This window comes from Dryas octopetala, chromosome 6 (genome assembly GCF_963921425.1).
Source record: "Dryas octopetala chromosome 6, drDryOcto1.1, whole genome shotgun sequence".
Taxonomy (NCBI): domain Eukaryota; kingdom Viridiplantae; phylum Streptophyta; class Magnoliopsida; order Rosales; family Rosaceae; genus Dryas; species Dryas octopetala.
Genome location: NC_141371.1, coordinates 18,112,113 through 18,184,201, shown reverse-complemented (window position 1 = coordinate 18,184,201; position 72,089 = coordinate 18,112,113). Strand labels below are relative to the sequence as shown.

Here is a 72,089-nt window from a genome sequence, read left to right as displayed (position 1 = left end):
CATCTTTCTTCCACCACTCACCTAAATATACAACAAGAACATTGGTGTTATATTTATTGGACATCCCAATCCAAAATAAAAAATTAGTTTAGAGTAATCATAAAAATTTAAATACAATGTATTTAAATTTAATCACTACATTACATACAATGTATTTGAATTTCACAGCGTATGCAATGTAATATTACAAATTTGAAATGTCGACTACCTACAATGAATCAATTCAAAATTGAAATCCATACATTTCTTTTATTTAATTTGTTTCCAAACAAATACAAATTATTATGTATTATGCTAACTTATACCTTGCAAAATTTACTTGATTTAGAAAAAAAAATAATTTTACTATAAAACTTACTAAAATCATTGTATTTAAAATCTCAATTAAATTCCAAATGGAAGCCTAAAAGAAGTCATTCACAATCTAAGGTTTTACGTGGTTCATTTATTTCTTATCTTTTTATATTGGAGAAGATCGAAACCTGTACATATCTTAATCCTAATTTATTACTCCACACACCCTCACCACTAGAGCTAATCCCAAAAGATTATATATAAAGCGCATTTTTAAGATACTTTGTACAATAAAATTGTTAACATGAATAACTTAAGTAATAATGAAGGTACCTATTATTCTGACAAAAAGAAGTACGTACCTAGTATAATTGGGACCTCTGCATAAGGTTTAGGAAAGGGATAAGGAGATCCAGGCTTTGGATAAATAAAAATTGCTCCATGAATTGTTGCTCTTGCCCACCCACTATGTGCATGCCACCATATTGTTCCTTCTTCTCTAGTCAACTCAATGTTGTAAGCATACTTGTCTCCAGGCTGAATAGGGCATTGTGTGATATATTCAGGTCCGTCTGACCATGGATTCCTTTCTTGTCTAACTCCATGCCTGCAAATAACTAAAATATAAATTTCCAACATACAGATATATATTACTCTTGTTCAATAATATTATATCCTTAATTAAACGAGCATAAACTTAATTAATCATGTAATAGATTGAGAACATCATGGACTATACTATAAAGGCAACGCAACGAAGGAAGCCACGCACCAATGAAAAGTGATATTGTAATTTGCCTTGTTATAGACCTTAATAACCATTTTATCTCCTCTATGAGCTTCCAAAGTTGGCCCTGGGAATTGCCCATTCACAGTCAAGATGTCTTTCGTACTACATAGTCGAGTATAAGAAGATGACTTCACCTACAACAACAAAGTCAATACATTAAATTACACACATAATATGTATATATATATATATAGAGAGAGAGAGAGAGAGAGAGAGAGAGAGAGAGAGAGAGAGAGAGAGAGAGAGAGAGAGAGAGAGAGAGAGAGAGAGAGAGAGACCACAAACTTATGGTGATGGATTTTCCCACTCGCAGCATCTATAATAAGAAAAACAAAAAACACAAAGAGCCCTATACCATTAACCATAGGAGCAAAACTCTCAAAGACCACAATTATTGGTTTCAAATCCCAAATTCTCACAAGACTGCTCGTATATCTACTCTCTTTCTTTCATTGTTTTTTACTTTCATTTTCCTTTTATATGTACCAAGAACTCATTGTATACACCTCACAATATTTCCTTTTCATAGCAAGTAATTAATTTCCATATGGATTCTTATCTGCAAAATTTACATCTTTCTTAAATTAGAGGATTTGGTTGCTGGGAATAGATAGTAGATCTTTGAATCATATTTTGATTACCTCCACCAACCACCATGAACATTCTTCATATAATATATATACAACCTTACTACAACTAGTTAGTGATTACCTTACTACAACTAGTTAGTTTTAGAGCATTCTTGTATATATATATATATATATTGTTTTCTTACCTCTTTTAGTGACATATATTTGTATAAATTCTATATTTCGCACCCAATGAAATATGCATAGAATTATCCTCCAAATCTTTTGAATTAGAAAAAGTCCATAATAACCCTTCCTTTTAATGGGCTAAGAGAAAGCCTACAGGAAGTAAAATGGCATTACTCAAGGAGTTACCCCTAATTCATCATGTAAGAGGTGGACATATTCTGCATAAAATAGTACAAGTGGCTTGGCCTACCACTTATTTGACCCAGAGCAGTTTCATCCTAACAGCTTGGTATTTTGAATTTCCACCCCCGAGCGAGACATGAAAATCCGTAATTGTTTGATCATCCAAACTATGCAGACGAATACAGTTTGTCAGATAAAGGGTAAATTATGTTGACAGTAATGTACTGGCCAAACAGTTTTCAATTTGGCTGATTTTTTGAAAGGGCGATCTTTGAATGATGCCCTAAAATATGAACAGTTCCGATGGGCCTTAGGGTGTCCACAGATGGGTTGGACGACATAGGTAGGGGGTCTTCCTTGTGAGACAAGGGAAAGAGGGTGTGCAGCATAGACTAGGGTTTACACACATGGGCTAGACGGCATGGGCCTTAGGGTTCACTTATCTTGCGCATGGGCTGTTGCTAGGACTTGGTGCATTGGGCTTTAGGGTTTGCTGCATGGTTTTGGCACATGAGCTGCCATTATGCCTTCTCTTGCATTTCGACTTCACCTAGGCCCAAAGCCCAATTGACTTCATGACATGACATAGTCAACCCTTGACCATTGACTTTGACCTTCTAATTTTGCCCCTCTCTCCCTCTTGGATTTGATTTCATTTCTTCATCCCATTTGATTCCATGGATGTCCAATACCTTCTAGAAACTTCTGGAACCTTGACTTGATTAAGTTGATTTTAACCAACGTTTCCTAGTCTCACTAGGATTCCTTGTAAATGTAGGATTCCATGTCCAGTTCACCTCTCATAATGACCATATTGCCCCTGGTGACTCTTAGCATCATTAGATCTCCTTTCCCAAGTAGGGTTAGGTTTCCTAGTTCAACTAGAAATTCCTGCTCCAATTAGGTTTTCTTATTTCTAGCTTGACAATGATGATTCTAGGCTTGATGTTTCCTTTTGTGACTAGGAATCCTCATTTGACTAGGTTTTCTACTTTTTTCCTAGTTTGACCAGGAAATGTCCCAAAACGGCTCCATTTGCTCTTTTTTTCTATTTATGTTTTATTTGACCCTAAAACACAAAAACAAGACAACAGACACAAAAGTATCGAGTTCTAACACTCTAGCTTAGGGAATTAGTATCATAAAATGATGCAAAATGTACACTCATCACACCACGTCGAGGCATTCAAGTTTCCTATCCCTAGCCTGTTGGTATAATGGATCAATGTTCTCTTTTATTGTTTAAATTATCGGCGATTGTAAACCCTTTAGTATGCTCTAACTAGACTATGTGTAACTTGGTATGGGTTTGAGACCCCTTATTGGGTTGTAGTTGGGGTTGGTTGTTACAATATTAGAAGCATATATTATTTGATTTATGAATAGGTGAAATTGTTTAATTTACAGTGAAGGTGCTGTTGAATTTTCGGTAGAATTATCCATGTAGATGGGCTTTGAAATAAATATCACAAGGGTGATTGAGGTTAGCAGACCCGACATCTTATCGGTGTTGGACCCCATATGATCACTTTGGGTTCCAGGGTGGAATATGAGGACGGTAATGTCAATTTTATTTGGAAACACATAATACCGAGATGGTGGTATGTGGAATTTCTTCCCAAATTTCCTTTTTATTTTTACTAAACCCTTAGAACCAAATTAGTGAGTGAGGACCACAAAGTCTTAGAAAAACAAAATTGTTTTACCTTCCACTCTTATATCAACAAAGTGAGTCGACCTTGATACCCCACTTTAATCCGTACATAAGATTCAACCATTTTGGGAATGAAATAGCAAGCCTATAAGGATTCAGAATAATTTTTACTTGTCAAACAAGTCTGCTTGCATAACTACGACTCTTGTGAATCTCTATTGTAATTTCTTGTGTGGCATGTGATTCAACTCAAGGACTTGCTACTTGGGGAAGCCTTTGGTCTTGGTGCAATTACTCAACTAGGTAGGGGGAGTAGTGCTTACCCAAAAACTAAGTTTTCTAGAAAAGTATAAAATCAAGGTCTTGTTTGCACATGTGTTTGAATGGTGTGGGAATGCTTATGTGTTTGATATGCCAACTGCCTTGCTGAACTTGTTACTGTGAGATCTGATTCCTAAATGTTAAATGTTGTCTTATGGATGGCTATAGTGATATAAAAGGCATGTGTGCACGCTTGTATGCTTACGGAATGTGAATTTGCTATTTGATAACCTTGTAAGAGAAATTCTATCCATGGTGACATGTTGAAGATTTCAACTTACTTTACATGTTGCATGAACTTGAATCGGTGCCTAGGGAGACCACTGAGATCATTGGTCCTAGAGAGAAAAGCCTTTGAAGTGATCAAGGGGGAGGAAAGTGCTAGGTTCTAGCATTCCTCTCAGAGTTTACCTTTCTTACTTCTATATTTGCACTTCATATATGTTATTAATTAATTTATTTTCATTTGCAACTTGTTTAATGGTTTATAATGGCTTAATCAATGGCTTAGAGAGTGTGCACTTGTTGCCTAGTGAAATAAAGTGGATTTAGCTTAAACTTGATAACTAAACCTAATGTAAATGGCCTTGCTACTTGTAATGGAACTCGAATGCTGAGGTTTTACTCAACTTGTGTACTTGTATCGTGTTTGTAAACCTTAGTTAGGGTTTAGAATGCATAAATGGTTAGGTTTGAGGCTTAAACACCTAGATAAGATAAAGTTGTGATGCTTTGGTTAAAATAAGTAGACTTTTGGTTGGACTTACCTTATGACCTTTTGTGAACTTGCCCTTGCTATGACCTCGGATGCCCCTTACATAATGAAACATGTATTATAATTAGAGTAATACATACATATGATAAATGGACTAATAACCTCATTTGTGTAACTTGGATAATTAATTGTGCAATTTATGTATTTAGGTGTATTACTTAACATTCTTGTGATTAGATGGATAAAATAATGCAAGAACCATGTTGTGGTTTAATATTTGATGGATTATATATATGCTTGAATGCTGTTATAAGATGAGCATGTGCATTCCTCTGTGTTTTGGATATGCATAAGTTAATGCAATTAGAACTGTGCATTCATTCATGACATCAATATCATTGAGTATTTGTGAACTAATGAATATTAAGTGTTTGGGTCACTAGCTTAAGAACGAAGGGTTAAGGGTTTTAACCTTGGGTTTCGATCCCCTAAACTATTGGTAGGGCCTACTGAGCATTTGGCTCCCCATAATTACAGTTAGATGTATTGTGAAACACAACCATGCAATATTTTAGTATACTAGGTGCGACCGTGAAGTTATCATTGGCGTTGCATATGGGCGTTCTAGCTTTCTACTAGGAATTGACTTGGCCGACTAGTAATGGGTACTGAAGTGCCGGCTAAGGTTGGTCCACATGTATTTTATCACAAGTTGTGATTTTTGCTCTTGTAGGATGACAAAGGTATGCTTGCATGATATTTATGTTGCATGCATTATATAAATATTCATGGGTGGGAGACAGATAAAAGAGTTGTAGGCTTTGCCAAAGCATTATTCATCTTCGAAGAGTAGGTATGGCCGTGGATGATGGTCAAGTGCTACGGAGAAACCAGAACAAGCCGATTGATTTTGCCATGCATGAATAAAATGTTGAAACAATAAGATGACAAATCTATTGTATATACCTGTATGGCATGATTCTGTGCATATCTGTGTTATCATTTCTGGAGTATGATGTTGTGATTGTGGAACCCTACTGTGTGAGGGTATGATTGTGTTTGATCGGCTGCCAACGTAATTTAAGAAAAAACTAGAAACTTGTGTGATCATGCCTTTTAAGTTGGGTGAGCCGAGCAAAGGATCCGATGGTTTGGTGATGCTCACCCCTACACAAATTTCTATGCAGGAATATGGTTATGGTGATCATTGAGATTCTTTCCAATGATGAGACACCGCCCACCTCAATGACGATCGGGTAGTTCGTTAATGAGCGAGTGAGTGCCATGTCGAGTAGTTTTACCAGGTAGTTCGTTAATGAGCGAGTGAGTGCCATGTCGAGTAGTTTTACTTTATCCTTGTTATTTTGTTAGAGTTTGCACATGGGCTCATTAACTATTGTTGTATTGTTACACAAGAGGATTTGCACAACAAGACTAACTCGGGGGTGTGATGGGTCAACCCTAGTTGGTTTTGATTGTCTATTTGTCCAACTTTGACCTTAGTTGACCAATTTATCTTATATTTGTGAATCAATAATTTAAGGGAAAATTTTCTAAATAAGACACATGCTTTGGGATCAATTTTATTTCTGGACACATATTTAGGTTTGTATTAATGGAGGACACTAATTTAGAATTTGTATCAATGTAGGACGAATCGTAAGTTCTCTCACAATTTCCGTTAAAAAAATACCATGTGCTAGTCACATGACTTTTTTTAAGGGATAACTTAAAAAAGATTTATTTTTATGTTTTAAAATCTTATAATGTAGAGTAAAAATATAACAATAAAAAAAAAAAAAAAAAGAGGGAGATGGCAGATCACTCCTCCCACTCTGCCCCAACCCAACTTCGACAGCGGCAGCCCCACCCTCCCCCTCTCTCTCCATCTCTCCCTATATTCCTCTCTCTCTCTCTCTCTCTCTCTCTCTCTCTCTCTCTCTCTCTCCCCTTCTCCCTTTGTCTCTTTCTCCCTCTATGTCTCTTGCTCTCTCTGTCTCCATCTTTTCTCTCTCTTCAGTATTGTAACCCACCGCCGAAGCAGTGAGGTAGGCCGGCAACAATTAATAAACCTCTGTGAAACTAATTCATGGGGGCACTTGGGCTCAAAGGAAAATGGGCCAACATTGAAAAAGAAGGAAAGGAAGCTTCTGGGACATGAATGGCTTCTTTGAGAGAGAAAGAGATATAGAAGGGGAGGGTGGGGTTGCACCAGTAGATAGGCTGCCACCGTTGGGTTGTGCGATCTGGACCTGCACGACTGCCCTTTTTTTTTTTTGTGGTTATTTGTTATTAGTTTAATACTTTTTAGTTTTACTTCTTTTTAATTAATTGTTAGTTTGAATTTTTTTTATTTATAATCTTTTTTAGTTTTTAGTTTTACTGTTTTTTAGTTTTTAGTTTAACTATTTTTAATTAAGAATTAACATTTTATTTAATATGAAAAGACTAATTTATCCTCCATTTGGATGGAGTTAGTAACATAACTAACAGTTCGTCCTACATTGATACAAATTTTAAATTAGTGTCCTTCATCAATACAAATTTAAATATGTGTCCTAAAATAGAATTGACCCCAAAGTATTAATAACCCAATTCTGTCCGAGCCTAATGGTTTGAATTCTGGATTGAATTCTTCATCATCCCATCAATTCAGGAACTGCACAATCTCTCCAACCGTTTCTGATCCCATGTGATCTTTTGAATATTTCTCACATGTGTTTATTTCCTTCACTTGTTATCTTTTATTCAAACTGGTTGTATAGCTTATGTAGAACTCTTGTACTCTTTATATATAATCACTACGTCTGTAATACATTAATCAAGGTTTATAATACAATTCAAACATATTTCAAATCACTCTATGTTCTTTATGGTATCAGAGCATCAGTCTAACGACTAGAAGATTTTATTTTATTTTTCCCGATCCCTCTCAACCTTTCCTCTCCTTCATTCACATCCATGGCCTCTTCCTCCTCCACACCGACTGTTGTGAATGTGACCAATTCTGTCTCTGTCAAACTTGATAAGGGTAACTACCCAGTCTAGTGTACACAGATGGTGCCCTTCCTCAAGTGTCACAACTATATGCGTTATGTTGATGACACTTTTCCTTGTCCTGAAGCCTTTACTTGCAATGATAATGGGCAAATCACCAATGTGGTGAATCCTGCCTACGAAGCCTAGATTCAAGAAGACCAACTTGTGCTTAGTTGGATCATCTCTACTATTTCTGACAAGTTGCTCTCCTCCATGGTTTCTCATACCTTTGCTCAAACTGCTTGGGAATCCCTCTCACGACAGTTTGTCTCCTCCAATCAAAATCGCATTCTTCAGCTCTATAGTGAGCTTATTCATAATAGAAGTGGTGATTTGAGCATTTCTAAATTCTTGGACTGCATTACTTCTCTTGCTGGCACTCTTGGTTTTGTTGGACATCTTGTTCCAGACACTGATCTTATTAGCATCATTTTAAGCAATGTTGGGCCTGCTTATGAGGCTTTAGTTAGTTCTATTCAGGCTTGAGAGTCTCCCATTACTTATGATGATCTTGAAGCACTTCTTCTGACAACTGAGTATCGTTATAATGAGCAACAACAACCAGCTATTGATAACACCCTAGCTCACTGCTATGACAGCCATTAATACTCGCGGTCAAGGTCGTGGCTCTGGCTATGGCTTTTCAGCCCCTCTAACTCGTGGTTTTACTCGACGGGGTGGTGGCCGTTACTCTTTTGGCTCTACTGCCAAAAATACCTCCATTTTAGGCACTCTTCCGTCCAATTCTTCTGGCAATCCTAATAATCCTACTTGGTAGATGTGCAATCGCATGGGTCACAGTGCGATTGATTGCTACAATAGGATGAACCTGTCTTATGAGGGTCGTGTTCCCACTCAGAAGTTAAGCTGAACCTGTCTTATGGCGGCTTCTACTACTCGTCTTGCACCATCTGGTACCTAGATAATAGACACTGGTGCTAATGCACATATTACCCCAGACTTAGGCAATTTGACACAACCCAAAGAGTACAAGGGTAATGATGATATCGGTGGTATTGGTAATTATCTCCCTATTCGTCATATTTTTTCTTATCTTCCTCTCCATTTTGTATGCCTACTGTTTTTCATTGCCCAACTGCTTCTGCTAATCTATTATCTGTTACTCAATTCTCTTGTAACAATAATTGTTTCTTTGTCTTCTATCCTGATTTCTTTTTGATTAAGGACTCGGCGACGGGGAAGACGCTTTTCCGAGGGAAGAGTGAAGCTGGGTTATATCCGATACATGTAGGGGCAAGTCTGGCATCATCAAGCACTCGTTCTTTTTCTGGTTTTGTTGGAGTCCGAGTACCCTCCTCTGTTTGGCACTCTAGATTAGGGCATCCGGCTTCTTCTATTTTAGATAGACTTTTTGCAAATAAATTGCTCCCTGTTGAGGGTAGCTTGTCTAAAAATTTTTGCAATAATTGCCCTTTGGGAAAAATTCATAAATTATCTTTTTCTAGTTCAGACTTTATTTCTCTTGCACCTTTAGAATTGATTCATTCTGATGTATAGTCTGCCTCTAATACATCTATCCAAAGTTTTAAATATTATTTATTGATGATTTTTCAAGATATTCATGGATTTTCCCTTTGAAATATAAGCATGAGGTTTATTATATGTTTGTCCAAATTCGAACTTATGTGGAAAATCAATTTGAATGTAAAATCAAAGCTTTACAAACCGATGAGGGTGGTGAATACAATAAATTGGCCTTTAAAGAATATTTAACTAAAAATGGAATTATTCATCGTTTTGCCTGCCCCAAACATCCTGAACAAAATAGTCTTGTAGAACGCAAGCACCGCCACCTTTGTGATACTGGTTTAACTTTAATGGCCCAAGCTCGTGCTCCCACTCAATATTGGCTTGAAGCTTTTATCACAGCTGCTTATTTAGTTAATTGTATGCCTTCGAAATTGTTAAATTTTTCTTCTCCTTATGAAAAATTGTTCAAGTGAAAACCAAATTACTCTTTTATGCGAATATTTGGCTATGCTTGTTTTCCATACTTCCGTCCCTATAATAAAAACAAATTAGATATAAGATCCAAATGTTGTGTTTTTCTCGGCTACTCCTTAAATCATCATGGCTACCGTTGTTTGGATTTAACTACATGTCGAGTCTATCTTTTGCAGCATGTGTTGTTTGATGAGGCCAACTTTCCTTTCTCGGAGCAACCCACTGCACTTCTTCAAGTGTCCCCCATCGTAAGTGAACCTTTAACTGTTACTAGTTTGTCTATTTCAACTCCACTTACAGGTATGCCTCCCAGTTCCCTCTGACCCACTGTCACATCCTCTCTCACAAGTCCCTCGCCTCTTCACTCTACCATTCAAAGTACGTACACCACTCGCCATTCCCTCTTCTGCCCCAAGTCATCAATCCCCTGTCCCCAGTCAGTCTACTGGCGTCCCTTTAGGTGCTTCCACTAGTTTGCCGCCTACCCAATCACTAGCCTCTTCTATTCCATCTATGCCCGTAACCACTGAATCCAATAGCACTGCTACTGCTACTCTTTCCTCTAATGTGTCAATTGCAGGTCTACTGCATGGCTCAGTGAATGTTCATTCCATGACTACTCGTGGCAAGTCTCGTATTGCCAAGGCTAATTCTAAATATGCTCATGTTGCTTTCTTTTCTGATCATGTGGAACTATCTTCTTACAGTGAAGCTATTAAAAGTTAAGATTGGCGTATGGCTATATATGTGCACTAAATTTAACGCCTTCCAGCAGGCTGGAAACTGGGTTCTTGTTCATCCCCATCCAGGCATGAACATTCTTCCTAACAAATGGGTGTTCAAGTTAAAGTGGAACGCTGATGGTTCGATAGAACGTTATAATTATAAAGCTCGCCTTGTGGCAAATGGATTTCACCAGCAGAAGGGTCTTGATTTCTTTGAAACTTTCAGCCCGATAGTTAAACATTCCACCATTTGGTTTGTCTTAGCTTTGGCGGTTCATTGTAGTTGGAATGTACGGCAACTAGATGTTCAAAATGCATTTCTACATGGGTATCTTACTGAAGAGGTGTATATGAGACAACCCCTTGGTTTTCTTGATCGATAATCAGCATCCTGATTATGTTTGTGGTCTGCAATGTTTTTTATATGGCTTGAAGCAAGCCCCTTGTGTGTGGTTCCAATGCTTTGCAAACTAATTAGAAACTTTGGGCTTTATTGAGAGCAAATCTGATTATTCAATGTTTTTTTTCAATCAAGGAGGTGTTTTTCTCATCTTACACATCTATGTAGATGATATTTTGATTACAGGAAATAGTTCTCATCACATTACTCTTCTCATTTGCAACTTGGGCAAGTTGTTCTCCATGAAGGATCTGGGGCCTCTTCACTATTTTCTAGGCATTGAGGCATTATATGCCGATGGTGGTCTGTACTTGACTCAGTCCAAGTATGTGCGTGACTTGCTTATTCGCACCAACTTCCAGGATGCCAAGCCAATTGCTACTCCAACAGTTAGTGGTCGCAATCTCAGTTTTTATGATGGTTCTCCTGTGGTCGATCCTTCCTTTTATCGCAATGTGGTTGGTGCTTTGCAGTACCTGACAAGCACTCGCCCGAATTTGGCCTATGTAGTGAACCAGGTTTGCAAGTTTATGCATGCTACCACAGATGCTCATTGGGTAGCGATTAAGAGCATATTGCATTACCTAAAGCACACTTCTCATTTTAGTCTTTTTTATCAACCAAGCTCCCTGTTCCTCACTGCTTACTCGGATACAGATTATGCTGGTGACCCGGATCATAGGTATTCCACTGGTGGTTTTTGTATCTTTTTGGGTGCTAATCCTGTTTCCTGGAGCTCCAAAACTCATCGAACCGTTTCACTCTCAAGCACGGAGGCTGAGTATCGGCAACTTGCGTATACTGCTGCTGAGCTCTCATGGTTTCGCTCTCTGCATCGTGATCTTCATCTTTTCCTTAATCAACCAACTATCTGGGGTGATAATGTCTCTTCTATCTCTCTTGCCTCCAATCCCGTTTTTCATGCCAAGACCCGACACTTGGAAGTTGACTATCACTTTGTTTGTGATAAGGTTGTTCGTAAGAAACTCGAGGTGGCCTTTGTGCGGAGTGAGGATCAGCTGGCAAACATCTTCACTAAGGGCTTCCCTTCAACACGTTTTTGGTCTCTTTCTTCCAAGCTTCGTATTCGTGACTGCCCTCTCAGCTTGCGGGGTGTAATAAACCAATTTTATCCGAGCCTAATGGTTTGAATTCTGGATTGAATTCTTCATTATCCCATCAATCCAGGAACTACACAATCTCTCCAACCGTTTTTGATCCCATGTGATCTTTTGAATATTTATCACATGTGTTTTTTTCCTTCACTTGTTATCTTTTATTCAGACTGGTTGTATAGTTTATGTAGAACTCTTATACTCTCTATATATAATCATTACGTCTGTAATAGATTAATCAAGGTTTATAATACAATTCAAACATTTCAAATCACTCTCTGTTCTTTAAGTATGTGTCCTATTTAGAAAATTTTCCCATAATTTAATAATTAACTCCGGACTAATTATAATAAATGGAATTGAAACACACCTTTCGACGAGCTCATCTGTTTGGTAAACGCTCCGCTAGATGACTCTGCCTACCCGCCTCTTCTAAGGGTAGATTAGTAAACTATTAGGCTTGTGCTTTTCAATTGGTATGAGGTTGAGGCATCAAAGGTGGCAATTGAGCTCATATTGATTAGAAAATACGCCGGCTGCTACGACCTCAATTCCTCTAGGCCCGGAATTGGGGCGTGACAACATGTGGTTAATGAATTATTTATTTTACTACATACTGTACTTTTATCCTAGCTGCAATATGGACTTGGGTGGAGTTAACTATAGATATTTATTTTGAATTTATAAAAAAAAATTTGAAAATGAGCCGTGTCTGGATGGTTGGAGTGGAGTTTTTGTTGCAGGGTATTGTGGTAGCATTTGTTATGTTTCAAAATCCTAATACGTATTAACTCGGAACTCATTGATCATAGCTTTGTTCTGAATACCTCTGAAAGAATTTTTTATTGTTGTTTGTTCTATTACATAATGCATATGCATGCTCTTACTTATTTATCAAAATTCAAATCTGAATAACTAGTGATTTCCAGATAAAGTGTTTTTGTGGATCATTAGTCCTGTGCCACAAAAGTGTATAGGTTGAGGCAAATTGTTGTAATGGGGATCTAATTGCTTCTGAAACAGGGTTTCAATTTCTTTAGGTATTATGTCAAAAATATTTGTTGTTTGTTGGTTTGTCATATTTTTTAGATTTTATTATGTTGCATTTATTATTTTTAGGCTAGATTTAATTTTAAAAATTTTATGTGTTTTCTATTAATTAAGTTTTATTGATTTTTATAGGATTGAAGAGAAGAGAAGCCCAAAAGAATTAAATGAGAGAAAAGCCCGGCCCAAAATGGAAGGAAAAGAAGGAAAATGGAGAAGCCCATATCGCCTGGCCCAAGGCTTAGAAGCCGAACAATCACTCGCCAAGAAGCCCAGCCCATTTCTTCCTTTCCTTTCGCCTAGCACACAGCTTCTCTCTCTTCATTTTGATTAATCAACCCATCACCCATTTAGATGGTGACACATGGGCAACCTTCCTCCTTTTTCTCTTCCGCAAATCAATACTGCTCCATGTGAGCGGGTTCCTTAAGCCAAGTCTTGAGCCGCTTCTCCAGCCGCAAGCCACCTTCTTTTCTCTCACGATCTCCCATGTGAGCCGATTCCTGCAAGCCAAGCCAGCCGCCACTATTTTCCTTCCGCCCAGCAATTTGGTTCATTAATCTTCTTTCAACCAACCACACTGCAACACTTGTCCCATCTTCCAGTTGCTTCCAGACTTCTCCAGCGCCCTCTTGTGCTGATCCTCATCTCACATAGCTGTCACCAGCTATCCTCTCAGCCTTACATAAGCTGCACATGTCCCCCCTTCTGATATTTTCTACCCTAAGCTTTGCCTATATAAGGAAGCATTCAGCCCCTTTACCACATCTTTTTACTCTACAATTTAATTTTTTTGCCTTTTTCTAGTATTCTCCTAGGATTTCTCTCTCAAGCCATTTGGCTATGATGCTTGAGAGAGAATATATATTTTCTTGTACTTTTAATTAATGGAACTTTAATATTACGTCTCTCTTCTCCTCATCCTTTATTTACTTTATGCCTTTTATTTTATGTAGTTCTTTACTTTATTGTTAGTAGTGTTATTTATTTTATTATTCTTTAAATTACATACTTATTTATTTATTTATTTATTTTTATTTAAGATATAAGATCATGGGTGGTAAGGGGGAAGCACCACCATGAACATTATTAAGTGAGGTCTTTATGTTAATTTCCCCCTTGTTTAAGATCCTACAAACTCTAGATTTTGATAATTAAATGAGAAAGAGATCATCTTTCACCCATAATGTCATATATTATGGGTAATTAGATTCTCTTTCCACATTTTAGCTTTATGGTTAATTTTTTTAAACACAAACTTTTTTGAACTCTAGTTGTTCCTTAGTTTTGATTCACTTGAGTTGCTTAAAGTTTGTATTTTCTAAGCAAAATCAAGATCTACCATATAAATCTTTAACTTTTGTGCTTGATTCATATTTATCTTTGTAAGAGGGCATCAAGTGATTCTTGGGTGCCCTCCTTTTTGGGAAAATTACTAAAAATCTCATTTAATATGTTCATAAGTGGTGTGGAACCCTAACTTTGGTTCTTATACCATTGTTTAGCTTCTAAAACCAAAAAGTTGTTATTTTCTTTTCTAGATTTAATATTTAAATTATTGCACCTTTTTTTTACTTTATTATATTTTCATCTACTTTATTTGCTTTTTACTTTAGTTGCATTTTATTTTAAGTTGCTTCACAAACCAACAAAATTTCCAAACTAGGTTAGTTTTAAATTAACTTAAGTTTAAGCTTAATGTATCGTTTTGCATCACTCATTGAAGTTCGACCTCGTTAGTATACTACTAGACTCGTATATTTGCGAGTAAATAAAATTTTACAACATTTGGCACTCTAGATTAGGACATCCAGATTCTTCTATTTTAGATAGACTTTTTGCAAAATTGCTCCCTGTTGAGGGTAGCTTGTCTAAACATTTTTGTAATAATTGCCCTTTGGCAAAAATTCATAAATTACCTTTTTCTAGTTCAGACTTTCTTTCTCTTGCACCTTTAGAATTGATTCATTCTAATGTATGGTCTGCCTCTAATACATCGATCCAAGGTTTTAAATATTATTTACTCTCTGTTGATGATTTTTCAAGGTATTCGTGGATTTTCCCTTTGAAATATAAGCATGAGGTTTATCTATCTTTGTCCAATTTCGAACTTATGCGGAAAATCAATTTGAATGTAAAATCAAAGCTTTACAAACCAATGAGGGTGGTGAATACAATAAATTGGCCTTTAAAGAATATTTAACTAAAAATAGAATTATTCATCGTTTTGCCTGCCCCAAACATCCTGAACAAAACCATCTTGCAGAACGCAAGCACCGCCACCTTTGTGATACTGGTCTAACTTTAATGGCCCAAGCTCGTGCTCCTACTCAATATTGGCTTGAAGCTTTTACCACAACTACTTATTTGGTTAATCGTATGCCTTCGAAATTATTAAATTTTTCCTTTCCTTATGAAAAATTGTTCAAGCGAAAACCAAATTACTCTTTTATGCGAGTATTTGGTTGTGCTTGTTTTCCATACTTACGTCCCTGTAATAAAAACAAATTAGATATAAGATCCAAATGTTGTGTTTTTCTCAGTTACTCTTTTAATCATCATGGCTACCGTTGTTTGGATTTAACTATAGGTCGAGTCTATCTTTCGCCACACGTGTTGTTTGATGAGGCCAAGTTTCCTTTCTCGGAGCAACCCACTACACTTCTTCAAGTGTCCCCCACTATAAGTGAACCTTTAACTGTTACTTGTTTATCTATTTCAACTCCACTTATAGGTATGCCTCCCAGTTCCCTCCGACCCACTGCCACATCCACTCTCGCAGGTCCTTCGCCTCTTCACTCTCCCATTCAAACTACACCACTCGCCAGTCCCTCTCCTGCCCCAAGTCATCAATCCCCTGTCCCCAGTCAGTCTACTGGCGTCCCTTTAGGTGTTTCCCCTAGTTTACCGCCTACCCAATCACCAGCCTCTTTTATTCCATCTATGCCCATAACCACTGAATCCAATACCACTGCTACTGCTACTCTTTCCTCTAATGTGTCAATTGCATGTCCATTGCATGGCTCAGTGAATGTTCATTCCATGACTACTCGTGGCAAGTCTGGTATTGTCAAGGCTAATTCTAAATATGCTCATGTTGTTTTCTTTTCTGATCATGTGGAACCATCTTCTTATAGTGAATCTATTAAAAGTTTAGATTGGCGTATGACTATGTGCATTGAATTTAACGCCCTCCAACAGGCTGGAAACTGGGTTCTTGTTCCTCCCCGTCTAGGTATGAACATTCTTCCCAACAAATAGGTGTTCAAGTTAAAGCGGAAAGGTGATGGTTCGATCGAACGTTATAATTATAAAGCTCGCCTCGTGGCAAATGGCTTTCACTAGCAGGAGGATCTTGATTTCTCTGAAACTTTCAGCCCGATACTTAAACATTCCACCATTTGGTTTGTCTTAGCTTTGGCGATTCATTGTAGTTGAAATGTACGGCAGCTAGATGTTCAAAATGCATTTCTGCATGGGTATCTTACTGAAGAGGTGTATATAAGACAACCCCTTGTTTTTCTTGATAGTCAGCATCCTGATTATGTTTGTTGTCTGCAACATTTTTTATATGGCTTGAAGCAAGCCCCCCGAGTGTGGTTCTAATGCTTTGCAGACTACTTGGAAACTTTGGGCTTTATTGAGAGCAAATTTGATTATTCAATGTTTATTTTCAATCAGGGAGGTGTTTTTCTCATCTTACTCATCTATGTAGATGACATTTTGATTACATGAAATAGTTCTCATCACATTACTCTTCTCATTTGCAACTTGGGCAAGTTGTTCTCCATGAAGGATCTAGGGCCTCTTCACTATTTTCTAGGCATTGATGCATCATATGCCGATGGTGGTCTGTACTTGACTCAGTCCAAGTATGGGCGTGACTTGCTTGTTCGCACCAACTTCTAGGATGCCAAGCCAATTGCTACTCCAACAGTTAGTGGTCGCAATCTCAGTTTTTATGATGGTTCTCCTGTGGCCAATCCTTCTTTTTATCGCAATGTGGTTGGTGCTTTTCAGTACCTGACAATCATTCGTCCGGATTTGGCCTATGTAGTGAACCAGGTTTGCAAGTTTATGCATGCTCCCACAGATGCTCATTGGGTAGCGGTTAAGTGCATATTGCGTTACCTGAAGCACACTCCTCATTTTGGTCTTTTTTATCAACCAAGCTCCCTAGTCCTCACTGCTTACTCGGATGCAGATTATGCTGGTGACTCGGATCATAGGTATTTCACCAGTGGTTTTTGTATCTTTTTGGGTGCTAATCCCGTTTCCTGGAGCTCCAAAACTCATCGGACCGTTTTACGCTCAAGCACGGAGGCTAACTATCGGCAACTTGCGTATACTGCTACTGAGCTCTCATGGTTTCGCTCTCTTCATCATGATCTTCATCTTTTCCTTAATCGGCCAACTATCTGGTGTGATAATGTCTCTTCTACCTCTCTAGCCTCCAATCCCGTTTTTCATGCCAAGACCAGGCAGTTGGAAGTTGACTATCACTTTGTTCATGATAAGGTTGTTCGTAAGGAACTCAAGGTGGCCTTTGTGCGGAGTGAGGATCAGCTCGTAGACATCTTCACTAAGGGCTTCTCTTCAACACATTTTCGGTCTCTTTCTTCCAAGCTTCGTGTGTGTGACTGCCCTCTCAGCTTGCGGGGGTGTAATAAACCAATTCTATCTGAGCCTGCTGGTTTGAATTTTGGATTGAATTCTTCATCATCCCATTAGTCTAGGTAGTACACAATCTCTCCAACCGTTTTTTATCCCATGTGATCTTTCGAAAATTTCTCACATGTGTTTATTTCCTTCACTTGTTATCTTTTATTCAGACTGGTTGTATAGTTTATGTAGAACTCTTATACTCTCTATATATAATCACTACATCTGTAATACATTAATCAAGGTTTATAATACAATTCGAACATTTCAAATCACTCTTTGTTCTTTAAGTATGTGTCCTATTTAGAAAATTTTTCCATAATTTAATAATTAACTCGGGCCTAATTATAATAAGTGGAATTGAAACACACCTTTCGACGAGCTCATCTGTTTGGTAAACACTCCGCTAGATGACTCTGCCTACCCGCCTCTTCTGAAGGTAGATTAGTAAACTATTAGTTGAGGCGTCAAAGGTGGCAATTGAGCTCATATTGATTGGAAAATACGCCGGCTGCTACGAGCTCAATTCCTCTAGGCCCGGAATTGGGGCGTGACAACATGTGGTTAATGAATTATTTATTTTACTACATACTGTACTTTTATCCTAGCTGCAATCTAGACTTGGGTGGAGTTAACTATAGATATTTATTTTGAATTTATAAAAAAATATATATATTTGAAAATGAGCCATGTCTGGATGGTTAGAGTGGAGTTTTTGTTGCAGGGTATTGTGGTAGCATTTGTTATGTTTCCAAATCCTAATATGTATTAACTCGGAATTCATTGATCATAGCTTTGTTCTGAATACCTCTGAAAGAATTTTTATTGGTGTTGGTTCCATTGCATAATGCATATGCATACTCTTACTTATTTGTCAAAATTCAAATCTGAATAACTAGTGATTTCCAGATAAAGTGTTTTTGTGGATCATTAGTCCTGTGCCACAAAAGTGTATAGGTTGAGGCAAATTGTTGTAATGGGGATCCAATTGCTTCTGAAACAGGGTTTCAATTTATTTAGGTATTATTTCAAAAATATTTGTTACTTGTTGGTTTATCTGGAATAAAAATAAATTTCATTTCATTTTCAAAAATAAAATTGATTTGATTTTCAAAAACAAAATTACTTGTTTGTTTGTAAACTAGCAGGATTTATAGTCATCAATATGATGAATCTTTGCTGAATATAATAAGACTGAAAGTATCTCACTTGGTATTATAAACTCAAGTAAGATGTGTATTGTTAATTTTATGGTTGGTGTTGTCAAATTGCCAGTGCAGTGCTAGGCTACTGCTAGCTAGTCCCTTGGCCAATTTGGTGCTTAAGCAGAAACAATAAGTAAGCTGTTTCTGAACTTGAAATCCAACTATAATTTATTTTTCATCTTTATTTTTAATTGCATAATCACTCCAAAAACACAAAAAAGGCATGTCTTGAAATGAGAATAGCACAAAGGGAAGAAGTAGACATTAATTACTCAATGTAAGCCAGTATTTCTGTCTATGAAACAAACCAAACCAGTCATGCTAGGCACCGATGAGTGCCTATCCATCAGAAACCGTTGGATTCAGTTATATTCCCGGATTCAATCCAACGGCTATTGCTGAGGCCTAAACTCAGGCACTCAGGTGAGCTCATTGAATTGAAATAGACAGATTTCATAAAACCTGGAAAGATAATGACACCAAAAAAATTAACCAAACTTTTGATGAAGTTATTCCCATAAAACAACAGGAATACCAAATGACTATCTAAACATGAATAGGTAGGAGTGAGTCTCATCATCACAGCCCTCATCATCTTTATTCAAAGTGGCAGATTAAGTGATTCATTAGGCTTCCCATCCCCTGAGGACAGTAGCCCTTGCAACTCGGTTAACTCCGAGTGTGAAGGCTCCCATCCGAAGGTCACAATTATGGGTTTTGCACATCTGCTTCACATCTTTGAACCCTTTGGTCATGTAAGTCTTCAGCTCATTGTTCACCTTTTCTTCATCCCACAAAAAACCTTGGATGTTCTGCAAGTTGCAATGCACCACAAAACCACCCACCAAACCAAACTTACTAATTAAAATAATGTTGTTTAGAATTAATTGAAAGGAAATCTAATTCTGAAAACATATTATATGATACCTGAACCCACTCAAAGTAACTAACAGTGACTCCTCCAGAGTTTGCATATATATCAGGAAGAATAACAACACCTTTCTTTGACAAGATCTGCAAATTAAGAGAGGCCAATCACTATATATAAAAAGCTTAATGGTTTTAATTTTTCTGTCTCAGTAACTCTAATTAATTATCGGACAATTAAGCACTAACCTCATCAGCTTCCGGGTCAGTGGGATGATTAGCTGCTTCTATAATAAATTTGGCTTTGATTTCATTTGCATTTTCCCTTCATTCAAAAACAACATTCAACTTTTGTTAGCCATTTTCAGGTTTTTGATCATTATGCTTTCAAAACATTCATGTGATGTATTCAATTAAGTACCTGTTGATGACACCTCCAAGGGCTGCTGGGATGAGAATGTCACAGTCTTCAACCAATATTGACTTGGGATCTATTGGATCCCCACCATGGAACCCCTTGACACCCTTGTTTTCCTTGACATGATTGAGAAGGCTTGGAATGTCAAGTCCTTCGCTGTCCTTAATGGCTCCAGTAATGTCACTCACTGCAACAATTTTGCCACCTTTCTCATGGATTAGTTGGGCAGCCCAGGAGCCCACATTCCCAAAACCCTGAGATTATCATTCAATTTAGAGATGTACCTAAATTGTTGGAAATCTAGTCCATGAATTACAAGTTTCACAGGGCTAGCTATTACATTAAGGCCTCATTTAATGAATAGGATTGGATTGGATAGGTTAAATGGCTAGATTCATATGTATTTGAGGAAGAAACTTCTAACATGAATAAAGAAGAAGATGGGAAGAAGATGAATAAGGTTCCCTCCTAATGATGGGATCGATAAGCCTTCCTTTATGGCTAATCCATATGCTTCCCATCTTTTTCCTTGAAGTTAGAAAACACCGTCCATCTTCTTCCTTGAAGATACATGGATCTAGCCATTTAACCTATCAAATCCAATCCTATGCATCAAACGAGGCCTAAACCTAATTAAGCCTAGTGTTATATAGAATAGGTGTTGTGCAGTACCTGTATAACAAACCGTTGTCCAGAGATGGTCTTTCCATACTCATTAAGTAAAGCCTCTGTTGCAAAAAGTACTCCTCTTCCAGTTGCTGCATCTCTTCCCAGTGATCCACCAAGATCCTATATAGTTTTTATTTCTTAAATTTAGGGACTGCCACACAATAGAAAGTAGAAACAAACAACTTTTCTTGCACCAGTGTGATTTATGGTCATTTGATCCATTATACAAGATTGCCATTTAAGTTTAGTAAGAGACAATGACCAGAATGTGGTACTTGCTCACCATCATATTCATATTGTTGAGAGAAGATCTCACATTTACATTTAAATGTGAGGCCTTGCATAGATATATATAGTGGTTTATAAAAGTCTTAGGCTACTACTCTCATTACCAATTGGTTTTGGGATGGATGCCTAGATTCCTTTACATAGGCGTATATATGTATATATAGATACTTACAGTTGGTTTTCCAGTCACTACAGCAGGTGAGTAGCCATGAAATTTTGAGTACTCATCTAGTATCCATGCCATGGTCTGTTTAAACACCAAAAGGGAAAGTCGCTAAAAGTCGGTCCAAAATCAATGTGAAACTCAATTAAGTTGGTAAAATTGCTAAAAGATCATTTTGTGGTGTACGTCAACCTGTGGACCTGTCCCCATATCTGGTGCTGGAACATCAGTGTGGATTCCAATAAGATCATGTATCTTTTGGGTGAAAACTCTGGTGAGTCGTTCGAGTTCAGAAACACTTAGCTCGCCTGGATCACATCCTATCCCTCCTTTGGCACCACCATATGGGATATTAGCTACTGCTGTCTTCCATGTCATTAGCTGTGCTAAAGCATTCACCTCATCTGGGTCAACCTACATTTTTCACATATACAACCATGCACATTAACAATGTAGGCTAACAACTACAGCTAGTGAAGTATTCTTACAAGCAGAACAGAAAAAAAGTACCTCTGGGTGATATCTGATTCCTCCCTTCATGGGGCCTCTAGCATTGTCATGTTGAACCCTGAACCCAACATATGAAGCCAAGCTGCCATCATCTTTGGGTATAGTACACTCAACCTGCAGAATATATATAAGTTCAAAAGCAATGAAAGGAGCAAAATTAAACCACTGAGGTACATAGCAGTAGCAATTGATCCATTGATTAGACACAACATCCTAATTAGGCCGGCTTCAAAGAGTTTGCAAAATATATATAAACTTGAGGACCTACAAACAACTAAATCAAGTTTTCAAAACTATTGATGCCTGATGTCAAGGAGTGAGTACATGTACATATGGAATACCACTGCCTAAAACAGAAATCACCAAAGTGCAAGACCAATGGGAAGACTTCAAATAAGCATATACATAGCAGGGTGATCATAGTTTTGTTTTTTTTTTTGGTCAAAAGGGTGATCATAGTTTTATTTAACAATGGTATGGTGGGTTTAACTAACTCCTAGACTGGCCAACTGAAAGTTTAAAACCCAAAATAGAGATTGTTGATCTCAGAGTTTTCATCAGACAATTGCATGTTATCAGTGTTAAAGCCCCATGGGCCTAACTAATCCTTAAAAACTGGCTTGTAAGGGGAAGATTGCCCAATGCTTATACATTGTATATCTCAACTGTATTCTGGTGATATGGGATATCTAATAATAAGTGGAGCTGTAGTACGTCATGAGTCTCAAGGCATATAAATGCAGGGGTTGTAACTGAAATAATCCTCTTAATTGGTTCTTCTTGGATGCTGCTATATACATAACCACATTGTGAAGTGAATAGTGATGCTACACATAAGAGAGGGAACATAGAAAGAGAGGTTATGTATATGTAAAAATAATCACCTTGATTTCCCTAAATGGTATTAGTAAACTTTTCTCAAGCTTGGAGTCCAATCCCAAAAGCCGAGCTGCCAGCTTAAAGTTTCTGTTGGTTGCCACTAACGCATTCATTGTTGTTATTCCTGCAAGTAATTATTTAGTAGTGTCTGATCAGAAGCTAAACACAGGAACTACTCCCCTTGCCTCTAGCTAGTATATATTAATTCAGAGCCTACATGAGGAGATTAAAATACATCAATTCATTTGCACTCTACAACCAATTCGTCAAAGTCAATATATAGCAACTAAAATAAAGAAATGATCACAACCCAGATCAAGAAAGTTGATCAAAGACAACAATTAGAAAATGTGCAGTATTCATCAAGTATGCAGAGAAAAGGCTTCAAGCCAAATTAACTATTAAACAAGTAAAACATTGCCATAGATATAGTTAGGTTGGATTTAAAATAATAGTTGATGTCTCTATTACTACTTTCATGTAAAATAATTACTATGTACACCTCAAAAACTTAAATTGAGAAATAAACTAAAAAGGTCTATCAAATTATTGAAAAAAGAAGAAGCTAACAATCATTTGTGTTATGATACTGATTATTATTACATAATTAAATTGTAATTCATAGTGATGTCTAATTTAAATTAGTACGTTTTTATTATTTAAATTAATTTTTTGGGTGTGGTCAATAAACAAGGTGGTGACGTGGTGACAAGTTCTTTTGATATTTACACAACAACTAATTTTTAAAAAAGAAAAGATTTTAGCTAGCTAGCTAGGAATTTTGCATATAAAATAGGCAAAAGTATATAGCTTACCTTATCAATAATCAGCTATAAAGCTTTCGAGACTTTTGGGAAGAGAAGAATCAAGAATTAGAAGAAACCATATAGCAAAACCAACCCAACTTCCTATATATATAGACAGCAAAAACCAACCCAACTTCCTTTGAAAATGTGCATATATACGACAGCTAGCTATTGGCCTATTTCCTATAGCTACGTGCATATACAAATATAATTAGGTGCATATTTTCTAAGGATTACCCTTTGGTGGGATTCACGAATAACCTTTTGAAACAAAAAAGAAATAAATAAATAAAATAAAGTAGTAAAAAGAAAAACACACCAATGATTTAATAGAAATAATAATAAAACACCATACATATATGATATATATATATATGTGTCTCTTGATTGATTATAGGCTATGTCTTCTCACCACACATGTGATGTGTCTCTATTATCCTTTCATACTTTAAGGGAGTCAGTTCTGGGCACTTTCTCAACTTCTTTATTTTTACTTTTTCTTTTAAAAAAGGTATGTATATCTTTTTTATACGTCAACTCTCTGTCACATGTAGTAGTCCATACACCATGAAAGGTATGGAAAATATATTATACAACGTAATCTTTACTCAAGTTTAATGAAATTACAAAAACGCCTCTCTTATTTTGAGAAATTATATTAATATATATCTCTCTGTACGTAATAGCTTCATATATAGTTTACATGTCCCTTGTATGTGTCATAAAGTTCAAAATCCATCGTGTAAAAAGACAGTCATTGTTGTTAATCTGAAATGGCCTTAGAAAAGTGAAATATCAATTTAATTTGAAATATATGTATCATAACTATGACAAAATAAATTTGGAAACTTTTCAAAAAATCTAGATGGTAGTTCAATGGTACGTATAATAATATTAAGTATGAGACGAGTTGTAAATTAAGTATTTTAAGTAAAGTTTAAACCTCGGAGATGTAAAAGTAGTCGAGTACGTATACCTAATATTATAGTAATATGTAGTTATAATTTGACTAAATTACATCCATATGGATAGATAATGATGCTAAATATTGGTGACACTGATGAGGACTATATATCCAACAGTTACAGTGTCACCAACAAAGAGATGCATGCATAGTGCATGTCCATATATATCATGTACACCACATGTACTACTCTGGATTAGCTCACTTTGCATGTAATTAGTAAGTGTTAATTAAGAAAATTAAGCATGAAATTGATGGCAGGATATTCCTCCTTGGACACTACATACGTGAGTGGACACATTATGTTAATTAATTTATTGGCAATTCAACAACCACATCTATCATTACCAAATTGCCAGCGCTAAGCATAGCTAGCTAGATGTTGATTATGCATGTAAGCAAAATTTTCCAAATCAAATGCAGAATATATAGCCAACAGTTTTGTGAGATTAGTGTACATCCAGCTAGACCTCCCCATGAACTAAGAAATTAATGTAAATGTAAATATACTCACAGTAATTAAGAGAGAGAGAGATGTGGAGATCGAGAAGAGGTCAGCCCACAAGTAATATAATTCAGCGGCAACTGAATTCAATTGTGATGGATGTTGTGGTGGATGGAAGAGGTCAGTAGGTATGTAGGAATTGAATTCAAGTGTGAAGAATGAAGGAATATGAATGTGTATATATATGGAGCAAAAACGAATTAAGGGAATTAACAACAAAAGTAGAATATATCCAATTCTCTATGGAATCCCATATTCTCTGTGCGAGCACATACATGCATGTGCATATATAAAGACACGACAGTGGGAGTGGGAGTTATACTCAGCAAAATATATGCTCATATATTTCTGCTAATTAAGAATATATGAATATCAAGAATATGATGCCTTGCTAGCTAGCTAGTGTCTGATTATTTTAGTACCACTTAGATTCCTACACAACAGCTCCACTACCATCTTCCCATTCATTCATATTTCATTCCTACGTACATTAATTATTGTTAATCATATATAATATATATTTGAGAGAGAGTGGAGATGGGAAGTGATTGAAAAGGCAAAGGGCGAATGCAGGTAGAGGTACGTGAATCCAACGCGATACCCACATTGCATAGCCCTCATATTTGAAAATTTCTTATAGTGATTTTTAAGTACAAGAAGGTGGTGTTGGACTACATATAATTAAAGTACGTACTATATATATGCCAATGGCAACTCTCAAATTGGTATTGCCTTTACTCGATCTTATTACATTTACATGGTGGTATTTGTATTTGTACCTTCTGCTCTGATTTGAGGTTACATATAAAAGGCCAAAATGATCCAGATGCCTTTCTCTTTGCATGTCGCGTGTAACATTGTAAAAGAGAGGGAGAGAGTGATTTTTCAGGTGACGTTAGCTGAAAAGTAGCAAAACAAAGGCAAACTCAATCAACAAAAGCAAAGCATGACTGTTTCAAATCACGACAATTTAATGATCAAAAGAATCTCCTTCAACTGCTGTACGTACCCAATTTCCCTTGCTTCAGACTAATCGATGATTGGATTAGTTGACCATATAACTTTGATTTAAAGTTAGTACTGGAATAGACCTCTCATGGTGATGTTTGGTTGGGTTTACCAAAAAAAAAAAAAAATTTGTTGATTTTAAACCGGGTTGGATGATAAATTAGCATTAGAAAATAGGCCGGAAGACAATTTAAATTAAATTGAACAGACCTTTAAAACAAAAACCAATCCCCAAGCTTACATATAAATAGATGCAGCCTCGAAAGACATTTTAAGCTAATTAATGAGTTGTAGTAAATACAAGAAGAATTTACAAATCAAATCACAAGGTAGTAAAAACAACATTCAGCTTCTAGAGCGCCCACTGCAAAGTCCTCTCCACACTGCCTCCTCAAGTTTACCTGCGTACGTAGGGGTGAGTGTGCATCACATACGTTCATCGCTCAGTAAGGTGCCATGCACATCCCGGACAGATTTTCACGTTATCACTCAGTTTTTATGAAAATAGTGTTTTGTGTTTGTAAAACCTTGCACATAATCACACGGTCATGAACAACCTTGGGAACTTCGTTTTCAAAATTAACGCCGAAGTTATCAAACCACAAAAAAGTGATCACACATTCAACATAACAAATTAATAGTCAATGTTGATATATAACCATCGATCATCAGATATATTGATATAGACAATTAATGACACCTCAAAACAAATCACAATCCACACACAAATGCAAGGCATACATGGATTATCTGAGGTAGAATCAAAGTTCCTACATCAAAGCACCAATATACCAACCCTAATTGGGTCCACTGAGTTACCACACTCCAGGAATATAAACCCAACGACCAATCACATTACAGACCAACAATCTCCACTAATAAACACCCCTCAATAAGGTGGCGAGAGTATTCATTCTTGGTTGTAAGCGAGAGTATCCATTCATAGTTGTACCTGCTTACCGCTTGTCCGTATAACTGCCTCTGGAGGTTTAGAAGATTGAAACCCAAGGTCAACCACTACATGACCCCTTAATCTCAGCCTAACTAGCCCATCAAACTATATCTTAACCTAAATATATGGTCTATCAAACTATATCTCGGCCTAAACAGCCCACCAAACTATATCTTAGCTAGACCGGCCTATCAGATTGTATCTCAGCCTAACTGGCCAAACAAATTGTATCTCGGCCAAACCAACCCATCAAACTGTATCTCGGCGTAATTGGCCCATTAAACTTTATCTCGGCCTAACCAGCCCACCAAACTGTATCTCGGCCCACCAAAATGTATCTCAACATAATAGGCCCATCAAATGGACACAATCTCCAATGAAGAAACATCACCCTTAATCTAATCAAATGCACCTCAATTGATCTAAGATACTAGAGAGTCAAGATTTCCCCTTTGACCATACCGGTAGGAAAACATTAATCGGTACCAGGTGTAACCCTTGACCATTTCTTTGACCATACGATATTGGAGATTTTCCCACTCAAGAATGTGTAGAATATGCACACAACAACAAACGTCAATCAAAACATTAATCGGCGTTATTATCAAGTAATTAATTAATCCAATTTTGATATCCAATTTTGTGAGGTGTAAGCTCTAAAGTTACACACAACCAAAAATGAGATTACGTGAAGTCGCTAAAGTGTGCCCTAATTCATTTTAAATAATTAGCAAGCGCAGACATTCGGCCTTAATCTAGGTGAAGGCTCTAAATCCTAATTCAAATTAAAACTTATGACTTAATAGCTACATTTAGCTAATCTTAATTATATTTCCTAATTAATTACTACAACAAGATCAATAAATAAGTGAGAAAGGAATTCATTTTAGCTAAGCAATTCATTTTAAACACTTACAAATAAAAATAAAAAAAAGAAAGGAAACCATCATGTTTATCACTTCCCAACTTTGGGAAATTACATAAAAATGGGAAATTCAACCAAACGACTTTAACAACACCAAGTCAAATGCCAATTCAAATGGCCATCAACAATATATCCAGAAGTAAGCTCAATAAATAGAGCCTAACCGGAAATTAAGAAATGTCATCACATCCATCTCATATAACATTTAAAACATGGATTCCACTACACATTACAAAATTCATTCCACATATTCAAAGAATATTAATTCGCATATTAACCGAAGTGCTCAACAAAATAATTATGATTAAACAGTTCAAGATTTTTTTGTCCGATCGAGCACACATTCACACAATATATGTATTATTATACATATATATATATACTTTTTAACGACTGTATTATTATACATATATATATACTTTTTAACGACGGAATACAAGCCAAAGGGTAGGAGCTTCCCTACCTGGTTTCAAGAAAAGCCCTAGCTTGCTTTCTCAGCACCACAACCACACGAGATCAACCAACTAAAACAAACTTGTCTTGAGGATTAGGTAAAATGACTGAATTACCCATACAAACAAACACTGAACAAAAGGGATCGATTAATTCAAGGTCAATTCGAGTTCAACTTTAAAAGGAACAACAACAAGATTGAGTCAGAAGGACTCTGACCTCTATCAGAACTACTTGATCAACATTTCGAGATTGGTTTCTCGTTAGAAATTGAGACGGTCTTTTACTTCATCCGAGTATAAGGAGACAAGGTTCCATAAATCCGATAACGAATATGAGGCTAACTTTGAGAACCGGAAACCAAAAATATGAGTTTTGGAGGGGAAAAATAAACTGACCAAAATGCCCCTATGACCAAACTGAGGTCTAGGGTTTACTTTTTGAAGTCAATTCTCAATCGAAATCAATTCGAAGACTAGCCTAGCCTTTATATCTTTGATTTTACCAATTTATAATCCTTCTAAATCTTCTTTTTAAATTTGTATTTTTATTTTACTTTGTTAAATTCTTGAATAATCTCAAAACATAATTCAAAATTTTCTTGTTTTACAAGTTCAGTACTTGGAGCATCTTTTCAATTGATTTCAGTCCTCGTGGGAATGACCTCGTATATATTTACCTTTGCTATACTAATAATAGCCTTGTTCTATTGCTAATATACGTAGTATTTTAACCTCTGTTTTGCAGGTGGCTAAAATTCTATCATTTACCGTTCCTTATGTATGCTCGCTGCGTCAATGCCTTGTCAACGCGTTTAGGCAAACGGTAGCGCACCACATGGCTTGCTATCAATCCTAATCAGCAATCCACTTCTATTTCCTATGTTTTATTTTTTTTATTCAAACTTTGTAAATTCACCAAAAGTAGCTTGGGACTCCAAAAAATTCTCCGAAAAATCCTACGGAGTCGTTTTACTGAGTACTAATTTTTTATGACTTTAAAATAGTCAAATTACTTCCAGAAAAATTCTCCTCTCATAATTTAATTCTGAAAAATAAAAATAAACATAATAATTACCAAACTCTTGAATTTTTTTTTTTTTTCCAAAATTCACTTCTACAAAACTAAACTCTAGAACTACAATCAAAGGTCTTAGTTAGTTAAAACAAGTTAAGAAAATCTCTAATTCCTTTAAACAAACTTTAAAAATAAGGTTGAAAAACTTAAGTAACAAAATTATCATAAGCCGTAAATTCGAGGTGCTACATATATGCTTAAATAAGTAAAAGTCTGAATCCATATTATTAACGAAATTAGTTATATATATGCTTATATAATTGTAACACCCTGAATTTTCGGCTTATGGTAATTTTATTACTTAAGCTTTCTAACCTTGTTCTTAAAATTTGTTTAAAGGAATTGAAATTTTCCTTAACTTTATTTTGACTAACCAAGACTTTTGATTGTGGTTCTAGAGATATAGTTGTGTAGAAGTGAATTTTGGAAAAGGAAATTCAAGAGTTTGGTGATTATTTTATTTATTTTCATTTTTCAGAATTAAATTATGATATGACGATTTTTCATAATTTTCTGGAAGTAATTTAACTATTTTGAGGCTATAGGAAATTAGTACTCAGTGAAACGAGTCCATAGGATTTTTTGAGAAATTATTTTGAGTTCCGATCTATTTTTGGTGAATTTCCAAAATTGGAGAAATTACATAAAATAGGAAAACAAAATAAATTAAAAGAGGTTGCTGACTAGGCAGACAGCAACCCATGTGGCGCGCTGCCATTGGTCCAGAGCAGCTGATGCATGTGAGTGCACGGAGGACATGGTGCGCTGCACCACATCGGACCAAGGCCCGCAATTTAATCCTAGCTGCTGGACCTCATTAAAGTCATCTAATCGTGGTCGTTGATTTCGTATGAAGACCTGGTCCAAGCCAGCTAGCCATCCATGTTGAATCGCATGTTTTGGAAATGGAGCGACCCGGATCCGTTTTGTCTCACAAAATAGGTAGTCCGGCAGGGTTATTTTAACCCAATTCGAATTTTTATGTGTTTTTAACACTTTTGTGCATCATATCCCACATTGACAAATTAGAGAAACTTCTCACCCTCAAGTGCCTATAAATAAAGACCCTTATACCTCATTTCCACTTGCACCACCAAGTGAAGTTAAAGTTACTCACTCCTTGGTTCTTTGAGAATCTCTCTAAGAAGAGATATACTAAAAGAGAAAAAAATTCTCATAATTTAAAAGTTTTCTTTGGAGAGCTTGCCAAGGAGGAGGAGTCCCTAGAAGTGCAATATATCTAGCTTTGGAGGTCTACAATCGAGTAAGTATTTTATTATTTCAGCTTTATTTATTTTTTTTAGGTTTTAATATTAGGTTGCATGCTTAGATTAATTAAGTATAATTTATTTATTAATTAAGCATGCCTAAGTTTATTTTGGAGATTTAACTTAAGGTTAATAACTTGTTAGGTTTAGCAAGTTTGTATTGTAGAGATTAAGTTGGATTTAAGCTATTATTCGAGCTTATTTATTAATTAAGTATGCCTAGGTTTATTTTGGAGATTTAATTGCTTAATTTATTTGGTTAATTAAGCATGATTAGTTGTAACCTTAATTTAGAAATTAAGTTGGATTTAAGCTATTATTCAAGCTTAATTAATCAGTAGAATATTTTGGAAAAATACTAATTAATTAAATACTTGAATAATACTTAAGTTTGATTTATTCTAACCTAAATTAATTTATGGAATTGCTTTGAACTAAATCAATTAGTCAAGTGGTTTGACTTTAAGATAAAACTTGAAAGCTAGAAACCTTAAAGAGTAGAGATTAGTCCACTTAGTCCACTCATAACGAGATTGTGTTGAACTTAACTTTTGACTAAGTTGTCGTATTGTCGGACACTATGAACATTAGTTATCGAAGGATTTCTTTGAGACATGACAAGAAGGCAATGGATTCGAGACAGATGGGGATGCATAGACTATGTAAAAGAATACGTGAAGAGCATTGGTTTCTAGCTAGGTAGAGGGATTTATCATACATTCCTGAGTATGGACTCTTGTGTGTGTAATTTTAAATTATTATGACATGCTATTATGATTATGTTGATTGGTTTAAGAGTAAGGATGGCGTTGTTTGTACGTGACCTTGGGTGCAGTCCCTAAACCTTCTAGAAGTGATCGGTCAAGGTTATGGGATGCTTAGCCAAGTTATCACATGAGACGTGTGCTTGTGTGAAGTCAGTACTCAAAAATGATCAAATGGCAGGTGGTACGGTTCTCAAATCCCTACCTCTGTAATTATGGCACTCTTACTGTAAATGATTTGTTATGGATTTGCATGTTTATAATCATATTGTTGTACAGTCAAGTCATAAATGTTTTGAAAATGATTTCAAAAGAAATGTTTGGAGAACTTGTTTTAGATAATTAAAGAATCCAACGAAAAAGGATTTACACTATTTTTTTCACTGGGAAAGGTTTTATGCTTTTCAAACCTAGCAGGGTCTCCTAAGGGAAGCTATGATCGTATGATATGTTTATCGCCTACATTATTTTTGTGTTTCTTGTTTATTGAATGTTTTTATAGGTATGAGCATGATAAAGAGACAAACTTAGACGTGGGTCGAGCACAGCAGCATCTTGAGACTTGTCAACTTTCTGGATTCAATTGGTGTTGTTATTTAATTAATATCTCGTGTCGAGTATGTTTTATTGATTTTTCCTCCATTGATTAGAGATGGTTTTGAGTTATTTACTTTGATTATACGTTTGCGTAGCTTTGAAATCTTTATTTTATACTTGTTATGTATTTCGAATTTATTTAATTCTTCAAGGTTGCAATGAACTACTGTAACCTTGAGGGTTGGTTTTATAAAGAAGTCTTATTTTTACTTTACATGTTTTTTTTGCTATTTATTATCTTTGATCCAACCCGTACTAAACTCAAAAGGCTTAACCCGCCTTAAGTATCTTGGGGGATTAATACTTGATTTAGTGGTATTAATCTCTTGGGGCCTTCAAGGTAGGTGCCTCTGTTGCATACCCAGGGTTCGGGGTGTGACAATAATACTATTATGTCAGTAGTACCATAAATATTAAACTACTAATATTATAAATAACTATAAGAAAATATAAATGTATAATGTTATCATATTAATATTATCAAAAGTGTGGGTTAAGATATAAAGTCGTTCGATCTCTAATAAAGTAAAGGTTATCATTTTAAGAAAAATAAGAACCTCATTGTTAGGTAAGTAATACATAATACATAGTATTCATATTTATCCGTATATATATATATATAAACTCAGTGTTGACTTGGGTGATAATGCAATCATGATTGAACTTATCCCACCATTTTATTGAAAAATGTCTTGTGACTATGTCAGAATTGATTTCATAGTACCACTTGAGAATCCAAGGGACCTTGTATTTTGAATGAAAATGGAGGAGAGTTGGGATTTTAGCCTCATCTTTATTGACTTGATAAACAGTTGAGAAATATTTTACAGAATCTTGCAAAGTATTAGGCAGAAGACTAAAAATAGGTCCATGTGAACAGAAATTAGTCGCTGTTCAAGTCATAAGGGTCTTGAGCATCCCTGTAGTATGGATATGACCAAAGGTGTTTCTTCTTTCGACTAGTAGCTTTCTTATTATCATCATTGGATATTGAGGCTTCAGAGGAGGTTGGAGAATTATTTTCTTTTTTGACTTCATCTTCTTCTCCTCCCATTTGAGTAACTTGGAGCATGATATGTTTAGCAAGTTCTTTTAACTCGGATTTAGACTTTCCTTCAATTGAGAGGGAAGAAATGGATCGATGACTGTGAAACAATGGGTTTCAGTTGATGGGTTTTTGTTGGAGGAAACTCAGTATTGACTTGGGTGATAATGCGATCATGATTGAACTTATCCCACCATTTTATTGAAAAATGTCTTGTGACTATGTTAGAATTGATTTCATAGTGCCACTTGAGAATCTAAGTGACCTTGTATTTTGAAAGAAAATGGAGGAGAGTTGGGATTTTAGCCTCATCTTTATTGACTTGATAAACAGTTGAGAAATACTTTACAGAATCTTGCAAAGTATTAGGTAGAAGACTAAAAATAGGTCCATGGGTTGACCACCATTTTTGAAACCACAAGGGAAATTTTTCCTTGAATTTCTTATCAAAATTAATGAACTAGGAATGGCTGAAATCTTCTGTTTGATGCAGGAAAATTTTGTACCAAGCATCAATGTAATCATAGTAACTAAATGTGACTTCTTTATCAAGAAACCGGAGAGAATGAGGGTGAGGACCCCAATCAAGTTGACTGAGAATTTTTTTAATATAAAGTGAATGATAAAGGATTTTATTTGGATCATTCTTATCCTTGATAGGTTTAATTAGGATTGACTCAGTTGTGAAAAGGATATCTCTATAATATTTTAATGACTTGGTAGGGTGATTGGGAGCAAAATGTAGTATTGGTGGAAAATATGCCTTTGCAAGTAAAGTTGGAGACTTGAGATGGTTAAAACAGGGTTCAATGTAGAATAATGAATGGCCAAGGACTTTTGGGACATAGGTAGAGGTGGCTGCCTGGTAATGGATAATGGGTTGAGGGACTGGTTGGATGATTGATTGATGAAGATCATATTAGGATACTAAGGTGGACTGGTAGTTAGGACGGATATTACCAATGATAGTAAATCTGTTGGAAACATTGACTGGAGAATGACTAAAAGGGATTAGACTTGAAGGAGTAATGGGTTCAAGTTTAACTGAGTTGTGACTAGAAGTTGAAGGGTTATTAGGCCTTCTAGTTGCCAATTTTGCCCTGTAGGAATTCTCGAGTTATAATCAGGAATTGCTTTTGGTACCAATCACTATAAAAGCCAGAAGGTTTTTATAATGTCATAAGTAAAGGCTGTAAAGCTAATACTTTTATCTATTATATACATATATAGGTATTAATATATATTATTAAATTACCTGTACTAGTATATATTCTTTAAAAGTTTAAAACACAAATATTAATATTATTAGTGTATATTTGCATGAGTAATATTGGTAGTTACTAGTTTTAATAGCAATAATATTATATGTTATGCATCATATTTAATTAAATTACAATTTATATTTGTACATAATTAATCTTATTATAATTAAACCGAAAATAACCGAAGATATACTGAAAATAAATTGAAGCTAAATTGAAAAATGAACCGAAAGTATTAGATACCAAAATTACCGAAATCGAACCAAAACCAAAGTTTATCAAAAATTACCAAACCAAAAAAATACCAAACCGAAAGATACCGATCGAAATAAAAAAAATACCGAAAATTTTTAATTGTTTGATTTTAGTAAAGCCCCGATATCAATCTGAACCGATCAAAGGGCAGCTTTCACTACAGTAATCTTAGCTAACCATAACTATTCAGATTTTCTTTTGGGTCATACCTCTTCATCGTCATCCTTACGTGGACTGATTAGAGACCCGATGCTTGTGAAGCTAACATGATCTTTCACCTGGCAGACAAGACCTTAGCTAGCACTCAGAACCAATCTTCTCATGACTCCACTCTCTTTGTTTTGGAGGGCTGGAGGGGGAGGGGGGCAAGAAGGGGTGGAGTATGCATGTGCTAAACAATAACATAATTACACATTTACACATAACCACGACAAATGAGAGATCAGTCACTTTCATATTGCAATTGATGGTATTGTTAATTGGCTGCATCCATCTGCCAATTGGATCACAGTGCAATATGATGTATACATATTATAAACATTATAAACATCGACTTCAGAAACTTATAAGTATCAAGCAAAGATGTTTGTGTGAGCCAAGTCGATGACCTATGTTTCTTATTGGAAGATGATTGATGTTAATTTCATACGCATAGCAAGACAATAGGGTCGTTGAACAAATTAGCCCACAACCTTATTCATACTAAACTGCAATATTATATCTCTATAGCACATGCACTCGCACAGACGTACGTGGGAATAAGAGATTATCGGATCGAACCTTTATGTTAGGAGTACTTCTTTTTTTCCTTGGATTAAAAAGTATTTTTCTTTCATAGATTTTAATTGCCTAGTGGAACAGATAAAATTAAGAGGTTTTTTTTTGTAATTAAAAAGATCGATCAACATGTTGAAATGGCTCTTACTCGATCTGTAGGTATAAAGCATTAGGAATATATTTAGGATGAGGCAGTGAAATGCAGTGCATGCTTTTGTTTTCTCCTTTAAAAGAATGACTGAATGAGAGTGGAGCCAATTAATGGAGGGTAAGGGTCAAAACTCAAAAGGTTGGATTCCACTACACCAAACCCCTACAGCCCCCATGTTGCTTTCAAAGTGATAAAGAGATAAAAACAAGACAGATAAAAAAAACAAAGAAAAGAAAAAGAAGATTACATGCATTGTATACCACCCACTAAGTAAGGCCTATACCATTACCCCCTATCTATATATTCAATTCCAAAGAAGCTTGTTGCTTACATGCAGTGTAGGCTGCGTAGCTAGCTAGCAAGCTATAGCTTGTGGCGCATTTATGTAATAGAGAATTTAATATACTGGTAACAATAATATCACTCCACCATGCAAACAAAAGCGTTTTTAGTTTTTTAGGTTTTCTTATATTTTCTGAACAAATTTATCGCAACTTAAATTTGGATTTTATTTCTTGGGATTATAGTTTCAGTGATACATCACTTATTCATAGTTAAAGTGATCAAATGATCCAAATCAACAAAAAAAATCAAATGGCTATTTTATTTGCATATATATATATATATATATATATATATATATATATAGGACATGCAGTATGGCTTATTCGTGGCAATCGAGGTTTTAATTAAATTGTGAAAATATCTTTGAAAATAAGGATATCGTTCTTAGATCTTATATTGAAATAAATCTCATACATTTAGTGGTCCTTTTTAATTTATGATATCTTATAAAATTAACAAATTAAATACAAAATAGATCATTAAGAAAAATAGATTTCGATCAATGACTTTTTGGAAGAGAACGTAGATATGATGTTTTAGTTCCCATCACTTGGGGGGTCAAAACTAGGGAATATATTCATTTCCCTATTCCATTGTTTCCAGGGTCAGAACCTGCTTAACCAAGTTGATATTTATCGAATAAAGCCAACTAATGTTTCGGTCCAAAAAGAGTGTTTCCCACTTTATCTTTTCTTTTTATCCTTTTCTTTATTTTTTTCCCCCCATAATGCGAACTGAATTGAAATTTTGACAAGGAAATGTTGGTGATGATAATAGAATCTCAAAAATATTGAGATCGAATCTTTGATGGAAATCCATCTCAGAGTCTACGACAAACTATAATTTAATTACCACCTCCACTATGGGTACAAGATAGATTCCATCCATTTGGAGTAGCACTTGGATTCTATTTTACTAAAGAAGAAAGCTAAAAATGTCATTCTCTATTGTAATCATACTTTTTCTGAATGCTACTTTTTTTCGTCAGAATTTCCGAGTGCTACTTTAATCATTCAAAGTGAAACTACCTATAGCTTAATCAAATTTTCTTGAATGCTACTTTAATCATTTAAAATAGCATTAGATGAGTGGGATAAAGGCTAGAATTAGGCTAGATTCGGGTTCAATTTTTTCTAATGTAACCTCAAAAACATATATTAATAGATAGAGTATTGCTAGAGACACAAAAGAAAAAAAAAATTCAAAATTTAATCACAATTATGTGACAACTTTTTATTTATTTATTTATCTTTTAAAGACATATGTGACAATTTTTATTTTTATCTTTTGCTAACCGACAATTACTTATTCATATATGGACTCATTTTAAATTTATTGTTTTTAGTAATTAAGTAAGAGTATTACTATTCCCACCCCTCATCTCTATTTTCTCACTCATCTTATTTTTTTACCCTCTCTAAATCTTAAAGAAATATTACTTCTAATTTTCTCACCCATGTCATAAACTCAATATACCTAAAATACCCTTAATCCCTAAAGTCCATGATATTTTTGGAGTGGCACTATTTCCACCCCTCAATCTTATTTTCCAACCCACCTTATTTCCACACCCTCCATTGAATTTTAAAATTTTTTAATCTACTCATCTCACCCCCATTTTTCCAAAACTGCCCCTACCATTTCTCCTTCCTTTTCCTTCTTCCCCCAACCTAGCTAACACTAATCCTAAACCTAGAAAAACAAAGAATAAAAAGCTGACACGACAGCAGCAAAAAAATATGCACGAGTTTTGCACAGATGACCAATTAACGAAGTTCTAATCTATAATCCTAGTTAGCAGCCCCTAAAAAGTATAAATTATTTTCTTATACTAATCATCACTTATTTGTCATATCAATATATATATGTATGTACGTATATATATATATATCTATATGATAAGACATAACGGTTTTTGAATTATCTCCAGGTTCGAATGGCTGAGATAATTTTGGCTTAAATCTAATGATCGGTTATCTATTTCCCAAACTTTCCCGACTATGAGAATTATTTTGCCACCTCTCTCTCCTTAATTAATTTTTCCAAATTTACTTCCGTTATCTATTAAACTGATTACACTTGTCAAAATAGAAAGAGCCGCAATAGAAAGAGCTAGTATATATATATATATATATATATACAAAAATGCTCTAAAGCTAACTAGTTAGTAAGATAATACAATACTAACCATCATTTTGGGCCTACTACACAATATAATTTCATAATCCAAACCGTTCATATTTTAGGTCTCCATTTAAAGATTAATCTTGCAAAAAATCAACCAAATCAGAAATCATTTAGTCATTCGATTATCATTACAATCATTTCATCTTTTATTGAAAAACTTGTGTTCGTCCATTTCATCTTATATATATATATATATATATATATTCTAATTGGGTTGGATAATAATATGGAGATTAAGAACACTCGTTGTGCTTAGTTTGATGAAGAATCAAGTATTCTAACTATGCTGGGAAAATTTATGTATGTGCAAAATTTTGATAATGAATATCGCAACTTTAATCCTTGTTTTTTTTTTGTTAATTGCAATTTTAATCCATACATTTAAGATATTATGGTTCTAAAATACATAGCCAATTTTTGAGATAATTGAGAAGGGCGTAGGAGTGCTGCAATGCCATGGAAGATGGGTTGCCATGGCAGTCAAACATGACAGCTTGAGTTTTCTTTATTTTTTTAGCCTGTCCCTTTTAGTAATTTTATTAAGAGCTTAAATTGTAATTATTTTTTTTTTTTACAAAAAAAGGGTGGGAAAATAGAATTGATGGGTGGGAAGAGTACCACTCTATTTTTGTTTGAACTACAATCACCATCACCATATATCTTCATATCTCTTAACAACAAAACCTCTGGTACGAACAAAGAATACCACACTCCACAACCTTCACTCACAGATAATTAATTATACCATTAAAGAATAAATTTTTCTTTTCCTCCAAATCATTGTCCTTTTAGGTAATTTTATAAAGAATAAATTTATTATTTAAAATTTTATTAATTCGTGGGTGGGGCAAATAAGAAAGGGAGGTGGAATAACATTACTTTTAAGTAAAATACTGACATATTATATCTCATATTATTTGGTATCTAGAATTTGAAATAAATTTGGGGATATTTATAGTTTTAATATGCCTTCTAAAATATGACGTTGCATGCTTTAGCCTCCAAAATTCATTTTTCTCGCTAAACTAGGGGACTTAATTAAATTACACATTTGTCAAGTAGGCCATCCATTATCCTCATTTTAGGGATATAGTATCCAATACTAGGTAGCTTCGATCTAATATTAAAGTATTTCTAAACTCTATTATATGTTTGTTTAGAATTTATGTTATGAGTATGCATTAAATTTATGTATTTAATAGTATTAAATTGTTATGAATTTATCTTTAAATATAGCAATTAGACCTTATTTTTCCAAACAAGCCACATCCCTACCAGGATCAATTTTGGGATCCATCATTGAATAGTTCCTCTATCCGGCCCATGAATTAAAAGGACTCCTGAATGGCAAGTGTTGTGGGCTTTCTACTAAAAACCGTGGGTCGTCCGTACACATCCACCTCCCTTGAGGAGGGAAAGCCAAGGCCCAAATGACACCCATTCTGTTGTTAATTTATTTATTTTTTTTATTTTTTGGTGTGAACGACTCATTCAGTTTAGAACTTTAGATCGACTACCCCATAGGAAGAGAGTACATTTTGGCTTTTTTCTTTTTTTGGTCAAAAGAGTAGATTTTGGCTAATCCATATGTTGATGCACAAAAAATTGTAATGGCCACGTGGAGGGCCGAGATCTATGCAACATCACCTTGCTGTGGGTCTGGCAAGGAGGTTTCAGACTTTTGGAATGGGTGCTGGCGTGCCACCAATCGGCTTGGAGTAGCCAATTAGAAAAATATAAAATAAAATGTGAAAATTAGAAATTAAATTAAATGCGCTAAATTAAATCTAACTTTTAACAAATGATTGAGCGATAGAAAACAAACTAGCGGCAAAAATCTTATCAAGGTTCTTTTCTTTCTTAAATAGCCTATGACTTTGAGAATGAATAACAATAAATAAATAAAAGGACTACATGAATTTGAAAAAGAGCTTAATGGAAAATGACATTAAAATAAGAGCAATGCTTGGGTCCTCAAATTTGAGGACCAACCTTGTCCTCATGGTTAATCAAATAAGCTCATAAGAGGGTTCATTATAAGAGAGAAGATGGTAGATCTCATTATGGACTAATTTAATTAGTCATGAAGACAAAATTGGTCCTCAAACTTGAGGACCTAAGCATTTTCCTTAAAATAAATGCAAAGACCAAGAGGTGTTCTTAAAATACCCAAATACAAGGAAATTAGATTAAACATAAAGAAATATAACTAAAAGCAGCTTGAAAAGCTAGACAAATGAAAATAAAGACAGATTTGAGAAACAAAAGCCAGTGGGGCCAATTTGACGAGCAAAGAGGTTGCTAAGAATTAATTTCATTTTACGTGAATTAATTTCAGAAACCAATTCATGCATAAAGCAAAACACTCATCAATGCCTTTTGTTTTATTCCTCATTTGTTAACATTGTGAGCCATGACCCATTTTGGGTGTGGAATAAACACCATAATAATTTGTTCGATGATGAAGCCTATCACTCAAGTACTATGGCTAAGGTAATACAAGATTTGGGTTAATCGATCAATATCCAATGTGTCTTGATTCAAACACAAAAATGTAATTCATTCCATCTAAATATACTCATCACTCAAGTATGTGTTTTTCAAAGAACCAAGTAACTTATTTCAAACTTTTTCTTTTTCAAAATTTTTTTTTCTCAATATATAAAACATGATATGGCGCCACCATATCATCTCATGTGAGCCTGCCACATATATTAGGAAAATAATTAATATTTGATAATATATAGGGAAAAACGTCCACTTGAAGCACACAAACATAAAGCATAGTAATAATAATAATAGTTAATACATGTAGCAAGAACACAAACTCGAGATTAGATGCAATAAGATTATAGATGATCATATATATATATATTGCTCTATTATCACTAGTAAACACGTGAAAGGAAAATCCCAACATTGAGACTATGGACATAAGCAATATATAGACATGAACAGAAAACAAATTTATTTTAATTCAATATTGGAGAATCAAAAGAAAGGAATACCGAAAAACTACAAGTGCTGATAACGTATTATAAAATTAAAAGAAAAGATATATAAAGAACAACATAGAATAAGGAAAATTCAGAGTGTGTATTTTCTTTTATTAGACTGTTTATTTATCGTGTACAATTATTTGAAAGTTACTCTTAAATTTTTTTGTAAATTGGACGTCACAGCCCATAACTAAAAGAAACTAACTACAAACAAAAGAAAAAAAGAAATACTACAAAAAATATTTCGTCTATCAAATCTCAATTTTTTATATTATTACATAATTCGAATGGTTTATTTAAAAAATAAAAATTGTGCATTTGTCATGTTATAGTAAAAAATCAATGGCCAGAACTAAAATAATTGAATAAATGAAAAACTCTCACCCTCTACTCCTCTAGCACTTCTGTTTTCCTTCTCCTCTTGTTTCTTTTTTATTTTGTTTTTAGGAGCTTTTTTTTTTCTTCTTTTTTTTTTTTTTTTGTGTGTGCATATTTTGTGTTTTCCTTTTGAGATAGTAGTGGAGCGCACCTCTCTATGTCCGAAAAAACGACTATTATGACCGTTGACCAGGAATAGGAGCAGCCGGCGAACCTACCCAACAACCTTTGACATTGTAATTGCAAAACAAACAATACGTACATATAAAATTATATATACAAACACAATATCATAATATCATACCAAGTCAGAATAGGAAAAAACAACTTACACAAGAAAAAGTATTACCAACAACGCGTTTTGTGTATTCCTTAGGAAAACTGATGTATTATATATATCAGCCTTACAAAAGAAAAGGCCTTGGTTCTTTTGCCTGTCTTTGTTTGCTTCCCAATCTTCCTTACAAAAACAAACCCTTCATTGTTTTGGCCCTGCAAAGGAAGCAATGTGTCCTCTGAGGTTCATTTTGGTGTTCTTTTCAGCCATTCTCGCAGGATATTTTGCATGGAGGACGGTTCGTTCTTCTCCGGGAACTGACATCATCTTGCAGGATCCTCCTACTGAAGAAAACGATACATCATCTCAAGAACAAGAATTCGATTTGAAATCGTCATGTATGGTTAGATTTCAGATGATTCAGAATGGCTTCTGGGTTTTTGTGGACATGGCCAGCGGGAGATACTTGTGGAGGAATCTTATAGAGATGAAAGGAGAGAAAGTAAAATGTTGTTAGGAATTGTCTGCCATTTTTTACTCTTTGAATCAACGATGTATTGCAAAAAAATGAAAATTTTCTTGATTTATTATATTTTTGTTCATGGGGAATGGGGTTGATGATTGTGTGTGCTTAGAGAGGAAGAATGTGAATTACCATTCTACAGATATAGTAGTGTTAATTTGTATTTCCCAGAAAAAAAGAAGAAGACATTTTTCTATTAAAAGTCTCAAGAAAATTTGTACATACCCAAAACGAAATCCTATGTCAACTATTACAACTGCCAGCTGAGCAAAACAAGGCCTTTCTTCTAATTGTACTTTGAAATAAAATAAAATACTGGTACAGAATGGAGATTTAGTCCACAAAGCTCCATAGTCCTGGTCTAAAAAAAGAACATGAATTTTCATCTTCAATCTTCATCCTAAGCAGAGAACAAGTTTACATCATTGTCTTGTATTTTATCCAATACAATATATGTACAACACCTTTCTTTTAACCGGAAAAGAAAAAATAAAAAGATGAACGCATGTATACTCATTACATTGGAGACGAAGCAGCAGCGATGGTTTTAGTTCAAATCGACGTGTAGCTTAATAGACATGTACAGGAGCGTAAGAAGAGCACCTTGTGGAAGTGGTGCAAATCTTGCAAGGTTGGAGCCAATCCACATGGCTACAACCACCAGAGCAACCACACTGCTGCTGGTTTTTCCACAAACCCAACTTGCAAATGACAGGCACAAAGTGAGCAAGACACCACCTCTCCCACCCAAAACCCATGCAATTACATAACCAATCTTGTATCCAGCATCCAACTTTCTGTCAAACAAGGCCATCAGGCTACTAAAAGTGAGAGATAAACGGGATCCAAAGGTCTGCAATAAAAACAGAGATACAAAGGCAGATCTAAGCACTTCGCTGAAGGAACCTCTCTCTTGCACTGGCTCTCCTTCTTCAGCTACTTCATCTGTTTTACCATATGACGAGCTATCTTCATTAACATTATAACGTTCCCAATGTCTCTCACGTTGCATCTTCTGCCTCAGTTCAGCCCACTTATAGACCCTCACTCCATCTTCATATTCAGGACTGTAGTTCCATTTTCCTCTATATTTCTTACCAGTATCTTCTTGAAATTTAAGTTCTTGATCATATTGAGTCCTGGTTGCTTCATTAGATAGTATCTGTTAATAGGTATAAAACATGACGAGATTCTGTCATTGGGTCTGCTAAACATGAACAAAAAGGGAAAATGAGAAAAGAAAAAAGAGGTTTATGGCAAAGGAAATGCACTTCTTGGAAAGTACAGGCAATTCTATCATTACCAAATTCACAACAATAGAAGCAAGAAACTTTTAAGTCAATAATCCACTTTTGATTTTTTTTTTCTTTGTTTTTTCTAGGAATATGTCCTCTTAACCCAGGCATAGCTTTTATTAGTGGGAAGAGGTAGCTACAACAATACAAAGAATGAAGTTCCTTGTGCTGCAACCACCATACCTCCATCGCTCAGATGGTCAATGTCTGTTTCCCCGTAGAGTTTTTCCCAAATTCCAAATCCATGAACAATTGAGGAGATTCCGAAACCAATTTCAAAGTCATTGCATTAGAATAAAGTTGAGAACTAGATAGATCCCAGATAAATTTTTGGTGGCATCGCTACTGGTGAGCAAAGTAGAGCAAGACTTCTCACTCTTTCATCTGATGGGCCTCCTCATCTCGGATCCGAGATGAGGTTCTTCTCTAGAGCAGTTTTTCTATATCTTTCAAAATATAATTTTTTCTACTTTTTTTTTTTAATGAAAGTTAACAGGTTCATAGCAGATCTGAGATAACACCTCTATTCTAGTTCTTTACATGATCCAATGCAGCTGGGTTCATAGCAGATCTGAGATGATCAGTGTTCTCATAGAGAACACTTTTGAATTTTCAGTTCTTATTTTTTTAAAACTGCAAGGGTATTTTTTAGACTTTTTGAGATGATCAGTGTTCACATAATTAACGGAAAATTGATTTTTTCCTTTGATTGCACACGTTAGAAACTACAAGGGTATGATTGTCGAAATTGAAATCACATGGATGCAAGTGAAAAAGTGCCAATTTGGCCCTATTTAAACCACTTACAAGGGGACCAAGCTAGATTGAAAAACACAAATGCAACAGAGACAAAATGGTCTTCTCAACAAAAATGGGATTGTAACTTTTATGGAAGCAGCTATTAGTAAATTCCTAAAAGAAAAAAAGAACTGCTCAGGTTGAAGCACAAAATTTAACCCTGCCCATTGAAATATAGATGTTTAAGAGATAGAATGATCTTCACAACAGATCAAAAGAGATTTCTAAGGGCCCGTTTGGTAACGTTATGCAAAATCATTTTCGTAAAATATTTTCAGAAAATGAAAACAAGAAAATAAATTTGCACTTTCAAGATATGAGAATGCATCTGGCAGTATAATTCTAAACCAGTTTTCTAAAAAAAAACACAGTAAAAATGTGTCTGGTACTGATAAAATAATAATAATAATAATGCATTTAGCAATAAAATTTGAAACACTATTCTTAACAAACTTATGAATGAGTTGACATATTATTCTTAAAAAATTTAATTAAGGACTCAAACTAAAGAGTTTTGGGTTAGATTTTCATCATAAAATTGAAATTTCGTTGAGCACTAACTTTTCCTTTGTGTTATATATGTGCTTATATATATAAGATGAATTTTTCAACTGAAAATTAATTTACTTATAATAGTCTACATAAGAACAATACTCCAGGTCAATGTCTTTTTATTTTAAATTACTAAGCTCCACGTCAAGCTAGAATACTCTAGAATAAAAATCATCAACATCAATGCCTTGAAAGCTTGAAGAGATGAATTGAAAGAAGAGAATTCTGAGATAAGAGCAGCAGCCTGTAGGAAAAGAGAGCAAGCAATTGTCTGTATTTTAATTTTGTATCTGGCATTCAAACTCTAAGTGCAATTTTGAATCCATAGTATGAATACCATTAGTGCCGCAATACATTACCGAATGACCCCTAAGTTGGCATTCATATGAAAGCATTTATTAGTAAATAGAAAGCCTGGTCGGAGTCGGTGGTGGGAAGAGAGAGTGTTGGGGAGGTGAGTGGATTGGTTGAGAGAAAGAAGATAAGAGTAAAAGAAAGAAACTGATTGAAAGTTGAAATAAAATAGGTGTACAATGACCATACCATCCTCCCTTCTCCCTCCCTTTCCTCATCCCCCCAGGCAGATATGTCCACTACTCAATCCCAACCCAAACCCAGCTTATCACGAACCAGTCCCAAATACGTATGAGACAATCTTTGCATCATCTTTGAGCAAGGGGTCAACTAGCACAGTGGCAAAAATTTCCTCCACAAAGGCGAACACAACTGTACGACGAAAATCGTTCTTCCTTTCTAGGATCCACCATACTAATGTAAGAAGGAATCTTGACTTAGCCCAACAAATGATTAGCAGGTTAGAAATTACAAGGTTACAAGGTTAGAAATTAGAACTCATAACTCGGAGAAGATGAGGGTGAGAAGTGAGTTGGGTGACAAGGAAGGAGTGAGAACTAGACAGATCTACCATAGGAGAAGATGAGAGAACTAGGAGGGAGGAGGGAGAATAAACAAGATAATTTTTTATATTTAGTTTTAATGTTATTTAATTGTTTAAATATATAATAGTTTAGCTGCCTTTTTCTAATTTCTTTTTTGTTTATTTTGTTTGTCCATGTGGCATATTTTACCTTGGATAAATGGGTCCCACACATGCCACATAGTCAAAACTAACAAAAAAGTTAACTGAAGGGCCACATTACAATTTTCATAAACTTTAGGTTCCACATTGATACGTTTTAAACATCAGGTACCAAAGTGAAAAATGACCTATACTTGAGGGGTGCAAAGTGTAATTGACCCTATTATTAAAGTTAACCTCAAAATGAATGGCGTATATTGGACACTTCACATAGGTCCAGTTACAAAGAGGGTTTCTATATAATATAGATTACAAATAAGAATAGATTACTTAGTACTCACCTCATATGCATGACGGATGCTCTTGAACACTTCTCCAGCTTGAGAATTCTTGCTAACATCTGGATGATACTGCAATATAAATGAAAGAATATGCAAGTTATTAATTGCTAGAGCCTGTCTTATAAAGTTCGTAAGTGCTTTAAAAAAATCAATCTCAATGGAACCTCCTAACCACACAAATATAGCATGGAACTAAGGAAATTACATGCTAACACACACATGCAACCCATTATATAATACGTTGCAATAATTATAAGTAATAATTTATACAACAATGAACAAAGAATACATGAATGCCAAAGAAATTTGGAAGTTGAACATATCCTTGCAACAGTTTTAATCAACCAAATCAGAATGAGCACACTTAACAGCATGCCAGCTTTGACTAGACGTACATTATGGTTCTACTACATACATTGGAGATGACAAAGAATTTTTTTGAGAGGGTGTGGGTCATATGTGTATGATTGATTGTCCTACACATGCATGCGTGTGCTACAGTTTGCATTCATGGGATGAATCATTAGGATAGAATTTCTCTCTACAAGTCGAACCAGTGACCCATTGGACTTTGTTAACCACACAAAGCCAACAAACCACATAGAATTGACAGACATGTTTCGCAACAAACATGTGTATTACATTTCATATACACATTTTTTATGCAATGAAGCTGAAAGTCTCCCAAAAATTACCAACACAAGTGGATACAAATTCAAAAGAAATAATGTGTACATAAGCCCCGCACTTCTTTTTCCCCCTTCTTGCATATAGGTGTAACATGGTACACGAGACCCTTTTTTTCATTTATAATGCTATTGTATAAGGTAGTGTTTGGTTTTGAAAGAACAATGGAATGAAACGTGCATTCCTATGGAATGTCCACTCCCCCAAAATGTAATAAGGTACCAATTGCATTCCTTACCACTTTTCAATTATTCTTATCTATTCTCTAACTCTCCACATTCCATTCTTATTCTTACCACTTTGTTTATGTAATGAAGCTAAAAGTCTCCAAAAAATTACCCACACATGTGGATAGAAGTTTGATAAGCAAATCAATGCGTAGACAAGCCTTGCACTTCTTTTTCCCCCTTCTTCCATATAGGTTTAAGTGTGTAACATGGTATACAAGACCATTTTTTTTTTTCATTTTTAATGCTATTCTATAAGGTAGTGTTTGGTTTATTTAAAGGAACAATGGAATGAAACGGACATTCCTATGGAATGAATGTCCACTCCCCCAAAATGATGAGGAATATAGTACCAAATGCATTCCTTACCGATTCAATTGTTCTTATCTACTCTCTAACTCTCTCCACATTCCATTCTTGTTTAGATTCCATTATATTCAAATCTTAATTCCATTCCATTCCAATGTTCATTAACAAAACACGACCTAAATGTTAAGGGAGTTCATACCCCAGGGAGCAACTTGATACAAGGTTTGGGAGTAAAGACAAAAGAAATATCCCAACTGAACCAATACCTCACACCTCATCGTTGATCCCACCAAATCAGCGAGTGCAGGTATGTATATATACTGGCACTCATCAGTATACAACTCCACGTGAAATTTACCAAATGAAATGAAATATAATATAAATAAAACAATCATTTTCACAACCACCGGAGAAAAGGAACATATTATTGTACTACTACGAATCTTCCCAAAGTTTCTAAATGCATCTCTGTATTTCAACCTCCCAAGTTGATCCAACTGAATTCATCATTGCTAAATCACCACGGGAACCCTCTGCGAACATATTATTCTCTGTATATTGTGAACATGCTGAGCTCTAGAGATTAGAGCTAAGGTTGATATACCATGCAAGTTCAAAACACCAATTAATTAATGACCAACTGACCCTGATATCTCTTTTAACCTTCTAAAAAAGGCTCTAATAAACCCTTAAAGACTCCATCCTTCCAATACATCATCATCTCCAACAAGATATGGGATCTGTTCTCTTTGAAAAAGACAATATTGGGTAACTAAATAAAACCAAAGCAGAAAAGAGTCACTGCCATGTCTTAAGCTGCATCATCAATGTCTCGTTCAATCCATCAATTTTTTCAACCGTGGACTAGTAAGTTGAAAAAAACCACCCAGCAAGCATCTAAGGAAATCACGCGTTATAAGAATCTCAGAAAAAATAAAAAAATAAAAAATTCTCAATTACTCCTGCAACAGCTTCCTAAGCTTTACCCATCACTTGTACACTTTTATTTTTGGACTTCTTTTTGGCCTGATATTGACTAGAATGCATTTAGTTATTCTTGAATCACAGAGTAAAGTTAATTTCTATAAGTAATACATCCAAACATCAATTAATTAGCATCCAATCATGCTTATATAAATAAGTTCCAATAAGAACAACTGCATAAGCATTTATTGATTTGGGTAATAGCAACTTCAACTAAACAGAAAAACCATACATTATTATTTCTCAAATTCAATCAACTTTCAATATTTCCAAAGTGCAAAATTCCAAAACTTGCAAGAAAATTATTTAAATAATTAAAAAAAAATTGCAAGAAGAAGGCACTTAGTGGGAGTGAGTACCTTACGAGCGAGAAGGCGATAAGCCCTTTTGATATCGGCGGAGGTGGCAAAGCGAGTGAGACCCAGCACAGCGTAGTGGGTCGGCTGGCCGTTGATCATGGCCCATGATGATGACGACGACGACGACGATGAAGATGGAGATGATGCCGTTACTTGTGGGGTCCACCGGCGGCGACAGCGGGTTTTGCTTCTTCTTCTACACGGTACAGAAAACAAATGACTGAAACTGGAAGAGAAACCACCGGGGCCGCCACATCCGCCACTGATGGGGATGGGTCCCACCAGAAGCTGCGCCACCATTATCGTTCATGTACGTATGAACGTCGTCTTCTATTTGGTCATTAACTTTTCGAACTCACTGGTAGTAATTGTAGCGTTCGATATTTTTAAAGGAAATTTTCATTCTTTAATTTAACAATTTAAGCTTTATAATTTTAAAAATTTTAACTAAAATGTAATAATATTATAATAATTTTATATTACATAATATTGATCTATTAATTTTAATTTTTTCACACATACCAGGTATCGAATCATTGGTGGTCAATTTCAAGTATTTGACAGTCTATTTTTACTTCTTCTCAAGCCCTGACTTCTTCTCAAATCAGAACTGAGGACGGGTTTTTGGAGTTAGCTCTTTTTCCTATTCAAAGATAGCCTTTTATCTCTGTGTTTTCGCACCGAGAATTCTTTGCAGATGTAGAGATGTCAAAGGGCTTCTTACTTCCCAAACAGATCTTCCTACATCTATATATAAACGATGGCTCGATCATCATATTATAGATTATAAGTTCATAACCTTAGTCCATTCCCATTTTGGGCGGAACAGATCTACTAATTCTTTGATTCCAGTTAGTAAGAGGGATCTCTCGAGCACAGGTTTAGGTTAGGCCTCAATGGAAAAATAAAACGGAGCACCTAACAACGTATCTTCACAGACCAAGAACTACGAGATCGCCCCTTGCTTTATATTAGGATTTAAATCTGAGATTTTGGGCGGAAATCTTATTTTATACCCTAGAAAAGTATGAGGTGAACTCATACCCTATACCTTCAAAAAATAAAAAATAATAATAATATATTTCTTTGACAAATCAATGGTAAAAAGGACTTTAAAAAAAAAAGAGTTATTTGAAAAAAAAAAAAATCATTAGGCTTTTTCTAAATAAGAAATGTTAAAAGAACTAAACTCTAATTTTCTCTAAATAGAGCAATTAATTTTTGTACATAACAAAAAAGAAGAAAAGAAAAAAATTCGTTGTTTTTTATATTATTATCTAAAAATCTTAATAAAAATTAAGGGACAGTATTTGAGTCACCCTTGGGGGTACCCCAAGGTCATCCCACCTCCTCAAATTTTGATTTCGACAATGCTGATGCATGATCGGAACTGTTCACTTTTTAGATAACCTATTAAAGATCATCTCTGCAAAAAATCAAATCAATCGAAAATCGTTTGATTATATAACTGTTGTCAATTGAGTAGAAAAGATCGACGATTTCTGATTAAAAAGTAATTTTTTTACCAAACCATTGATTTTTTTTATTTAATTGACAACATTTATATAACCAAACTATTTTTGATTGAGTTAGTTTTTTGCATAAATGATCTATAATATGTGATCTAAAAAGTGAACGGTTCCGATAATAGGTTAATTACATTTTAGTGCCTCAAGTTAGACTCGTTTTTCAACTTTTATTTTTGGTCAAACTCCTTTTTCAACTTGGTACCTCACCTTTGTAATAGGCCAATATATATATATATATATATGTGTGTATAACAACAGTGATAATAATCAAATATTAGTAAATGAAATATAATAATAATAATACATATAATTATTATCATAATTGATAGGTCTACTTTTTTTTTTTTGGCCACTTAATTGATAGGTTATGAAATTGATAGGTCTACTTGATGGGCTAGTAATGGACGGAAATACATATATGTTAATAGCATTCTAGTACAATCCAGCATTCAAGCCCGAGTTAGTAAAGCAAAGTTACAGAGTGTACAAACGATTACTTGTAGAATTAAACTAACAGTGTAACTGATAGTTAAAAATAAATAAGAAAATAATAATAATGATAATAAGTAAACTATCAAGCACTAAAGGGGCAATTGTACTGACCCTTCAAAATTAGAAGGGACTCTTATAGGGATTAATTGTAGGGTGTCACACCCTGAACTTCGGATATGTAAAAGATATACCCACCTTGAATATTCCAAGATATTAATGTTATAATCAAGCATTAATCTCTCAAGATATCTATAACACCCTAAATTTTTTGTTTATGTTAATTTTGTTACTTAAGTTTCTAACCTTTTTCTTAAGGTTTGTTTAAAAAAATTAAAATTTTCCTTAACTTTGTTTTAACTAACTTGGACCTTTGGTCATGGTTTTGGGGTTTAGTTGTGAGAAAGTGAGTTCTTGAAAAAGGAAATTCAAGAGTTTGGTGATTATTTTATTTGTTTTCATTTTTTAGAATTAAATTATGAGAAGATGATTTTTCATAATTTTTGGGGCTATTGGAAATTACTACTCATCGTTACGAGTCCGTAAATTTTTCGGGGAATTATTTGGAGTCCCAGTTATTTCTAATAAATTTCCGAAGTTAGAGAAATTAGAAACAAAATAGGAAATTAGGAAATTAAAAAGAGTGGCTGATGTGGCATTGATTGGGTTGACAAATGGCGACATGGGGAGCGCTGATTGGCCTTAAGGCGCTAACACAGCGCTGACAAAGCAAGTGCATAGAAACTTGCGCACGCTGCGTCACACGAAAGCCAAACCCACGATCTAATCATGACCGTTCAGCATCATTAACGGCTCACGATCGTGGCTGCCCGTTGCACATGAGCAACCGATCAGCCCTCACTAACCCACGTGCACAGTAATGGGCGACCCAGATCCGTTTCCTCTCACAATTTGGGCGACCCATCGAGTATTTGGGACCCAATTCGAGTTTTGTGTGTGTTTTTCACACTTTTGAGCATCTTATCCCACATTGGAGAATTAGAGAAACTTCTCACCCCCTTGTGCCTATAAATAGAGACCTTTGTATCTCATTTTTACTTGAACCCCTTGGTTCTTTGGGAGTCTCTCTAAGAGGAGACATACCAAAAGGGAAAAAAATTTTCATAGTTTAAAATTTTTCTTTTAGAGAGCTTTCCTAAGAGGAGTAGTCCTTAAGAGTAGAGTCTAACTTTGGAGGTCTACATTCGAGTAAGGCTTTTATTTTACCTTTCAGGTTTATTTATTTTTCTTAGGCTTTAATATTAGGTTGCATGCTTATATTAATGAAATAGGATTTATTTAGTAATTTAACATGCCTAGGTTTATTTTGGAGATTTAATTGCTTAATTTATTTGGTTAATTAAGCATGATTAGTTGTAACCTTAATTTAGAGATTAAGTCAGATTTAAGCTATTATTCGAGCTTAATTAATTAGTGCAATATTTTGGAGAAATACTAATTAATTAAATACTTGGATAATACTTAGGTTTGATTTATTCTAACCTAAATTAATTTGTAGAATTGCTTTAAACCAAGGCAATTAGTCAAGTATTTTGACTTTAAAATTAACTTGAAGCTTAGAAACTCTTAAGAGTAGAGTTTAGTCCACTTAGAACTAGAGTCTTTAGAGACGTGTGACCTAAAAGAATGGGTCATAACGAGTTTGTGTTGAACTTAACTTTGGACTAAGTTGTTGTATTGTTAGACACTAGAACACCAGTTACCGAATGATTTCTTTGTGACGTGACAAGATGACGATGGATTCGAGACGGATGAGGATGTATAGGCTATGAAAAAGAATAGGTGAAGAGCATTGGATTCCAGGTTGGAAGATTTATCTTACATTCCTAACTATGAACTCTTGTGTGTTTTGTGTTTTTAAATTATTAAACTATGTTATATTTATATGATTGGTCTGAGAGTTCGGGTAGCGTAGTACGTGACCTTGAGTTTAAATCCCTAAACCTTCTAGAAGAATTGATATGTATATTATTGGGAGCTTAGCCAAGCCAATACGAGGCTACGTGTGCTTGTGCGAAGCGGGGACCTGATAATAGCTCAAAAGTGAAATATTTACTATTGTTAAGTATATACTTTGTGCACTTTTATTTGTTAAATTTAATTTAATTATGACTTATTTGGTGAATGCAGACAAATAAATGGAGAAGTCAATATCTAGATTTGAGGTGAAGGATATGCTGGGTACATGATTTACAAGAAGTTGGTGCTTTATAATTGAACCATAATTAAGCAATATTAATTGATAACAAATGTCAACAATATCTTTGTTTATCAAAAAGACGGAAGGGATAGATACATGTACGAGGAGAAAAAGTAATATAATGTTAAGTAGAAGGATTAATCCGTTAATGTTTTGCTTATGTACAAAACATGCTTTTTAAACTTATAAAAAGTAAAAAGGGGGCTTTTCTTTCATTTTTCAAGAAAGATGAGTTTTGGCCTGTTTTGTGAAATATATACACGAATCATTTCCGGATTATAACTAGAACCTCCCTTTTTTTGAATCCATCTCACATCAATAATTCGACCTCTACCATCTATAGGTAATTTTAGACAAATTTTCTTTGAAGTGGATACCTGAATGCCAAGTATGGCTCGTAAATTGTTAAAGCTTCCATAAAAGCCAGGCTAAGCAATAAAGTACCTCGTATTTTTCCCTCCGCTTCTAGTTGTCTCGCGATCCCTTCTACAGCCTATCCCGCAGCAGTACCTTGACCAAACTCTACTGCGGTGACGATACTATAGGGGAGGTCCTGCGAAAAAATAGCTCGACACCAGGATGAGAAAAAGCTTAACACCTCTCATTCTTATTACTTTTTCAATATGAAAAAGAAAAAAAAATTAAAAATTAAAAGGTCGTCTTATTCAAAACCCCAATCCAATTATGAAATCCCTTCTCTCCCAATAACCGAATACTATAATAGAGTCAAAAATATATTGATTCCGTACTCCATAGAATAGATTTATTGAATCGGTTACTATTCTTGAATAGCACAAAAGAGATAAAAATAATTGGGGTATTATGTGATTAGTTGATATTCAAAATATACAATTAAAGTAGGCAGGTCGAAAAAAAGATGGTTGAATCAAAATAATTCATTTTAAAGTTCTATTTCTTTCGGAGGGTAATATGAATGTTCTATTATGTTCTATCAAAACACTAAAAGGGTTATACAATATATCCGGTGTGGAAGTAGGCCAACATTTCTATTGGCAAATAGGAAGTTTCCAACTCCACACTCGATTAAGTCCCAAGTAAAAAGGGGGCTTTTCTTTCTATTACTTGAAAATTTTAAATATATTAAATTATACGGTTTGTTATTTTTTGATAACAAATGTCAACAATATCTTTATTCGCACTTCAAATATGAATGCTACCGCCAGAGTTTTATGATTTATGAAAAATCAAAGCCCTTAATGTTGTCATTAGACCATCACGTGAAGGAAACTAAAGGAAAGAAAGATGGTGGGCCCTTGCTTATTGTTTTCAACTTGTGAATGTTTCTTAGTGAGAGAATTTATGTGGGCCATAGAAAGTATAACAATAAATAATTGCAAAAGGAAAGAAGCAGCGTGGTTCTTCTCTGGAAATCGCATCTCCAGGTCTCCTAGTTGAGATAGGCTTTCAAGGGGCGACTGAGCTTTCCTATGCACAAGGAGTCTTGCTGAGAGCCTATTTAAAAAGGAGGAGCCCAGGGATTCAACTCATTCTATTCACTCTTCTCTTCCAATTCTCTTTTATTTTTCTAGGGTTTTATTTCTTTTGTTATAGAGAACTAATCTCCCTAGCTAAGGCTAGGGGGGAAAACCTTCAATTTATTATGTGATTTTGTTAGTTTGATTCAATTTTGAGCTTCAATGTCAAATTCTTGCTATGGGTTATTCAATTTCAGTTTTATTTTTTCTCTGTTTAATTGATTGATGGGTGTTTGATATTATTCATAGGTTCAATCATGTTTTTCCTATTGTTTGTAAAATCATCCATGCTTTTATGATTAAGATCAGAGATTATTAGACTTGCGATAATTTCAATGAAATTATTTATTGATAGTTTGTTGCCATAGGTACATGTTATGTTTGAAATTCTTTCTAAACGAAATTAAAGAGCTTTGTGTGTGAATAATCTTACTGAGAATTTATTCTTGTGTTTCATTTGAATTTAAAATATTATTGTTAAATCTTCCGATCAATGGCATTCCCTAGTTGCACTTTGGTTGAGTAAAACTATGAATCAAATTAATGAAATTGCATAGGCAAGTTGAAGGTGGAACCCCGATGCCTGGGTGCTTCCTTATTATTGAATTTTTCTTACGACTCAAAGCTTGATTAATTTTTCTGTCACTTATTTAAGTTCTTTAGCAAATTCTGTGAACTTTTTACTACTCTCTGTGGATTTGACACTCGACTTCTGAGTTTATTCTGCTACGCAACACCTGCACTTGGGTTTTGTAAGCAATTTTTGGCGCCGTTGCCGGGGAGTAGCTTGACAAAGAGCACAGAGTTTTCTTGAGAACCAGGTTTACTCTTTCCATCTCATCCTTTTATTTTATTTTATTTTTTTGTTTTTGTTTTTGTTTATGGTTTTGAAATCACATGTGGTATAGAGATAAATTAGGAAGATTTGCTAAAAAGCATGGATCTGAAACTTTGACTGGAAATCTTTTTAAATCTTCTAGTTCGTCGTCATTATCTGATAGTTCTGAACAGTCTGACACTATGGTTGATACCAATGAAAATAATGATAACCATGGTAACAATAATGATGGGAACAACAATAATAATAATCGACAGATGGTCAATCGTAATGAGGAAGACCCACCAGTTAGAACTTTATAGACATATTTGCATCCAACTCGTGCGTCTACACCTTCATGCATCATGTTTCCACCTAATATGCCAAATTTTGATTTTAAACCTGGTATGATTCAACTTCTTCCTATTTTTCATGGTATGAAAAATGAAGATCCTTATGTGCATGTTAGGGAGTTTGAAGAGGCCATCACTACATTTTATAATAACAGAGCTAATGTAATTGATCATATAAAGTTGAAATTTTTTCCATTCTCTTTGAAAGACAAAGCAAAAAGTTGGCTATATTCTTTGAGGGCTAGGTCTATAGGGTCTATAGGGCTAGGTTGAGATGACTGAAACATTTTTTCAAAAATATTTTCCTAATCATAAGACAATGGCTTTAAAAAAAAAAATTCTCAAATTTTTGTCAAACGGAAAATGAGTCATTATATCAAACTTTGGAAAGATTTAAAGAACTTTTGAGTATGTACCCAGATCATGTCTATGAAAGTTGGTGTCTTGCCAATTATATCTATGAGGGACTTTGTAATGTTAAAAAAAAAAAAAAATAATAATAATAATATTTATGGGCTTTAAAATTGGGTTAAATTTCTAAGTTTGGGCTTTAGCCCAATTGTTTTACAAGAGATTAAAAGCCCAACTAAATTTTTTTTTTTTTTTTTTTTTTTATGGATTTGAAGATAATACCAACGTCCATTCCCTTAATTACATATACATAAGCTTTGACACATAAGCCTTGATTAGGGGTGTGTTTCGGCCGGATCGGATCGGAAATAGGGTGTTCCAATTCCAATCCAAAAAATTTTGGAATGGAATTTATGTTCCAATTTCCATTCCAAAAAATCGGAATTTCAACATCTCATTCCGATTCGGAATTTTCGGATTTTTCGGAATATAACATTTTCGGAACTTTCGGATAAACATTTGAAATTTTCGAATAAAAAATCGGAATTTTCACATTTTCATAATATTTTTTAGAACATGTTCGGATTTTTTTTTAGAATAATGATGAAATTAACAAACAAAAAAAATTAAAAGACAATAGATTATGATGCATTTCAATATTTATATTAAAATGTAATTAAAATATATGTCCAATTTAAAAAAGAAAATTCAAAATATTAATTTAAATAACATTTAGAACCATACCATCCCATACCATTACCATAAAAAAAATTCTAGAAAAGAAGGGAAAAAAAAAAGATGCAATCTAGCAAGGTTTTCATTGCTACATTATGTATGTTATAAGAGAAATAAATTATGTATGATATATATATTGTGTATGTTTAATGGTATATATTATATATTATAACATACATAATATATAAGAGAAATAAATGTCACTATGAATGTATAATAGGCTTAATAGCACATATCTTAGAGGTAGGGGATTAATCTTTAGAGCTCATCCAACATTGTTAGAATAAATGTCACTAGTAGATACATGTTACTCACACACACACACATATATATATATGTGTATATAAATACATGTTACTCATATATATATGTGTATATAAATACATGTTACTCAAATAATATATATATATCATGTTTGAAATTTTGAATATAATAAGCTTAAATATTTAGTAATTAGTAATTACAATTGGTGGGATATTCCAGTCGGAACAACTGTAGAATTGCCTCATATCTTCAATTCCCCTCCCTAATAAAAAAAAATAGTAATTACATGTACAGAAAAATGTGGGTGTTTGTGTTACCAACTTACCATTTATGTTATTATGATACACATATATTTATAATATACATATGTTTATATTAATATATAGTATTAGTCATCTTTTTAAAAATATATGTTATATGTATCATACTAAATAAATGATAAAATATATAATATGGAATAAATTGGCATAATTTCGGAAATATTGGATCGGAATGCCTTCGGAACATTTCGGAATTTTTTGGATCGGAATTCGGATCGGAATCGGAATTTACATAAACATTCCAATTCCAATCCAATTTTTTTCGGAATTTTCGGATTTCGGCATTTTCGGATTCGGCATTTTCGGATTCGGAATAAAAATGAAAATTTTCGGATAGGAATCGGTCGGATTCGGATTTTCCAATCCAAATCACACCCCTAGCCTTGATCAATGGTTTTGATTCTTTTTAGAGGGATGAGTCACCTCTAGGCAATGATGAAAGCCAATTACCATAACCAGATTTGAGCCAACAATTTGTTACTCCAACTAACAAAGTTGGATTATAAAGGGCTTTGGTGTGAAGAGCTCACACTTAACGAAGCAACGAAGAAAAAAAACAGAGAGAGAGAGAGAGAGAGAGAGAGAGAGAGAGAGAGAGAGAGAGAAGAGAAAGTGAACTGGAAAAGGGACAGAAAGGGGAGGGAAGAAACTTGAGAAGGTTAGAGTTCAAAGTTAAACTCCATCCTTCTTGTTTGTTTAGACTTTGCTTAAATAATTGAACTAACATCTTTTAGTCTCTGTGATTTTTCATTTTACTGTAGGAATCACAAGTTTTAGCCTCTTTTTAACTTCAAAGGACAGGAAGGAAGGTGAGCTCAAGGAACCATGAGTGTTCTTAGCAATTTTCTTTTGAAACTTTTATTTTTAAATTTTGTTTAATATTGTTAAACTAAAAATAGGTCATTTATAACCATATTATAGCCATAGGAATAGGTTTTGAGGGTTGAAAACGAAAGAAAAATGAAAAACCAAGAAAAATGAAAAATCTGGAAATTTATCCTGAAAATTTGCATGTTCGTATGACCTCCTTTCGAGCCTTATAACTTGAGTTTTAACCGTCCGTTTTTCATGTTCTTTATATGATTGTAAAGAGGTGATGTAGAGCTTTTAAGTTTGCTCGATTTGGTGAAGGTTTGATAGGTCAAAAGTTAAGTAAAAAATGAGATAAAAAAACTGGAAAATCTGGAAAACATGGGCTGTTTTAAAGAGACGATGAACAGTGACCGGCCAGCCACCCACTCGCACCGCCGACGTGTGGTGGCGCATGCGGCTGTTTTCGACCACCGTTTTTGCCTAATTTCACCCTTCCAACTCTATTTTTCGATACGAGTCCATTGATATAAGTTTCGCGTCAATCCGACACCTCTAAGTTAGAATGTGAGTTACACTCCCTTAAAAAGAGAGTGAAATAAATTTAAATTTAATTAAATTATATCTAAACTATATTTCTTTAAACGTTTTAGACCCGAGCACATAGGAACGGACCAAGAAGAAACCTGTGCTCAAGAAATTAAGGTAGGGTCTTTATTTCCCCAATGATTGGACTATATTACAATTAATCCTTGTGTCATGTTGTGTGATTTTTTTGTGATAATTTATCTTTATTACTTGTGATGGTATTTCTTTATTAAATGTATCAAGTTCATTATATTTGAGAGGAAGCTTTTATTATTAATCTTGTGTGTGCACTGTGAAATTTTCTAAGTCTGTGATACACTCAAATTGCGTAAGGTTGAATTATTATGCATGTACAATTTAATTTCTCTATACATGCATTAATGTTTATCTTTACATGCATAATCATAAGTGCATAAAGAAATTGTGATTATAAACAAGGTTAAGAAAATGATTAATTGAGACACCAAGAAGAGAGGAAGATGAACTTGGTGGTCTCGTGATTTATTAGAGACACCATGGAGAAATGGAGATGTACCTGGTGATCTCATGATTTGTGGAAGAATTATTGAAGAAAAACTGGAATTAATAATATTCAAAATATTTGGGCTTAAGGAACGGACGGGTGTTGGCTCATACTTGGGACATTCGGGGCCACAGTGGAAAGATGCACGGTATGAGACGTGTAGGCCTATTTGTCTTGGGTATGTGTCAACGGGTTAAGGAGTGAGTACACATATTCTCATTGCATATAATTGAAATCATTATCTGTATTTCTTTTCTTTTACTAAGACATTGATTAAATGTGATAACTGGCCATGAGGGATCACTATACTCTACTGAGCCTTAAAAGCTCACACCCTAATAGATTGTGCAGGTGACAGAAATATGACCGATGATATGGAATACCCAAGGGAAGTTTAGAGAATTAGCTGGAGTACTATGTTTTGTTTGTTTATCAATACATTGTAATATATAAGAAGATGAATATCTAGTATGGTACTCTTGGAACAATAGTTTGCTAAATAAAGTCTATTTTTCATTTTCACTTTACTTAGTTTCTTCAACTATTTTTTATTATTTTCTTTTCTTTTCTTTTCTTTTCACGTTTTAATTGTAGAAATAATTTTATTAATCTACGATTAGAACGTAAGTCACACTTCACTTCGAGTTATTAGATTTTATTCAGGATTGGGGCATGAGAAGTTGGTATCAGAGCTTATAGGTTTGAGAAATTGGACAAATTGAGTAGGATTATATTTCATCTACGATTTAAAAGGTAAAGGTAGAAGAAATAATATATGTATGTATATGATTGATTTTTGTTTGCTGTTTGCATTCAATATTTATTTGTTTATGTTCTACTAACCATGTGGATAAATTAATTATGTTGACATTATGGAAGTAATTGAAGGAATGGATAGATGGGGGGTTATCGCATCGGTCCTGAGGGGATAGCTCCTCTTAACCAAGCGGTATATGATGAAGCGGTCAATCAGGATGCTTGTAACTTTCTGATTAATGAGATTAAAGATATCTTAATTTTGTTTCCTCACCTTGCACCGAAATCTCAAAGGGAAATGGTTCGACACAGTGTAAGAGGACATGCTCGGGCTTTAGTTGGGGCATTAGAGTTGGCTATGGATGATGAGATTTCCCGTGAGATAGCAGTAGCACAAAATTTACATGCAGAACAACAGGTTATGGAAGCAATACCTATAGTAGCAGTGGCACTTGTGTCAGAGATTTTTACAGAGTTAGCTTGTGGCGAGCCCCACACACCCCCACCACCAGTCACAGATGATAGTTCTGACGACGAGTAGGATGGAGAGCACTAGAAATTAACTTTAAAATGACCGTATTTAAGGGGGTTGATTTTGGCAACTGAAAATATTTTGGGGAATGTTTTGGAAATATTTTTGACTTAGATACTAGGATAATGAAAATGGAGGGTAGGAATTGTAAAAGATGACAAAGTCTAAAAAAAACAATATACCTTTGTTTACTCTTTTTGTGGTGTGGTTATAGATTATATATATATATATATTTGCAGTAAATAAGTTTGGAAATTATTTTATATTTGTAGAAATGCTAACTAGCATTAACTCTTATTCTATTAAGATGGCCGGAGAAGCAGAGGATGCGAACCGCGTGTTGAATGGAAACGATGGAGTAATCCCCGCTATTCAAGACATGGCAAATGCGATTCGTGAAAGCAATCGAGGACGCCACGAAGAAGATGAAGTGGAACGAGTCATGCGAATCCAAGTAGAATTTCGAAAATCTCGACCCCCTATCTTTAAGGGTATACCAGATCCAATAGTAGCAGAAGAATGGTTACGTCAAATTAAAAGAAGTATGATGAATCATAGGGTACCAGAAGGACTACGAGTAACTATATATTGCCAGTTCTTATCTTGAGGAACATGCATATCATTGGTGGGAATCAGTTCAAGGGATGAAAGACACAGAAAATATGACCTGACAAGAGTTTAAGAGGATATTCCTTGAAAAATATTTTCCTAGAGTTCACTACAAGAAAATAGGCATTCGGCAATGATTGAAAGTCGTTGTCTAAAATTAGAAATTTGTTGCCTAAAACTATTGGCAACAAATTTTTACCGTTGCCATGTGCGTTGCCCTAGGACCCTTGCCAATAACTATAGGCAACGATTTTGACGGTCGTTGCTAATTTGGCAACGAATACTTTATTTCGTATTGTGATCTGAAAAACCAAATTTGTGGAATATTGCGCAACGATCACTACGTTGCCTATTTTATCATCGTCGTTGCATTGCATATTATATTACACAACACTGTTGTCGTCGTTGCTAATAATTGCAGTGAAATTCTATAGTGTTGCCTATGATATCAAGAATGTAAAGTGCAAGGATCGTGGCGTTGGCTAATCTTCTTGGCAACTATATTATCGTTGTCTCTTCCCTCAAAAGGCAACATGGTTACCGTTGCCTATTAAGGTGCACAGCGTGATTCCGTTTTTGAATTGGCAACGACTATTTTTTTAATTATCAATTATTTATTTTAATTAATTTTCATAAATATAAATAATGTTATTATTTCAACATATATAAAATTCCAATAAAGCTTCATAATATAATAAATCCAAAGGTTACATTAACCATCATATACACATAGGCAACACCAATAACAGTCGTTGTCTATTTTATATTTATTATGGCGCCGAAATTTCCCGCAAAATGAATAGGCAACCACTTGAAAACAATAGGCAACGACCTTGTCGTTGTGAAACTTCACGCCTCTTTCCTGCCAAATTATAAGCAACCCCCTTTTTTCCTTGCTTATTCTCATAATCAGCAACCAAAAAATTGTTGCCTATTCTATATAGTTCGTTGCCTATTAATTATCCAAGATCAAGTACATGGTCGTTGCCTATGTAGAAAAATTTGTTGCCTATTCACGTAATAGGCAACGAAATTAAAGATGTTGCCTATTATTCCGTTGCCTAATCCCAAATTTCTTGTAGTGGTTATACGAGAAGCAAAAGCACGTGAATTCATGTACCTTCTCCAAAGGGAAATGACTGTGGTCCACTATCAAGCCAAATTTGAAGAACTATCACGTTTTGCACCTTACATGATACCTGATGACGCTACAAAAGCAAAAAGGTTTGAGGAAGGTTTTCGACCTGCAATCGAAGAAAAAGTGGATATCCGCAAATTAACTCTTTATGCAGATGTCGTAGATCGAGCACTTATAGCTGAACGAAGTACTCCAGAAGCAAGGAAAAATTGGATTCATAAGAATGCAAGTGGAGGACCAAGCAGCAAGCGCCCAAGGTTTGGACCTTCTCAACTTCCGCCACCAAGATCAAATGTGGTAAACGTACCGAGACTCAAAAATTTGCTACCACTGCCGGCAAGCTGGGCATTCCCAATGATTCTGTCCACAATTGCAGACATACCAGGCTCCCCACGCACCTCAATTCCAGTACTGTACTTCGTACCCGCTACAACAGAACTAATGGAGGCCACCGATGATACAACAGCCACCACGTCCCAGAAGACAACCTACTCAAATAAGACCTAAACCTCCACCCGGTATAAAATGTTCTGAACAACCTGCCCAGGCAAGAGTGTATGCTATGGGAGCAAAGACAGAATCAACAGAACCAGAGATGGTGGAAGGTACATTCCTAGTATTTAATTCTTGGGCTAAAATATTGTTTGACTTTGGCGCTACACATTCTTTCATCTCAAAGTCATCTGCATCCATCCTTGGGTTAGAATTTGAATTCGTGAAATTTCCACTAAAAATTGGGTCTCCATTAGGAGGTGCTAGAAAAATCGATAGAATATGTAAAACTTGCATAATAGAAATAGCTAGTCATAAAGTATATTTTGATTTGATGATAATGGACATGTCGGAGTACGATATCATCCTCGGAATGGATTGGCTCACACAATACTAAGTTATTATCGACTGTAGGAGAAAAATGGTAACAGTAAGTACATCGGATGGACAAACATTTAAATTTTACGGGGATAGGGAAACTCACCTTCCTAGATTAACTGTTAACTTAAAAGATGATGACTTTATGAGCCTAATCGCTAACCTCAAGATCGAAAAAGAAGATGGCCCGCAAATTGAATTCATCCTAGTGGTGCGAGAATACAAAGATGTATTTCCAGGTGATTTGCCCGGATTACCCCCTAAAAGAGAAATAGAGTTCACCATAGAAGTTTATCCAAGCACATCACCTATCTCTATACCTCCACATCGAATGGCACTGGCAAAGCTTAAGGAGCTGAAGACTCAACTTCAGGAATTGCAAGAAAAAGGGTTCATTCGTCCCAGCACATCACCATGGGGTGCACCAGCTTTTTTCGTGAAGAAGAAAGACGGATCTCTCAGGATGTGTATCGACTACCGTCAGCTGAATAGAGTCACGATAAAGAACAAATACCCGCTGCCCAGGATCGATGATTTATTTGATCAACTGAGAGGATCTTGTTTCTTTTCCAAGATAGACCTTCGATCTCGATACCACCAGCTTCGTATCAAGGAGGAAGATGTACCAAAGACAGCCTTTTGAACTCGATAAAGACAACCTTTCGAACTCAATACGGGCATTAAGAATTATTGGTGATGCCATTCGGCTTAACAAACGCACCAGAAGCTTTCATAGATATGATGACCAAATTTTTCGACCTTACTTGGATCGGTTGGTGATCGTATTCATCGATGACATCCTTGTCTATTTCTCATCTAAAAAAGAGCATGAACAACACTTGCATTACGTCTTACAAACGCTGAGAGAACACAAGTTATATGCCAAGTTTAGCAAATGTGAGTTTTGGCTAACAGAGGTAAAATTTTTAGGGCATGTGATTTCTAAAGAAGGTATATCAGTAGATTCTTCCAAAGTTGATGCAGTGTTGAAATGGAATCAACCAAAAAATGTCACTGAAATACGGAGTTTCCTTGGGCTAGCCAGCTACTACAGAAGATTCATAAAAGATTTATCCCGACTAGCTGCCCCAATGACAAAGTTGACACGTAAGGGGGCAAAGTTCGAGTGGGACGAAGAGGGCGAGAATTTATTCCAGGAACTGAAAAAGCGATTAACCACTGCTCCGGTACTAATCATTCCTGAGCGAGGTGTAGGCTATGTAGTATACACTGATGCTTCCTTACAAGGATTAGGAGGTGTCTTAATGCAATCTGACAAGGTCATAGCCTATACCTCCCCGACAACTAAAGTCACATGAAAAGAATTATCCTGCACACGATTTGGAGCTTGCAACAATTATTCATGCTTTGAAGGTATGACGATATTACTTATATGGCAAACGCTTTGAACTCTATTCCGATCACAAAAGTTTAAAGTACCTTTCTCGCAAAAGGAGCTTAACTTGAGACAACGAAGATGGATGGAGTATTTAGAAGACTATGACTTTGGACTACATTATCACCCAGGAAAATCTAACGTAGTCGCAGACGCATTGAGTAGAAAATCTCAGGGAACGGTGGGAAGCTTAAGGATTCAGTAGTGGAAGGTTGTAGAAGCCATTCGTGATTATAATCTATACGTTGACGCCAATAACAATGATGCTTATCTTTGCAATTTAATTGCTCAACCCAGCTTAAAGGAAAAAGTCATTGAAAAGCAACATGAAGATGCATTATGCAAATCCATACGTGAAAAGCTCGCCGCAGAAGATGAAAATAAAGAATAGACCGTTCCCAAAGATGGTTGTAAGATACCTGGGAAGGATATACATGCCTGAAGTCCCGAAATTGCGAGACGAAGTACTACATGAAGCTCATTCCTCTACCTACACCATCCATCCAGGTAGCACTAAGATGTATCACGATCTTCGGCGACAATACTGGTGGAAGGGCATGAAAAAAGAAATAGCAACTTATGTTGCAAAGTGTCTTATGTGCCAACAGGTGAAAGCAGAACACCAAAAACCAGCAGGGATGCTCCAACCACTACTTGTAGTTGAATGGAAATAGGATAACATCACAATGGACTTCGTGATGGTCTACCGCCATCGTCAAAGGGACGAGATGCTGTATGGGTTATTGTAGATAGTTTAACCAAATCTGCTCATTTTCTACCTGTAAAAACTACTGATTCCACCGAAATATTGGGAAAGCTATATATTAGGGAGATAGTAAGACTACACGGAATCTCAATTTTGATCTTTTCAGACAGAGATTCTAAATTCACTTCTCGATTATGGGGAAGTTTATAACATGCACTTGGAACGAAACTGAACCTCAGTAGCACTTTTCATCCCCAAACTGACGGACAGTCTGAGAGAACTATCCAAATTTTGGAAGGCATGTTGAAGGCATGCATACTAGATTTTCAATGAAACTGGGAAGACCACATACCACTAGCAGAATTTGCCTATAACAACAGCTACCAGTCTAGCATAGGGATGGCACCCTATGAAGCACTCTATGGAAGACCTTGTAGATTGCCTTTGTGTTGGGCTGAAGTGGGAGAAGATATTTTGTTAGGGCTGGACTTGGTTCAAGAAGCCACAGAGAAGATAAAGATCATCAGACAACGCTTGCTTACTGCACAAAGTCGGCAAAAGAATTATGCAGACCGACGAAGAAGGCCACTAGAATACAACATCGGCGATCATGTTTTTCTCAAAGTCTCGACATGACGCGGAGTCAAGAGGTTTGGGAAATCTGGGAAACTTGCTCCAAGATTTATCGGACCGTTTGAAATTCTCAAACGGATTGGAGAGGTAGCATATCGATTAGCATTACCTCCCCAACTCTTTAGTATCCATAATGTTTTTCATATATCTATGCTTCGAAAGTATGAACCGGATCCAGCACACGTTTTGGACTGGGGAGAACTCAGCGTTGATGAGCAAGTATCTTTTGAAGATAGACCAATTCAGATACTCGATCACAAAGAACAGGTTTTGCGCATGAAGACCATTCCATTAGTCAAGGTTTTGTGGCAACATGGGAATGTAGAAGAAGCTACATAAGAATTAGAATCTGACATGCGCAATAATTATCCAGAGATTTTTGACACAGGTACGTCTAAATTTTGAGGACGAAATTTTTTTTAGGTGGGTAGATTGTAATGTTAAATAATAATAATATTTATAGGCTTTAAAATTGGGTTAAATTTCTATGTTTGGGCTATAGCCCAATTGTTTTACAAGTGATTAAGAGCCCAACTAAAAATTTTTTTTTTTTTTTTTTTTTTTTTTATGGATTTGAAGATAATACCAACGTCAATTCCCTTAATTACATATACATAAGCTTTGACACATAAGTCTTGATCAATGGTTTTGATTCATCTTAGAGGGATGAGTCACCTCGAGGTAATGATGAGAGCCAATTACCATAACCAGATTTGAGCCAACAATTTGTTACTCCAACCAACAAGTTGGATTATAAATAAAGGGCTTTGGTGTGAAGAGCTCACACTTAAGGAAGCAACAAAGAAAAAAAAACATAGATAGAGAGAGAGAGAGAGAAGAGAGAGAGAGAGAGAGAGAGAGAGAGAGAGAGAGAGAGAGAGAGAGAGAGAGAGAGAGTGAGTGAACTGGAAAGGGACAAAAAGGGGAGGGAAGAAACTTGAGAAGGTTAGAGTTCAAAGTTAAACTCCATCCTTCTTGGTTGTTTAGACTTTGTTTAAATAATTGAACTAACATCTTTTAGTCTCTGTGATTTTTCTTTTTACGGAAGGAATCACAAGTTTTAGTCTCTTTTTAACTCCAAAGGACATGAAGGAAGGTGAGCTCAAGGAGCCATGGGTGTTCTTAGCAATTTTCTTTTGAAACTTTTATTTTTAATTTTTGTTTATACCTCTTTGTTTAATATTGTTAAACTAAAAATAGGTCATTTATAACCTTATTATAGCTATAGGAATATGTTTTGAGGGTTGGAAACGAAAGAAAATGAAAAACCAAGAAGAATGAAAAATCTAGAAATTTTTCCAGAAAATTTGCATGTTCGTATGGCCTCCTTTTGAGCCTTATAACTTCAGTTTTAACCGTCTGTTTTTCATGTTCTTTATATGGTTGTAAAGAGGTGATGCAGAGCTTTTAAGTTTGCTGAATTTGGTGAAGGTTTGATAAGTCAAAAGTCGAGTAAAAAATGAGATAAAAAAACTGGAAAATCTGGAAAACATGGGCTGTTTTAAAGAGACGATGAACAGTGACCGGCCAGCCACCCCACTCGCACCACCAGCGTGTGGTGGCACGTGCGGCTGTTTCCGGCGACCGTTTTCGCCCAATTTCACCCTCCTAACTCTATTTTTCGATACGAGTCCATTGATATAAGTTTCGTGTCAATCCGACACCTCTAAGTTAGAGTGTGAGTTACACTCCCTTAAAAAAAGAGTGAAATAAATTTAAATTAAATTAAATTATATCTAAACTATATTTCTTTAAACATTTTAGACCCGAACACATAGGAACGTACCAAGAAGGAACTTGTGCTCAAGATATTAAGGTAGGGTCTTTATTTCCCCAATGATTGGACTATATTACAATTAATCTTTGTGTTATGTTGTGTGATTTTTTTTGTGATAATTTATCTTTCTTACTTGTGATGGTATTTCTTTATTAAATGTATCAAGTTCATTATATTTGAGAGGAAGCTTTTATTATTAATCTTGTATGTGCACTGTGAAATTTCCTAAGTCTGTGATACACTCAAATTGCGTAAGGTTGGATTATTATGCATGTACAATTTAATTTCTCTATATATGCATTAATGTTTATCTTTACATGCATAATCATAAGTGCATAAGGAAAGTGTGATTATAAACAAGGTTAAGAAAATGATTAATTGAGACACCAAGAAGAGAGGGAGATGAACTTGGTGGTCTCGTGATTTATTAGAGACATCATGGAAAAAGGGAGATGTACCTGGTGATCTCATGATTTGTGGAAGAATTATTGAAGAAAAAGTGGAATTAATAATATTGAAAATATTTGAGCTTAAGGCACGGTATGGGACGTGTAGGCCTGTTTGTCTTAGGTATGTGTCAACGAGAATGTTAAAGGAGTGAGTACACACATTTTCATTGCATATAATTGAAATCATTATCTGTATTTCTTTTATTTTACTGAGACATTGATTAAATGTGATAACTGGCCATGAATGATCACTATACCCTACTGAGCCTTAAAAGCTGACACCCTAATAGATCGTGCAGGTGACGGAAATATGACTGATGATGTGGAATACCCAAGGAAAATTTAGAGAATTTGCTGGAGTACTATGTTTTGTTTGTTTATCAACACATTGTAATATATAAGAAGATGAACATCTAGTATGGTACTCTTGGAACAATAGTTTGCTAAATAAAGTCTATTTTTCATTTTCACTTTACTTAGTTTCTTCAATTATTTTATATTATTTTTTTTTCACGTTTTAATTGTAGAAATAATTTTATTAATCTGCGATTAGAACGTAAGTCACGCTTCACTCCGAATTATTAGATTTTATTCAGGATTGGGGCGTGACAGACTTCTTCCTCGAGATCGCCAATTTGTTGAGTACGTCTATGTGTAATGGTAATTTTAGGCAAAAAGACCCTAATGAGGCTTTAGAGTTTCTTGATGAAATTGCTGAAAAAGTCGACCAATGGACTACACCTAGTCCATTTGAGAGCACTGACCAATCAAGGAATGTTACGTCTCCTGCTAGTAAATGAATTTATCAATTACGAGAGGAAGATAATTTGAAAGTAAAATATGAGGATTTGGCTAACGAAGTAGCCTCCTTGAATTGGAAAAGTCTAATGTGCCTCAATCTATTTACCATACCGATTCTCAGCATAATCAAGTTTGTGATGTTTGTTATGAGATTGGTCATTCTATTCAAAATTGTCCAACTTTTCAAGTGATGAAAGAAGCTTATGAAGAACAATGTGCTACTTTGGGAAATTATCAAAAGCTATATTCTCATTTTTCTCAAACGTACAATCTAGCAATAAGGACTCATCCAAATTTTCGTTGGAGCAATCAACGTTCTCAACCTCAAGTAAGTATCCCTAACCAAAAATTTTCTGCACCTAATGCATTTCCTCCTAAACCCTCATTAAGTGACACACGTACTTCAATCTTTCATACAAGAGCAACAAAAGCAAAATCAAAAGTGTGATTTTATGTTTGGTCAATTGATTGAAGAAAATAAAGAAATTAAAATCCAAATCTCTAACTTGACTAATTCTCTGGCTGTGCATGAAAAAGGAAAATTTCCTTCTAATACTAAACGAAATCCAAAAGGTGTAAATTTTTGTAAAATTGTTGAGCATGTTGATTTTATTACTCTTAGAAGTGGTAATATAATTGATAATACACCTCTGAAAAAGGAACCTGAAAAAAATAAGAAAAGTAATGAACTTGATAATTCAAAATTGAGTGAAATTGCTGATGATTGTCCGCTGCCTGCACCTTTCCCCCAAGCTTTGGTTTCTTCCAAAAAGGTCAATCAAAATGCTAAAATTTTAGGTATTTTTAAGCAGGTAAAAATAGTTGAATGTTATTAAACAAGTTCCATCTTATGCTAAATTTTTGAAGGATTTGTGTACTTTTAAAAGAAAGCATAGTGTGAAAAAAACTGCATTTTTGACTAAACATGTGAGTGCTTTGTTGCAATATAAGGTCCTTCCTAAATATAAAGACCCTGGTAACCCTACTATTTCTTGCGTGATTGGACATAATTTTATTGAGTGTGCTTTACTTGATTTGGGTGCCAGTGTGAATTTATTGTCATATTCAGTATATTTGCAGTTAGGTCTTTGAGAGCTTAAGCCTACTTCAGTTAAGTTACGGCTTGCAGATTGTTCTGTAAAAGTACTAAGAGGGATGATTGAGGATGTGTTGGTTCAAGTAGATAAATTTATTTATCCTATTGATTTTATTGTTTTGGATACACAACCTGTTTTGCAATCTGACAAGCAAATAGGTCACCCATTCTTAGCTACATGTGATGCTCAAATTAGTTGTAGGAGTGGGGTGATGTAACTCAGTTTTGGGAATATGACTTTGGATGCTAATATTTTTAATGTATGTAGAAAACCATCTGATGGGGAAGAATGTGGTGATTTTAATTTAATTGATAGTTTTGTGCAAGAACAATTTGAGAAGACCTGTGTGTCTGACCTTTTAGAGTTTTTTTTAGTGAATTCTAATTATTTAGATGAACTTGACAATTCTGAAATTGCTCACATCAGTTCTTTACTTGATTCTTCACAGGTACTTGAGGTGAGTGGATGGACTCCTCAATTCGAAAAGCTTATGGCTCTTGAAGTTCAGCCGAAACCGTCAAGTGAGTAGGTACCCAAAGTCGAACTAAAGCCACTGCCCAAAGGTCTTAAGCATGCATTTTTAGGTTCAGATGATACCTTTCTTGTGGTAATCTCTTCTGAACTTAATTCTTTGCAAGAAGATAAGTTAATTAATTTATTGAAAGAGCATAAATCTGCCATAGGTTGGACAATTGCTGATATTAAAGGAATTAGCCCTCTATTTTGTACACATAAAATATTTTTAGAGGATGATGCTAAAACTTGCAGGGAGCCACAACGTAGGTTAAACCCAAACATGAAAGAGGTTGTTAAAACTGAAGTGTTGAAACTATTGGGTGCTGGTATTATTTATCATATATTTGAAAGTAAATGGGTGAGTCCTACTCAAGTCGTTCCTAAGAAATCTAGTCTTGCTGTGGTAAAAAATGATAAAAATGAGTTAGTTCCTACTAGGGTTGTATCTAGTTGGAGAATGTGCATTGACTACAGGAAACTTAACTTTGTGACTAGGAAAGACCATTTTCCCTTGCCTTTTATTGATCAAATTTTAGAAAGGGTGGCTGGTCATAAATTTTATTGCTAGCTTTTTGGATGGGTATTCTGGTTATTATCAAATAGAAATTGTTTTGGAAGATCAAGAGAAAACTACTTTTACATGTCCTTTTGGTACCTTTACTTTTCGTAAGATGCCTTTTGGTTTATGTAATGCTCCTGCCACTTTTCAAAGATGCATGATAAGTATTTTTAGTGATATGATTGAGCATTTTCTTGAAGTTTTCATGGATGATATATCTATTTTTGGTGATTCTTTTGATGAATGCTTGTCTAATTTACAAAAAAGTTCTAATTCGATGCCAAAAAAAGAACCTTGTCTTAAATTGGGAAAAATGTTATTTTATGGTTTCTTCTGGAATTATTCTTGGTCATATTGTTTCATCTAGGGGAATTGAAGTGGATAGAGCTAAAATTGAATTGATTGCTAAATTGCCCACTCCAAAAAATGTGAAAGATGTCAGATCATTTTTGGGCCATACTGGTTTTTATAGAAGATTTATTAAGAATTTTAGTGCAATATCTAGACCATTATGTAATCTCTTGTTGAAAGATACTAAATTTGAATGGATTGATGCTTGCCAAGAGTCTTTTGATAAGTTGATTGGATTGTTAACTTTTGCTCCTATTATGCAATCACTTGACTGGAATTTGCCTTTTGAAATTATGTGTGATCGATGCTACTGATTATGCTATTGGGGCTGTTTTGGAGCAAAGAAGGGATAAGAAACCATATGTTATTCACTATACAAGTAGGACTTTAAATGCTTAAATAAATTATTCCACAACTGAAAATGAACTTCTTGCTATTAGGGGTGGGCGCGGTGCGGTTCGACTCACTTTTCTCTCGGAACCGTGCACCGCGCCAGACATGAATAGACGGTGCGGTTCGGTGCTTAAAACCGTGAAAAAAATAAAAAAACCGAACCAAACCAAACCATCTTGAATGTGGTGCGGTGCGGTTCTCACCGCGGTTCTGAGCCTAATGGGGCCTCACACT

At 35.0% G+C, this 72,089-nt stretch overlaps 4 protein-coding genes and 1 pseudogene across 10 annotated transcripts in view; 2 read left to right on the top strand and 3 right to left on the bottom strand.

Moving 5' to 3' along the window:
- Positions 1 to 1,449, bottom strand: part of LAC14 (laccase 14) — a 3,795-nt gene extending 2,346 nt beyond the window's left edge. Inside the window, exons 1-4 of the mRNA XM_086246774.1 lie at positions 1,363 to 1,449; positions 1,067 to 1,218; positions 657 to 901; positions 1 to 21 (exon numbers count right to left, since the gene is read on the bottom strand). The exon at positions 1 to 21 is cut by the window's left edge and continues 108 nt beyond it. Coding sequence (XP_086102900.1) covers positions 1 to 21; positions 657 to 901; positions 1,067 to 1,218; positions 1,363 to 1,449 — 505 coding nt within the window. The remainder of the gene's footprint in view (positions 22 to 656; positions 902 to 1,066; positions 1,219 to 1,362) is intronic.
- Positions 1,450 to 19,023: 17,574 nt separating this feature from the next.
- Positions 19,024 to 25,094, bottom strand: GDH1 (glutamate dehydrogenase 1). 5 transcript variants are annotated; one of them, XM_086247008.1, is made up of 10 exons: positions 24,952 to 25,094; positions 22,673 to 22,791; positions 21,789 to 21,902; positions 21,471 to 21,692; positions 21,288 to 21,362; positions 20,831 to 20,947; positions 20,162 to 20,412; positions 19,990 to 20,065; positions 19,801 to 19,887; positions 19,024 to 19,685 (listed from the first exon to the last, which is right to left on the bottom strand). In XM_086247008.1, the coding sequence occupies exons 2-10, from the start codon at positions 22,778 to 22,780 to the stop codon at positions 19,500 to 19,502; spliced, it is 1,236 nt and encodes a 411-aa protein (XP_086103134.1). In that variant the 5' UTR covers positions 22,781 to 22,791; positions 24,952 to 25,094; the 3' UTR covers positions 19,024 to 19,499. The 5 variants fall into 5 exon arrangements, with proteins under 5 accessions (XP_086103134.1, XP_086103129.1, XP_086103133.1 ...); XM_086247003.1 differs by having other exon boundaries at positions 22,673 to 22,880; positions 24,952 to 25,082; XM_086247007.1 differs by lacking the exon at positions 24,952 to 25,094 and adding an exon at positions 23,483 to 23,630.
- Positions 25,095 to 41,712: 16,618 nt separating this feature from the next.
- Positions 41,713 to 42,316, top strand: LOC147282995 (Methyltransferase-related protein). The gene has a single exon (XM_086247740.1). The coding sequence runs from the start codon at positions 41,892 to 41,894 to the stop codon at positions 42,177 to 42,179; it is 288 nt and encodes a 95-aa protein (XP_086103866.1). The 5' UTR covers positions 41,713 to 41,891; the 3' UTR covers positions 42,180 to 42,316.
- Positions 42,317 to 42,437: 121 nt separating this feature from the next.
- On the bottom strand, positions 42,438 to 49,129 carry LOC147282994 (Chaperone DnaJ-domain superfamily protein). Of its 3 annotated transcripts, none has more exons than XM_086247738.1 (4): positions 48,777 to 49,129; positions 46,211 to 46,279; positions 42,699 to 43,347; positions 42,438 to 42,585 (listed from the first exon to the last, which is right to left on the bottom strand). In XM_086247738.1, the coding sequence occupies exons 1-3, from the start codon at positions 49,074 to 49,076 to the stop codon at positions 42,733 to 42,735; spliced, it is 984 nt and encodes a 327-aa protein (XP_086103864.1). In that variant the 5' UTR covers positions 49,077 to 49,129; the 3' UTR covers positions 42,438 to 42,585; positions 42,699 to 42,732. The 3 variants fall into 3 exon arrangements, with proteins under 3 accessions (XP_086103864.1, XP_086103863.1, XP_086103865.1); XM_086247739.1 differs by having other exon boundaries at positions 42,446 to 42,585; positions 42,706 to 43,347; XM_086247737.1 differs by having other exon boundaries at positions 42,439 to 43,347.
- Positions 49,130 to 60,867: 11,738 nt separating this feature from the next.
- Positions 60,868 to 62,814, top strand: LOC147282993 (uncharacterized; annotated as a pseudogene).
- The last annotated feature ends 9,275 nt before the right edge of the window (positions 62,815 to 72,089 follow it).

Coding starts and splice junctions, on each gene's coding strand:
- LOC147282995 (XM_086247740.1), top strand. CDS start 41,892: ATGTGTCCTCTGAGGTTCATTTTGGTGTTCTTTTCAGCCATTCTCGCA.
- GDH1 (XM_086247008.1), bottom strand. CDS start 22,780: ATGAATGCGTTAGTGGCAACCAACAGAAACTTTAAGCTGGCAGCTCGG. Junction 21,693..21,788: donor GAATCAGATATCACCCAGAG/GTACTTTTTTTC, acceptor TGAAAAATGTAG/GTTGACCCAGATGAGGTGAA. Junction 20,413..20,830: donor GACAACGGTTTGTTATACAG/GTACTGCACAAC, acceptor TGATAATCTCAG/GGTTTTGGGAATGTGGGCTC.
- LOC147282994 (XM_086247738.1), bottom strand. CDS start 49,076: ATGGTGGCGCAGCTTCTGGTGGGACCCATCCCCATCAGTGGCGGATGT. Junction 46,280..48,776: donor ATCGCCTTCTCGCTCGTAAG/GTACTCACTCCC, acceptor TTTATATTGCAG/TATCATCCAGATGTTAGCAA. Junction 43,348..46,210: donor GCATCCGTCATGCATATGAG/GTGAGTACTAAG, acceptor ACCTATTAACAG/ATACTATCTAATGAAGCAAC.